Below are 59,598 nucleotides of genomic sequence, written 5' to 3'. Positions count from 1 at the left end.
ATGGAGAATATCATAATAATAATGTTTCTACATATGCTCTGTCCTGTGTTCCACAAAAACTCCCACTCTGAGAGGAATAAAATAAGAATTCTTTAGCGCGTTTAGTGTGACGCAATGTCGTCACAGTAAACGATACAGGCTAGAAAATGATCTGGGAAACGTTAATACTGATGTGACGGCTTATTAATTAAATATACTCCATGCATTAAATCAAACAAAACCTCAAGTTAAGTCTAACAGAAATAAAAGCAAACAGACAAATTTTATTTCTTTATTAGGTTACAAAAGCATGATGATTTCCTTCCAAGACACTTTGGTTAGAAAAAAAGTTTAGCTCTCAGAAGTCTGATTCATAATAGCTGAATTCTTTTACAATATGTTTATTTTTAAAACCGTGAACCCTTTTGAAAACATAGGTACTGTTGTTTTAGCTCGAAATTCCAATAATCATAGTAATAATAATAATAATAATAATTAAAAACAATACTATCTCTACGAATGGTAATTTGAGTTCAGAAATAAAATACTGTGGAAAAAGAAAACAAATGCAAATCGATATAAAGTTTTAAGCACTGAGAAAAACACCAACAAGAGATCCTTCATTAAAATGAAGTGACTGGAAACTACCTTTGAACCCCACGAGCATCTATTCAACATCAGCGCGTTTTGTGTTTTCTGCACGTCAAAGTAACACCCTCTCACCGCCCAACGCCTTTATATTACAAACATTGAATTGTTTTTCATTAAAAAAAGTTATGCCATATAAAACATCTCTGTGAAGGTGAAGCCTCCACTGAAGTGCGCTGCGCTGAGGCCCAATTACGACAGCGTCGGCAAAAATGGAGGCGTAAATGGGGGAAGACAGGAGCAAGTACTCACACGGCAGGTAACTAAGTCAGGTACACGGAGGCATGATTGGACGCGCACTATCACTTGTGGGGATAAAAGCATTTTTATATACATAATACAGAGAGATGTGTCTGATTTCAGTAAACTCTCGACTGCCTGGGTTTTTCTTGATGGGGGGGGGTCATATGTGGGTTTTAGTAGCACTTTAAAGTAGAAACTCAAAACTCAAAGGAGAAGAGGGTGGTGTGAGGGCTGCCTCTGCACATCTGCTTGTTTGGGCCGAGTTCACATGGTCACCGTTTTTTTTGTTTTTCCTTTAATGGAAATCTGGGGAACTTGAGTTGCGCTCGGCAATCCATAAACTGTGTGTGTGCAGGTCAACATCTCGGATGAACTGATGTCGGGAGAAGATAAGTACAAATGCACTTTTTACACATTCTGGCTGGAAGTTAAAAAAAAAAGTTGAACCCACCTCCCTACATTATCTTCCTCGAGAGTCTAAAACTGCAAGTGACACCCCTCACAGACCGTGTCTGGTTCTTCTTTCTCTGCTGATACATGTTTGAACATTTGAATTAGTTGTGCGATGGCCTAAAAACACAGCACATCAAAACATAGTATGAGGACTATTATTTGAGCTCCCTCTTGCAGAAAACATGGGATAAATAAAAAGAAATTTGTCATTTTGTGTGTTCAGGTGGAATCTTCCTTCAAGGCCTTGAAAGCCAACACCCCTTTCTCAGCTCTGACCCCTTCCCACCACAGCCTGCCACTATGATTTCTGCTTCCTTGACATAATCTGGGTGGGGGGGGGGGTTACGAGGATGCCGAGTGCAGCGATCCACAACCTTGACTCCAAGCAAACACCTAAAATTGTCCCACCTCCGTGGTGAGCTACCTAGCAACAGGGAGAGGAACCAGCGTCCTTTCCATTCTGTCTCCATCTATAAATATGTCACACTCACAGTGGTGGGAGGAAGCTTCTTGCTGTTTTACACAAGTAGAACTGAAAATACAGCACATCAAGGAATGTTGGAGGAACGCATTTGCTGAAATCATCTTTAATCCGCTGCAGATAGACTCTCCATTAAATCAATGAATATTCTATGAATGCAACAATAAAATACAGTGTGTGGTCACTCATGTACAGAATATGTCTCTATTCTAAAACTGCTCTCACACAGGCCAAAGCTAAAACTCCTTCGGGCCCAATAGCAACATATCGTCACGTATGTGCATTTGTGAGATCATATGGCACAAAGACAAGGCATGAAGTGTTGGATGTAGCAGCAATGCTCATGTGCCTGGTCATTGGCTGAAACTGCCAGATCCTTCACGTGAGCAGAAATCAAACCGAATGACAGACTCTTCACAACAGGGTAAATGATGTACTATATATATATTTATATATTAAAAAACAAAAACAAAAAAACAGCTACACAAAGCACTGTCCTTCAAAAAACGGTGTGTAAATGTGACAGGGAAAGAGCAGAGTGTAATAAAAAGGATATCGGATCGTCACGTCGGTCCTCTTTTGTCACATCTGTGCAAACGCATGTTTAACCAGCCGTCAGAGCATCTAGGTGGACCCAGGTCAGCGGTGAAGATATTGCACACGCAGGCAGCAACTCCATGAAATGGCACGGCGCACGCGGCGAATTGTAGAATTATGTTTTTCTGCCGCGTAAATTAACACTGTAAAAAATGTTAAACCACGCCACCGACAGCTTCTTTATTGCACCACAACTCCCCCCTTTCATTAAAAAACAAAAACAAAACATTGCGAGTCTTTTCCTAGTTCGTAGAGTGCACTTTGGCAGTAAACATATGTCTTATTCTGGACGTGCACATCGACAGCCAAGGGAATAGAAGGGTAAAACCGGACAGCCATGGTTTCAGAGGTCTTTTTATTGGATTTTTTTTGTGTGCGAGTCTTTGTGCTCTCCTTCTGCCCCACCCTGCCTGTACCTTGTGGTCCAGCATGGTCACGTGATGATCACATGCCAGAAGCACCCAGTCCCATGCTGGCGGTGTGGCTCATGCAGGGCAGCGTCTGAACAGTCTTGGGGAAATCGTGGGTGAGGATTCGTCCGTTCTCTCCGCTGCTCCCATTGCCACTCATCCGGGTCAGGGTGGAGCAGCGCATGGCATCGTTGATGGATTGCTGTCAGGAAGCAAAGAGACAGTCAGACGGTCGCTCGTGTTCTTCAGCATTACAGAACATTTGCCGAAATTAAAAACCAGGAACAAACAGGTTAAGTCTAAACTTCTTGAAGATAAATCGCCTTATTTCTTAGGAAAGCATTTTAGTATGCACGCACAAGTAGCTTTTTATGGGACTACGTGAATGTGGTGCTGGCACGGCGAGCCATTCAGGAACACTCTGAATAGTGGTAGTTTTTACGATCCTTATTGGTGTCTGATACCGGAAATCACAGTATTGGCTCATGTGCGCCGATGTCCTAATTTGTAGCAGGACAAGTGGATCAAGTGAGTCCAATAAGAAAGGAGCTGATGTTTCGCTCATTGATTTAATAGCTCCGCTGTAGCGCAGTAAAAGCCACTGGGCCCGAAAGTTGACTTAATGATGTGTGATGGGCTCGTGTTTGTGCGAACGTGCTCCTCCGGAGTCTGCCCGTGCTCCTTACTCCGCTGCTGATTAAATTGGGCAGCGGCAGCGCAATATGGAGCAACTGGTGAGCAGCGCACGGGGATGGGAGATTTACGCCATTCTCTGATTCGTAATTGGCACGCCGGTGTTGTGTCTTTCAAGCCAAACTGGTCTAAAAGGCACCTTGCCAGTCTCATCAGCATACCGATCAGCCCATCTGAGGAGTGATTAAACATAAAAGACGGGCGTCGGACACGTGTCCTTATCTTAGCTCTGCCTTTCTTTTCTTTCTTTTTATACACAGAGTCTGTTGGCGAAAGGCTTTGATGTCGGAATCAAAGATTGTTTACTGCAGATTGATTCTGGAAGCTGAGGATAAACAGACAGATATTTTTACCCAACATTTTTCTCCTTGCTTCCGGGTTTCCCAACACACAACAGATTGAGTTAGACGGGTCTACGTAAAAGCAGTGATGAGACACACGTGAGCCGCACCAGAATTGCCTCATGGGATACATAGAAAGGATGTTCACCACAATGGGCCCTGCGTTTGCGAGACAGTCAGCAAACAGAGAAGGAGGAGCAAAGAATGGCCCCGAGGGACAAAGAGATGTACCACTCTGATTGAAATTGCCTTTAAACCTGTATGATAGAGATGGAATTTCTCCATTTGTCTCTGTGCTACTGACTTGTTATGGGAGATAATTCTGTTATTAGCTTTTATGTGACCTTTATATGTTTCACCTCGTTAAAAGGAAAGGATATATAACGATTTGGATTCACTCAAAATCTACAAGCGAAAGCCATTTGTCATTCTTTATGAGGGGTTTCAGCTGCTTAGCGGAGTTCAGTTTGTTGCAAAGTGTTGAACATTTTACATTTTTTGCAAATCATAAATGTTTTAAACCTGCTGTTATTGGTAATACATGTGTTAAACATAGTAAATAGAGAATAAGACTTCAGAAAGAACCAAAACAAACTGAGGTGTTTCCCTACATATTACAGCAGTTGGCAGCAGGGCCAACAGAAAATGTCAATTTTAGGTATAAGGACAATTTCGAAATCAAGTGATGCAACGCCACTGCGGAGATCGGCGAGGTAAAGAGAGACTGAGCTGCAGAGGTAGACAGAGGTACAGGACAGCGTTGGCAGTGCGGTGGAAGCCTTGAGAGGCCCTACTGTGGATCACAGTCAGATGGGCGGTGGGGGAGTGGGCGGAGGTGAGGAGGCGCATGTCATCAGCAGCAGCAGCAGCAGCAGCAGCAGCAGCAGCAGCATCATCATCAACATCACGGCTTGATCACAGCGTTTCCTACCCCGTGGCTGTGCTCTGCCCTTATATCTTAACAGTGTTGTTGGCGTACAGGCCGTAACTCTGCAGCTCTGTGTAGGGGGCGCTAGCACCACTGTCTAAGGCTGAGCAGTGAAAGGCCTGAGCAGCTGAGGCAGCAGCGGCTCGTGCAGTGGACACCTTCATTCGGCGCGACTCGGTCCTGGACTTGTAGCAGAATTCCACCAGTGCCACGAGCATGGCCAGGCCCAGGCCTCCGATCAGGATGTAGAAGACCCCCGCCACGTTGCTCAGGCTCAGAGCGCTCGTCTTGTCCTGCAGGAGTGATGGGGGGGGGAGCCGGCAATTAAATACAATGGTGGAAACCTTACACATATACGAGGAAACATTGAAGGCAGACGCAGCGATTCACACTCGACCACAAAAAGACCGACATTTGTAGCAGAACAGACGGCTCAAAAAGTAAAAAAAAAGTAAAAACTTAAATAAAAAATGTACATAGAGACAAGAGTGACGGTAGAAGACACGTCAAATTCACATCGCCTGTGCACACACACCTCCACACACACACACACACAGCCACATACACATAGGAGGGCAACAAATGCATTTATAAGAAACGGTTTTTATAGACCTGTCTCACTAATTCGACTTCCTACAGTACAATGCTGGCAACAAACGATTTAGTCCAAATCTGCCAAAATTGGTCTTGGCTTCGTGATCAAAAGCTCTGCTGTTGTTGTCAGTTATTGTTTAAAGGGACTCTCCAAATTCTGCCCACGTTTAACTTTGATAAAAAAGGTTGTACTCAGCTGACTGGCAGGAATATGTATAGAATTCTTTTGAATGCAAAAAGAGTATAAATATAGTAGTTAGTGCAGTCTATAGCTGTATTGAGTTTTCTCCATGGTTAACATAATGTCCGTGTTTTCTGTCCTCATTTTAATTCTTTACCAGATCAAATTCGATTCAACTCTTGTGTAGGGGGAGAGATTACATCTATAAACTGGAGTGTTTGACTCGTCTTCAATGATGAGCTGTGAAGTGTTTTAAACACAAGGTGAGAAAATGTATTTTGCACCTCTGAGGTTTGCTACCTGGATGAAATATGACATATTAAGTCATATTTCACATATTAAGTTTTTAGAAACTTGCTGTATTTATTGTCTTTTCACTGCACTTATCTCCTTTTATTTATATCTGCATCATTTCATTTCATCCCTGAAATTCAGCCATTTAGCTCGCTTGGAATTATGAAGAAAAACTAATTTTTAACTACTGTGAGGTTTAAGCATAAAAAGTGCCAGATTACTGTGGCAACAATATATATGACAGAGGTACAAATAAACATCCTCATATATGCATCCATACAGCAATGGCACTTCATTTTAATCCAGCTGTACATTATCGGCCTTTATTTTTCTTTCACAGTAGCATCTATTTACATTTATGACTATTTATAGTCTGAAATGAAAGTCATTAAAACTTAAAGCCACATAAAAGGCACTTATGGATACGTCGGCCATTTCAAGTGGATCCATTTGTGGAACGGCGAGGAGATATTAATGCCACATGGGAGCTTCAGTTAGGGTGGTTTTTGTATCTTATTGTGCCTCCTTTTGTGCTCGCCCTGAATGATTCTCAGCCTGTTGTGTATCAGGGCTGTAAAAATATTTTAACCTCAAACGACAGATGTAGAGTCAAGTCTGCATTCTACCAAAATATAAGATGTCACCACTGTGTGAGATAAACAGTGCAGCTACTGTTTATGGAATGGGGGAAAACCACAGGAATTTAAGTATAAAAGCAAAAATAAAAATGAAATTAAAAATGTCTTGGGAAAACAGCTTGTCTATATCAGTCTTTTGATATTCTTTTTTTATTTATACCTGTATCCTCCTGACTCAAAATGCTCATCACTTTTCTCAAAAACTTTGCACCTGGAATTTGCATTAACTTGGTATAATTCTGCTCTGTTCTTCATATGTCAGTTATGAGCAATATTAATATATTTGATTGATTGGCCATTAGGTGCATTGAGTGCATTCTGTTTATTCCACTTTTATGAAAATGTGGATGAAAGTTTTTGGACACTGACACAAGTTTGTGATGTTTCAGCTGCAAAATATCAACTAATGAGCAAGAGAGAAGGAAGAATACAAAATTGTCAGCAATCATGCATTTCGCAGCAGGCTGTCATAGAGAACTGCTTGAAAACTCAAGCACCGATAGGCAGTTCAATTGTCAGACTTGGAGTGAATCGCTGCTGATCCAGCAGGTTTATCAAGGTTTAAGTCCATATTTCCACACGCCAACATGAGATTTGGCAGAGGGATTTCTATTTGGAGGACAACTTTTTTAACAGGGGCAGTAAATCTTACAACATTACAGCTCCTGCCTCCCTGTTATCGGTCCAGTATTTTCCCTTTGGGTGGGATAATTATTATATTCCATATAATTACACTCACGGTCATCATAAAACTGTGTGGCTGTGCTTTTTTCCATTTTCTAGAACGGAAGTTGTAGAAGCTCTAATAAATCAGTAATCCACCAAAGACACACGCTGTTAAATGGACATGGCATCTCTGAAAACAGTAGGTCAGGAGTGGGAACAGACAGACACTAGAGACTCTGCAGAGTACTGGCCCCAACATAAGGCAGCGGTTCTTCCACATCTTACCACGGCTTTAAGTTGCAACAGCTGACATTTGAAGTTTGGATACTTGTGTTCTTGCATTTACTTTGCTGGACAGGCTCTTTCATAATTTACAGGATGGTTTAACAAGCATGTGGTATATTTACTCTCCAGGCCGATTTTTCCTGTTTTTAGAATAAGAATGCGTCAATCACCAAAATCCCTTTTGTTGTGTTGACATGTTTCCGTGTATTTCTTGTGACTAGAATTTAACTCTATGGTCAACTAACACATCTGTTCACTTATTGTTGAGACCATGAATCTCCTCTGTGCAGCAGCAACCAGGAAGTGGAACTCACCCCTGACCGAGCTGAGATTCATGACATTTCTCCTAATAGTAGGACACCGTAGCATATGAAGCTAATCTGCGAATGAGGATGATCCAAAGGCTTTGGACTCACTTTTCTTTGACATATTCTAACAACAGACAAGTAGAGTGCACTTTTCGCCTGTAAGCAACCAATGTGCATACCTACATATGCATAAATGTACATTGCTAATAGCTAAACTACTTGTTTAGTGCTCTTATGTTTGGGCCAATACAACAGTCTTTCTAGTGGCTGCATTTAGGGCTGGTCTACGGACAGGCCAAGGTTGTGCTTGGATATGCTGTAAGGTGACAGGTTTGGGTTGGAGACTAACCTTTCTTCCAGAGTCCTTGTTGCCACACTCCCCTTTATCGTACCACCATTTGTTTTTCAGTTTGTCTAAGACGGCTTGCTCATTGAGTTTCAACACCGCTAGGTTAACTGGGATTCTTCCAACCATAAGGAAATAACATAAATAACATATTATATAATGTTATATTATGTTATTCATTCAGAAACAAAGAGCAGCAGATATACAGAGCTTAGCGGTAAAAAAAGGGAAATAAAACACACGCACACAAACAATATACAGAGCAAAACACTGTTAGAAGGATCAGATAGAAAGTGATATGCATTAATACTCCATCTAGCTTGGCTGGCTCATTTCCTAAGGTAGTAGATGTGTATTACTATATCACTTTGGGTAACCGGCACACTGCTTACCCTCACACAGGCCACAGAAATTCCCAAACTGAATCAAAACATTAACTTACATATACCAGGATGGTGTGAAAAAAGTCATCACTGTGTCTTTGTTGGGGCAGGGGAGATGGTTACTCTACCCCCTATTTGGCACTTGGTATTTGCCATGGGCCACACCACAGAGGGATTAAGTATTGCAGAGTGGTAGTGCAGCATGGGCCTGCCGGTTACCCTCACACGCCACCCACCCACTCCCGGTAGGAGGTGGGTTGCCCACAGGGTTTATCAAACTGGCTCTGACCTTGGAGTCCCCGCCCCCGCTGCCGCACTCTCCCTTGTCGTACCACCACTTGTTTTTCAATTTGTCCAAGAGGCCCTGCTCGTTCAGTTTTAACACTGCCAGGTTTACTGGGTTTCTTGAAGATAATATAAAATGGCAGATATTAGGAGACACTCTGTGGGACACGTATACAGATTGGTTGTATGGTGGTGGTGATTATGGCAACACTGACTAATGATTAGAAACTCCTGCTCAACTACTGAACTATGGAACACAGGAGTGCTGGCTCTAGATGGGGGTACATGTTAGTACGTATATCTGCGATGGGCTGGAATGCTGAGTGCCCGATACAGGAGCCAGGTTTTACCAAGCAGGGGCCTCAGAAGGAGACAGAGCAGACATGTTAAATAGAGATGCTTTTGATGCAGAACCTTACAGCACGGACAATAGTTTCCTTTCAGTGGCACAATCATACACATCGCTATGGTAACCCGCCCATCAATATTCTAAGAGATCCTGAGGAATCAAAGCCTGTGATGCTCAATGTGCAATCGTTAGCAGTGGTGAATGCCAACGGAGGCTCTGAGTGTTTTGTCGGCTTTTTGCACTTAAGTTTATTTCTCACCCAGCCTGAAAGGAAGCTACTAGACTCATGAACATAATGAATCTATAGGTGCTGCCACATCCCAAGCACCTCCAGAGGTCTGCACTGTCCCTCCCTTGGATGTGTGTGTGTATTTCCTATAGCTGACAGGCTGCAGACAAAGACTCTCTCCATCCACAAATCACAGAAAGGCAGAAACTGCCACCGGCATTTGCATAAAAAGAAGCCAAAATTACAGCCTTTGCCTCAAATCAGTGCCAATTCTTCTGTGCCACCAAAATCGACTTGGGCGATATTCTGCCTTTCTCGTTAGAGGAACAGGAGAGCCTTTATCCTCAACCGTAAATGCACAACACAGCTGTAGGGAACACAAGAATCCTGAGAGCTGGTAAAACCTCTGAGTTCTTTCTTAGCCCCGTGGATGTAGACAGACAGAAAGAAGTCAAAGTGTGTGGACATGGATGATCCAGCGACCTGCAGGCCATTGGTTAATTGAATCTGTTGGTTTGATGCAGGCAAATGTCAGGGAGGCTACTGTGGGGAATGTTAGCTGGGATGGGATAAACAGGCAGGCATGAAGGAAACGGAACATCGTACATGTGAGAAATGAATCAGGAAGCTCTGCAAATATACAAAAAGTTCAGAACAAAGTGGAATAAATGCAATTTGTAGACGGAAAACCTGAAAAATGAAGAGTCACAGTCATTTATATTCAAAGTGCTGATTTCAATTAGGCTTGGCAAGCACCGCAAATGTGATTCATCATCAAAACGCTGACTTTATTCTTATAAATTGCTTTTTCAGAGGGATGGAAAAGTGAACCAATGTTTTAGTCTCTAGGTTCATGTGACTAAACATCATTTAAAGTAAACAGAAAGTGATATAAACTATTAGATAAAAGAAAATGCGCAAAAGGGGATTATATTGAGGGCTAAAGGCAATTTCATTCAATTTATATGAAGAAAAATATAAACTCCGATGTAAAGAAGCTCAAATGAGCATCACTTTTGATGGACGGCGCGTTGCTGCAGGCATGATTGAAGTCATCTCTTTGAGGACAACGTGCTTCACTCATGAACTGTGACAGGTGAGCAGTCAAATTAGTTACTTTATGCTTCAGTCATTACAAAAAAGAGCCATTTCCAGTCATAAATGAAAGCAATCTGTTAATGAAACTCAATTAAGCATTTGAATGGCAACCAGGAAGCAAAAAGGCAGGATATGAGAGAGAGAATGACAGAGAGAGAGGAAATTCATATAGAATATATCTAATGTGGATATATCAATGGGGGAGATTCAACTCATGTTCAGCCAATAATAAGGTTTTTATATCAAAAGGTATTTATTAGTGAAGTGAAATACAATTTTTTTATGAAGTTAATTCCAGTCAGTTTCTTAACTTTGGTGGCACCTCCTGAAAAACCTCAGCCAAATCCATTTAAATGTCTCCATTTGGCTCCTTTAATCAACCTGAACGGGACATATTACAGATTGATTAAAGGCTGCAGATGCCTCCGCCCACCCACCCACCCACCCAGCCACCAACCCCCCCGCCGTCTCTCTCTCTGCACTTTCACTGCAAATATGAATGGCAATTTGTTAAGGTGTAAATGTAATGAGAAAAGACATCTTTGCGTGAACAGATTGCTGTAAAGTACATCCAGTTTGAATTGTCATTGGTTATCACATTGAAAGTGGTAAATGCAAACATGTTTTGTACTCAAGGTGCAAGCCTTAGCCTAAGTGGAAAAGTAGCCATGAGGGTTTAGTCCCTTTAAGCCGTGATCCTGCCTCAAAGGTCCCTTTGTGCTTCTGAGAGGCACATTTACATTTTTGTTGCTTTTTCTTTTTTGTCCTTTAGAGTGGGTAATTCTCTTTGAAAGTAGATCACACGAGACCAGCCGACACAAACACTCACGGAGCAGGTTTAGGATGTAATTAGAGGAGTGGGGAGACACGAGTTGCTTAAAGGATTCTCATACTGCTACTTTACACTTGTGCTAGCACTCACAAATAAGCTAAGAAGAGGCTAGCAGCACCATGCATACCCAAAGATGGCATTGGTATTGTGTGTACAAGCAATGGTGCAAAATAAAATGTTGAAGAAGATCACCAGGTCTATGATTTTAGATGAGAATGACCTCGGGTATGTAAAACCCGCAGTGATGTTGTTATCATTGTAAAAATGGTACATAAATAAACCGATCAAAAGGCATGCCATTTAACAACAAGCACTAAAAAAATCTACATCTACATGCATGAATTCATCCATGAGCAGACCGTGTAAAGCAGATGGGTGGAAAAAAATCAACAGGTGAAGTGAGGATGCTCATGCAGAAGAGCCAATAAGCTTTTATCCAGGCCCTGAGGACCGACTGAGGCTCACCTGAGGGGGGAGCCCTTGGGTGTCGCGATCCCATAACCTTTAGAGTCCAGGTTTCCTCCCACCTTCATAGTGTCGCATGGTTTCCTCTGCTCTATGTACTCGTTCATGGTGGACTCCAGCAGGTAAGCATACTTGCCCTTGGACTTCCTGACTCTCATCACGCCCTCGTCGGTCGTCCTGACAAACACGGACGGGTCAGCCGCCTTCATGTAGGACCACATCTTCTCAAACACGGCGATCTTGGACCTCTGAAAATTCAGAGAAAAGACGCCTTTGCAATATTTTCCTGGCAGATGAAACTTTTGCTCCAACTTGGCCAACTGACGACTTCCTTTACAAGCCGTGCGGAATTAATGAATATTAAAAGTCACGACAGCAAATTATTTCATGCGCACGTTGCCATAGTGATAGCGGCTGTCTGCCCTTATCGCTTAAAAAGGAAGCCTGTCACACTTTATGACTACGATTTCAACAGCTTTTGCTCAAGTATCATTTGTATGGATGGCTTCCATTTCAATTTCAATATTGAATCTTACAATTTTGACATGTGAAGGGAAATGATGTATGTATTAACGCAAAGTCAGCGCTTTTTTTTCTGCTTCCACCTGCGCACCACAGATAGCGGCCTCACATTGGACCCGATAGTCTGGCAGGTCTCCTCAATCCTTAATGTCGGAGTCTTTGTTTCTCACCCGGAAGAATTCTTTGGTGGAGCCGGCATCCAGCGTTCCATAGGCGATCTCCGTCTGCTTGGCCAAGTCCTCGGCGCTCTCTATAGGAGACACCATCCTCTCCACGGTCAGGAAGGCAGCCAAGTTTGCAGTGTAGGACGAGATGATGATGAGGGTGAAGAACCACCAGACACCTCCGACAATCCGGCCAGAAAGAGAGCTAAAAAATGACAGCATAATGCGTTCATAAAAAGGCTTGTGCTAATACACAGCAACATTTCCTTTAGTTTCTTGGCTAATTGTGCACACAATCAAGCAGAGGGATCTATAAACCTTGTGGTTTTCACACCATCCAAATGACCTACATTGCATCACACTCCTTCTGCACTCAACACACTTCGTTCCACCATGCTTGCAGAGCTTAGTCCAATGTGCTAAGGAACGATAACACTTCCACAATGGCACGCTCAGATTTCTGCATGCCAAATTAATCTCAATTGAAGAAAGTTGCCAATAATAATAATAATAATGACACACAAGCATTAATTGCTGGGGCTTAATAGCACATGTAAATAAAATAAAATAAAATGAAATGAAAAACACTTAGCTACAGCTTTGATTAAAAAAAAAAAACAGCAACAACAAAAAAACCAGTGTTTTCTGAGCAAAATCCCTTGAGTCAAATCCCTGCCTTTCCTCCCTCTTTCTCTCTTCACCTCAAAACAAGCCAGCTCGAACTGTAACAGCGGAAATCATGTTGCGTTACACATCGAGTCTCTTGACAAGTGTGGAGGCACAGAGCAGCGGAGCTTAGGCAATGGAAATGACACAAATCTGAAACAAAAAAGGCGTTTTATGATTCACCTCTGTGCCACCAAGCCAAATGAAGCGTGAAGAGGAAGGCCAGATTAAGTACGAGGGGAGAAAAAAAAAGGGAAACGCTAAAACATAATCATTTAAGATGCTTTTCAGATGACGGGTGGATGATGAAAGCGCAGCCGGGGAGCGGGTGGAAAGCAAACACAGAATGGATATAGAGCCTTTGAAAATCTGCTGGGAGAAAGCAGAGCTGCCTGCGGCTGTGTGTGTGTGTGTGTGTGTGTGTGTGTGTGTGTGTGTGTGTGTGTGCCTGCGTGCATTCTGACTTGTTTGGCTGATCACTGTTCAAAAGAGGTGTGGGCAAGGTTAAGCTCTTTATGCGCAGTGAGAACACAACAAGCTTTCTCTAAGTATCTAAGTGCAAATTTTGTACTACAGTGAACGAATGACTCACGAGCAAGTGGTCGATTCTCCTGCGATACCCTCCGGTTCACCCACCCAACGAGATAAGTTAAGATCAAATAAAATAACATGCGATTAAAACATCGACATCCTGTGGCTCGGAGGTGTTAGCATGAGAACGGCAACAAGAAAAAACTGGCCCAGAGGCTGGGCTTCTGAACAAGGTCTAATTATTGTTCACAGCACTAATCCCAGCTGCAAGAACTTTCTAAAAGATCGAATGAACAAAGACAACAAGTCTCCAAAAACTGCCAAAAATAAATAAAACTTCCCATGGTGCATTTTGGTCAAACGACATGTGTTGCAGGCGTAGCTATGCCTTCCATTTGTCTTAAACTGGTTTTGTGGAGATGGAATTGAGCTCATTTAGAGGAGCACTGCCTCAGGTAAATGCTGCTGAACATAACCAAGCCTGTCAAGGGTTAAAGCTGAGGCGTTAGCGCCGTATCAAACTGAGGAACGTAGGTTTGATATCTGATGATTTACATTTCAATCACACTAATACTGACACTGAAATTGGTTTATTTCCTCTAAAATGTACGTGCCATCTAAAATGAGCTGCTTCCTTTGTGTATGAAAAAGCAACGACAGCAAAAAAGAGGAACATTTGCTAATAGGTTGGACCAAACTGAGTCAAACTCCTCCTGTAACTGCCGCTCATTCCTAATTAGAGTCGGAGGAGAGAGGAGGAAGTCATTCCGGTGATCGCCAGATGAGTGGCAGAAACACACGACACACACACACACACACGCACACGCACACACACACCCCATTGACTCGCACACCGGAGCAATTTACACTCTGCAAACGACCCATATACTTTTAGACTGAGGGGAAATGGGGCACCTGGAGAAATCTCAAAGCAGAAGACAAAGAGGAGGAGGAGGAAGAAGAAGACGACGACGACAGTGATGAGAAGTGAACACGATAGCACCACCAGAGGCTGACACACTCCTCAGCTCAGACTGTTGCTGGCCTCCAGAGATGGCAGTCAACAGCTGTATAATCCCGTTCCTTTATTCTCCCCCCATTCTTTCCTCTCCGCTCCATCCACCCCACCTTTTTTACCGTGCTCTCCGCCTGTCTCTTTGTGTCCAGCGAGCGCTGACACGGGCTTGTTTTGGACCATGACGAGCCTGGTCGGCACCTTGGCACAGACACTAGCGCGCGCGCACAAAAACGCACACAAACAATGGACAATGCGTGTGTGTGTGTGTGTTTTGTCAGCGTAACAACCAGGTCACCATTTGCTGCGTGAGTGTGTGATGCTTGTTGGAGTGTGTGGGTGTCTGTTGGTTCTTCTCCCACTTAAGTTGAGCGGAGGCTCTGGCAAACACACACCCGTTTGTCTCTGTTTGTTTCCTTTTGAACTGGCTGCCTTTCAGCCTCTTTTCCGCTCCTCATGCATTATTGCACAGCAGCCAACCTCGGTACCTCGCTGAAACATTAACTAAGCTGTCTTATTACAGAAGGGGAAATCTTCCAGAGACTGTAATTTCAAGCAGCCTCGTTCAATTCAATCGTCTTGTTAAGGCAGTGATTAATCAATTATTCACTCAGCCTCTTTTAGTATATTATGAAGCACAGAGACAGTAAGGAGTAGATTAAAGGCACCTACGTATATAGAAATGTTGGAGAACTGATCATTGTTGGTTAAATGGGTTAATTAACTACAAGACATTTTGCCCAGGTAAGAAAAAATGCGGCTGTGTAGATGTGATGTTTGTAGCTTAAGGTAAAGTTGACTGATGGTTAGCTCTGGATGCACAAAAGAATTTTACATCCAAAGCGACGGTGACGCCCTCTGAGATTTGGAGAGTGCCTCCCGAACTGTAGGGGGCAGCATTCCACATGCTACGCTACATCAACTCTGGTAAAGAAGCTTCCTGTAGCTTCAGATTGGACGTTATTGCATCAGAGGATAGACTTGATTGTCAACATGTTCAGTAGCCTGAAGATGAAATGTGGGAATTTAACAGCATTCAGTCGCAGCCGTCCAAGTGACGCAAGTCAGTGACAGCAGACTCAGTTTAAAGGGGACTTTCAGTGGATCAAGCACGACACGTGGATCGACACACTCCCTTCATTCGTTTAAGTGAAGAAAGTTTATTTTGTTAAATGAATGATGATGTTTCTGCTTAACAAACTGTAAATTTTGCTGCTGAGATGGAAGCACACGCAGAGGACAGAAAGTCTGGAAGAAGACAGGCCAGGGTATAAGATTTATTTCTATAAATCTAATATGCACAGACATTCCTTATTAATGTGTAATGACCTCAGCCTTGACTAATCATACCTGCTTTAATTTAGCAGCCTTATAAATGTGGATCCTTAGATGATGGAAAGTTGTTCTCCTGTGTTTCTCACTCAGTAACCGGCCAAATCTCTACTTTAGAAGCTTTTTCTACATTTACTATCTACTTCAAACACTTGTAGAGAAATCCATTTTGTTCTTCACCAGCCACCGTAGCGTTTCTGACAGACAAAAAGAAGGGCAGGGTCCAGCAAAGGCATTCACTTCGAGTTCTTACAACTAGATGGAACTAAAGCAGTCCAATAATTGAACAACTAAATATGAAGCTGTCATATTTGTAGTTATATAACAGAAATTAACAATATGTTGAGTTTGTTATGGTAGATGGCAAAATGAACCTATGCGTCAGCCTATCAGATCTGATCCAGATCTGCAATATGATCTCCACCTACAGCTTCCGAAGACTCCGCACTAGCAACATTCTCATTAGAATTCTCCTGGATGTCCTCCTCTATGTGCTATGGTAATTAGCGATGACTAATGACTTTAACAAGCGTAAAAAAAACAGACAGTAATGGGCACGTTGAAACGGATTAGAAATGACAGATCTGTGATCACCTCCAACTCTCAACAGAAATGGAGAGAGGTTTTTCACAACATCCCTTTTTTTTGGGGGGGGGGGTGATTTGGCAGGTATCAGGATAATAACTGTCTCTTCTTAGATGCATCGGAATTTACTGTAGTTGATAAAAGGCAATTGGTGTTGAATTATTAGATATGTTCATTTTTGCACCAGTTTCCATTTTACAAAGCCGTCAAAGCACCATTTGAGCGAGTTTCTATCTCTCCACGCTGTTGCTGTCTGTCACATTACGTTAATGTTGCAGTGTCTGCAAGTGCCTGAAACAGGCAGTGACGCAGTTTCAGAGGTTCTTTTACATTGACATTGCTAATTGCTCTTTCCGCAGTTATTCCACAGAAGCCTGCCAAAGTTTGGTGTTTATAAATGTTTTATTAAGCCCCAGATTCCCAGCAGGCTCCTTAAAGCAAAACCATCCCCTAAAACATGCATAATAACGTGAGCATGTCAGGATAATTAACCAGAATTAAGTATTTATAACAGAAACTACCATTTAATGTAATTTTCCTGCCATTTAGGCCACAGTGGTTCCTGAAACCTCACGCTCAGGGACAATTTTGGCCCCCCTCCTGTGTCCCCTAGATTGAGTGGCTCAGTGCAGACAAACCAAACTGATTGAGTTGTTTTCAACTTACTTTTAGTGCACACAGCAGTTTATGCACTCTTCCATCCCTGTATGCTATCTCCTCAACCTAATGTTTTTAAATGAGGCTCTGGGGGTCAAAAAAAGACCAAATTTTTCACATAATGGAGAGGACACTTGTTTGTGATTTGATAGACTCAGGATGTTTAGCTATATATTACTAGACTGCCTTCCATTGTATAGCCCTAAATGCCAAACACAAGGAAGCAAAAGGAATTATTAAAACATCTCTGTTTCCCCATCTGTTCTCCACCGAAATGTCAATATAACCATGCCAGTGAGTCGAAAAGAGAGCATTATGTTAATGCTGCTAGCCCACAGCAGCAAAACCAAAAGCTAGTTATTGCACTTTTAATTACACTATGGCAAAAGAAATCAGACAGCGGTACTGATCATGCTAATGTGCATTTGTTTAATTATAGAAGAGCTGATTGGAGCAATCGTTTTGCGATGTGTGGAAAACTGCGTCGGAGCGGAGGGGCAAATTAGATCCAGATATTCCTGTGGTCGTGGTGCATGTGGCTGAACGGTGCCGCGGATGCTGTCGTAGCCGCGTGCAACCTGAGATAAGTCAGAGCTGGTGAGGAGTGAGAGCTCACATCGCGCCCACACACATACGCACAGCCTCTTAGTCACTCTGGCTTGAGAACAGCAATCTGAGCGCAGGACACATCACAACTACTGACTGGAAGCTAATGCACAACCAGAACAAATGCATTTTAGCACACAACATAAAAAGGTGGCAAGCACGTCCTCAGTCACACACGAGAGCTGTTTAACACGGAGCTGCGTCGCTCTGACAGAAATCCATCTCTCTCTGTCTTTACGGTTGCCATGGTAACAAACTACACACTCCAAACAGTGCAGCTGAGCTGAGAGAGACTTCAGTCACCTCACTCCTCCGCCTCTGCCTCCTCCTACCTCTTTCCCGGTCGTTCTTTCTATACGGGAAACCACTCTGATAGATAGGATTACTGAGTGAAAGCTCATTAGGGCGTCTTTCATCAAACATGCCAGCACGCACGGACTCACAAACAGCCATCCCTGTGTCACACCCGCGCATCAGCTCACCCAGACTATTGGCAGTGTTTACTTTAGGTCAGGTAAATTTCCCATGTGGCCCGCTGGATTTGGTGTATAATTCATGGCTGCGGGGGAGACTTTCTCATACTGTCACCATTTGTTTGCACTGTCTGCTGCAGGGAACGCGTGCACGCCTCTTTGTGAGCGTGTTTTAAATGCAGATTTGGCAGAGTGCGCTCTGAGGGGATGGTATCTTTCCTTGTTTACAGTGTGGCACCTCAGTGACATCCTCTGGGGTGGGTGGCTGCTGTGAGCGAGCTTATATGCATCTATGATCAAGGGTTGCCTTCATGCAATTTCCAGATAAATAAAATATCAAGTGTTGCTGTGAACTAAACTGAACCATCTCTTAATGAATAAATGATTCCTTCCGACCCAAACCGCTTGGCAGCGCCACAATTATGTAACGTACTGGTGTGTAACATGATCTCATTTTATGAAAAAAAAGGTAAAGTGATCTGTAACGCACCGCTGTGCAAGATCAAGAATCACTGCATTTGGATTCTCCTTGGACAACTCATCAGGAACTCAATATTCACTGAAGACATACCGAGTTTGTTATTTTTGTGACACCTGGATGGAATGTAAAAAAAATGCGAGAAACTTTTAAAAACAGAACTAAAACAGCACCACGGTCAGCCTTTTAGCCCGTTAATACTTGTTGAAGACAGCTACATACAAAGACATTTGAGGGAATGTGAAAGTGGTATTTTTTTGCCGATTATCACGCCGTTGCTAGCTGGGAATCATGTGAACCCTGATAATGAATATTCTGTTTCACTTTAGAAGCTTTTCCAAATGTTAACATGTATCATGTAAACACTTGTGATATAATTATAGCACAGCCCCATAATGTGTTGGAAAAGCTTGTTATGTCTGCGTTTAATTGCCCTTATATGATAAGACCCATTATTACATTTTAAGTCCAGCAGGTAAGCATTGAATTATTCAAAGACGTCAGCTTGTCTCTTCAGGATGGAACAACAACGAAATCTTATGACAAAAAACTCCCTCTGTGATATACTGAACCTCCCACGGTGACCAGTCCACAGGGTCCATTCTTCAGTGATTCTGACCGCCAGGCTGAAAAATGGTCGTTTGTGCCCAACAGAGTGTAAGACGCAGGGCTGATTTATGACAGTCTACAATCAAGCAACAGAGAGGCCACAGAGGTGCTGAGCAGGAGACACGACTTAACACAAATACGATGACATCTGAACTCAACAAAAATCTCTTTTTTCCACCTCTGAGACACAAGTTTAAAAACACTCCCGGCTAAATATGCACAATGTCTTGTTCCCCGCGCTTTCAAAACAGACAGGAAGCAAAGTCATGGAATGTTCAAGAAGTATGGAAATAAAACCTGGACAACAGCATTACCTTGTCTTCTAAAAAAAACCCTTAAAACTTTACAAAAAGGGTTAAGGGGGGTTTGATTACACCCTGGGTCTTTCTTAAAGGCACACACATGTTTTTCATGTGCCGTGGCTGTGCCTCTTCCAGTTTCACCCCGGGGTTCAAACACATTACTGATTAGAAAAATTGCAGCTGTTAACAGACAACGGATCGATAGATTCACTCTAAAAGGCAATTAGAAACAAACATGACCAACAAGCCACTGTCAGCACCAGTCTGCCACGCGGGGTCGATGTGACAACTCAGGACTGGGCGACAAAAGAAGGTGTTAGTGCTGATAAAAAGAGCAGGGCTGAACTGCATCTGCTCACTGTCACTCTGGACAGCTGTTGAGAGGGCGAAATAAAAAGTCCACATATGGACGAATGATAGAGAAATCGAATTCTTTAGGAGGGGCATCCAAATCAAGACGCAGCACAAAATCCCCCAAACAACACAAACAGCTATGGCTAAAAAAAACCCAAACTTTTTTTTGGAGCTTATGGGCGCAGGTGAGCATACCAACCGAAACAGGAAGCATCAGCAATGGTATAAAATATGCCACAGCAGGGTGCAGAGCGATCTATAAGGGGATAAAGAGCAGAGCAGAACCAGAGAGTGAGAAGAGGTGATTAGAGAAGGATGGGTGAATGGATGGATAGGTGGATGCAGCCGTGTGTGTGGGCTCTGAGCCCTCCTGTCTGCAGAGATAAACACAGGGAGGGCCCAGCAGCACCGACTGGGCTTTATGGGAGCATTTGACTGACAGTGCTGACATTTAGAAAGAGCACAGTAAACAAGGTCTTGGAGAATAAATAGCAAGAGAGGACGACACCCCCCCCAAAAAAATCACCCCACTGCTGTACACGTTAATATATAAAGACCTGTCTATAGACGGCTGTGCTCTGGATGTGCATGACATAGACAGAACAGTTGATGCAGACAACCTGCTGCAGACAGAGAAAATAGCAAGAGGCTGCTTTAAATAGAACCAGCCAATAAACGCAGGGCGGTGAATTAAACATGCGTGCTGATTAATCCAGGACGCCGAGGATGGGAAATGTGCTTCCTTGGCCTTTTTGTCTCTGATTAAACGCAGGAGCATAACGACTGGAGTCCTTTGAGCCGCCTACCTGCGAGCTCAAAGCAGCTTGAGAACGTGGCGTTCCCACTGTGGGCGAGGCGATGAGTGGTTTACAAGCAGCTGCTGGCAAATCTTTCCCAATTTAAAGACAATATGTCTTATAGCTTCAGTCTCGGTGGTTTTAAAATAACTGCAGAGTGTCTGATTTGATTTGATTTAGAAGTTTATACAACAGAAGCTCAACAGTTGGAGCGTGAGAAGAAGAGCTTTGAATTCAAGGTTAATTTCTGAAAAGGAGAAACAAACTTTTCATCAAAAAAGTCCTGCGCCCACTCTCTCTTTTCGCATTCTTCTCTTCTTCAAATTCCACGAGAAAAAAATTAATTTGCAGAAGTTCAAGCAGCACAGAGGTCGTTTGTACAACAAAACCATCAGAAGCCATTAGTGAACTTTCAACACTTCTGGAAAGACGTCGAGAGGCAATGCTACTGTGCTAAGTAGAGCAACTAGGTCACCCAAATTTTCAAGGGGAATATGGTTCCTTTAGGGCGACATTCCATAAAGTGAGGCATGCCCTCTTTTCAACACCGGGCAGAGTCAGCCAACTGGACTACTATTAACCTCGGGCTCTTGCACGTGCGCACCCACTTAAGGTGGGTACTTTTTTTTTTCTGCTGATGCCTTCTGACTCCCAGACGGCCGTCAAACTGAGTTGCAACCACAGGAAAATCAGAAAAGAACCATGAACTCTATCCAGCTGGGTTGGGCAGAACCTGTGTGGCACAGATTCATGCACTTTCGCATGCACGGGAAACTGGACGATTTATCCACAGGGGAAGGAACAATATCAGAATGGATGATGAAATCTGTAGGAGGAAATCAATAGCTGTTGTGGATGCGTCGGCTGGCTCTACAAAGACAGGGATCAGGACAACCGGCCTCAACCGGCACGGAGTGCCACACAGTCTCCAGGCAGAAAATGCTAAATGTCAGGTGAGGGCCTGTGGGAGCAGGAGATGTGACACCTACATCATGTACTCCTGAGAACCCATGTGCTGGGTGCAGCCTTGACGGTGCTCCGAGTCCCTCTTCTCTGATATTAAAAACACATGAAAACACATTTTGTAAATGTTACAAGATGAATGATAAAATGGAGTGTTTTGTGATAATTTCCGCAGCTTTCAGCGGCTCAATCAAGGGAAGAGCGAGATCCTTTAACAGAGCAGAGACACTTACGGAAATTCACCTTGTCCTGGCTGAGTGCACAGCCACTTCGATGACCTTACATGAGCAATTTTAGAATTTCTCACCTGCTTCTCTTTGTAACTCATTCTCATTCTGTCTCATGATAAGGAGTTACATGTAATTTTGTTGATTAGTTACATCAAACTGGGACTCAACAAAGTGGGACTCAATGAAAAAAAATAATTAATTGGATTATTATAAATATACAGTCTGCACCCCTGATGTACTACAAATCCCACAATGCACTACTGCTCTCAGACCATCCTTGCTGATTTGCAGTTCTTTTCAAAACAATAAAAAAAATAAAAAATCTTTAGCTGCGCTTAGCCTTTGGCTTCAGGGACTGGACTGGACATGGATGAAACAGCGAAAGCCTTTCAAGCCGACAAGTTTTGGTCTTTAGTTCCCATTTCAATTTCTGCGTTGCCAAAGAGTCACAAAGCTGATCTCAACCATGACGTTCCCCACTGCTTTTGCCACTTCTCAGTACAGCTAAAATGGACTCGCACCTCTTATATTTCTGTTGTGGTTTAGATTTTTTTGAAAAGAGTTACAAGAATGATCAATTCGCTTATGCCTAAAATATTATAATTTTGCTGAAATACATTGTTGATGAGAAACCGGGCTTTTTTGTGGATTGATAAAGTCTATGGCCATTCCTGTTCATGTCAGTAAATCTTTTTTTTTATTAGACTAAGTGCTGTTTTGGCCCCCTCTCTGATTGGGGTTGACACCGCTGCTGTAAAGCAACTCCATCTGGAACTTACAGCGAGCTCCGCCCACACCGCGCCCGCACCACTCAGGAAGTGTAAACCTCAGCATTGGCCTCGGCTGCCTCACAGCTTCTACTGACAGTGCTGTCATAATCTTCTCATCTCCATCTGCTTATCCCTCTGGAGAGCAGCAGAAGTCGACCTCAGTGTCTCTAATTTCAGACACATAATGAGCTTTTTAATTGGTGACCTTTGGAGAATGGTTTCCTTCCATAGCTCATGAGAGCACTCGAGGGGAGCCGGTGCAAACCACTCACAGCTCACACTGAGCTCCTTCACAGCAGCCTGCCAAAAGGCTGATATTTACCTTTACCCTGATTGATTGGGGTAAAAAAAAGATAATGCACAAGTCTGAAAACGGGTGAAAACCCGACAAGATTGTGTCGCCCCATAGACGGATTCTGGGAAAGTTCAAAAACAGCTGAGAAGCCTACGCACTCACTCAGCCCCGCAGGTCAATCGCATATTTACCCCGCTGCAAGGTGCAATCACAGAGGGGAGACAGGAAACGCAACACTCTGCAACATGAGTCTCACACTCCCGTCGGTGCTCCTCCTCAAAATGTAACACCGCTCCATATGACAAGAGAGTGGCAATAAGTAAGAAGAAGAAGAAAAACAACTCGGCAAACGGAGAAGTTAAGCAATAAACTTTTGCGGTAGCCAGAAATATCGCTTACCAATATGGGCGGCAACTCAAAAGCTCAGGGTTGCGACTTGCAGATAAGTAAGCGTATAAAAATCATGATGAGGCTTCAAATAATTGAGCTGTTGAACTATAACTCAGCATAATATCGCAACGTGATCAACAGGAGATGATGGCTCAGCAGAATTTATTGCGACTCCAACATCATTTGTCCTCTCGTTTTTCCTACCGTGGTGAAATATCACATCCTTGCTGCATAAAGGCCCCCAGTGAGAACCAGAGCGAGTTGAAGATTCCAAACTCGTTGGACTGCTCTTGACTCTGCTGGTTGGCGTTCTGCTGCACCGGCGTCTGGCTCTGCTGCACCCCGTTGGAGGCCGTAGCCTGCGTGGGAGACTGTGGTTCTCCCCCCTCCTCGTAGTCCTCGGCGTGCCACTCATAAGGACTGAATCGACTGACCAGGAAGAGGACGACGCTGACACCGATGTAGGCGAACACGATGCACATCCAGATCTCGTAGGCCAGAGGGTCAAGGAAGGAAAAGACACCAGGCTTGGACTTGGTGGGTTTCTTGATCATGATGGAGATGCCCAAAGACATGAAGGGCTTGGAGAAGTCGATGACTTCCTCACGGACCAGGGTGATGGTCAGAGGAGCCACTGCCACATCGGCTTTCTGAGAAAGGGGCGAGAAGACGGGGAGGCAAATTAACTGACAAGCTAAAAAGATAGCATACGTCCATTATGCAGATAAGTGTTACACATGTTTGCATTGTCTCTACGGCCAAGTTACACTCGCCCGGAGCTCAACGCCAAAGTTTCCGGGATTGATTAGATGTGACAGTAGCTCAGCTATAGAATTCTATGCTGTGAAATAAGTTTTGTGTGAGGCATGATTTAATAGAGACATGAATAAATAAATAAAATTTGAATGTAAGTTGAAGCATTTGCATTAAAAAATCAATTTGAATGTACTGAACATGAATGCAAATTTAGAGTTAGGCTGGGGGAAAGAATCAGGCCTAGGCTTTCCTCACTTACCCCATAAACCAGCTCTCCCACCATGCCGTTCCACATCTTGATTTCGGGGTCTCTGGCGCCATATTTGCCATCAGAAACAAGCTTCAGCTTGTACTGGTAGCCCACGTGCTTGGCGATCTCTGCAGCCAGCTCCACGATGTAGCCTTCGTACTTGTCATTCCCCACCAGCTGCTCGTGGTTTTTCTTCAGCATCACGTATGGAGACTCCTGCCGGAGAGAGGACAAGCGCGGGCTTAAACAACTTCACAAAAATGAGCTATTACGGCCGTGTATTACTGTCTTTCTTGTTCCAACTGCAAGAGACATGCACAAACTTTGTGTGCCTTTCTGAGCCTTGTATCGGCGCACCAGAGACAGGCTGGTCTTGTCATTCAGACAGCCGTACATCCCACCACTGATTGGGTGATTCTGGAGGAGTTACAGTTGACATGACAACTGTGTTTTATATAGAATCCCAGTCAACCCCAGCTGAATTGTCCACCAGCACTTGACAGGCCTCAATTCCCACACGTTGTTATGTGGGCCTGCTTTTAGCAAAGACGGTGCTGAGCTGAACAAATCCTGCCATCACATTTTTACCAGGGTCTGGGGACGGTCGGGGGGGGGGTTACAGTTATCTGGGATTTTCTGTACAGTGGAGGTGACGGTAATCATTGTTACACATGGAGAAACAGCACCCCTGGGAGATAATGGGGAAAGGTCTGGATTACAGTCGCAGACAATGAGAAGTACACACACACACACACGTGTGCATGTGAGCACTCATGTATAAAAGCACACACATGCACAAAGTGACATGGCGTGAACACAGAAAGTCAGGTGGGATTTGGTCCTGATAACCTTCTGCACGTTCTCTGAGAATGCAGGTCAACCATGGTTAACACACACCCTTGTACTTATGTACTTGTGAGGACTTTTACTTCCTGACCTCAACTTAAACCCAATTCTAACCTCAACCTTAAAACCATGTCTTAACCCTCAAACAGACCTTTGAAGTTGTGAGGAGCAGCCAAAATGTCCTCATTTTGGTGGTTGATGTGTATTTTCATATTCAATATATTGCAGTCTCACACACACGCACGCACACACACACACACACACAATCTGCTTCATTACAGTCAATCCTTATCGCTGAAATTACTATAATACACATTTGATGAATATCGACTATGACAAAAAAAGATTCTGCTTAATTCAAGCTCATATTCCCAGAAGGCTCTGTGGCGATGAATGTTATTTTTGCTGTATTACTTGAATTAGAGCGCTCGGCAGACACATTCGGGGTTGATAAACCCTCAAAGTAAATTTTCAAATCGACGCTGCAGCTCTCTGCGTCTCTTCTCCTTATTTCACCTCCCACCACAGCTCAGGTGAACGACGTGGCCCCATTTCCATTACCTGTATGGAAATAAAGCCAATTTATTGTGTGGACGAGGGCTGGCAGGTTGCTCTGCTGTTGCCATTTGGAGACAGAGTTGGCGCAACAGACACCGAAGTTCCTGATGGAGAGAAAGTTGCCGCCCGCCCTCGGGCCAAAATGAATCACAAACATGGCCCAGTTTCCCATCCAGACGGTCGGATTTGTCCAAGCACAAATTTTACCAAATGAAAATGAACCAATGCAAGATACAAAGATTTATTTCAACTAATGGTCTGTGACACTGAGGCTGAGGTTTATGAGCTGCAATGAAGTCACCAGTAAACACCAGTAAACACCGTTTGATGCTGTCATCCTGGTCAAACAGCACGTTCCTGCGCAGCAAATCAGTGAGCAGAGGAATTACAACATAACGCCGCCGCAATAACTGCTCACACCTTATCTGTACTCTCAGGTTCCAAGACACAGAACCAATTTACTTCCCTGAAAAAGGGGACAGCGATAGGAGATTTTGTCAGGCGTAGTTATTTTAGGAGCAGACTCATGGGAGAGCGGAACTTTCCGGGGTTAAATGGGGGGATTTCACTGATATTTTTAATTAAATGCCAATCAGGTTACATCTCTGATATAACCCAACTGAACTTTGGTTAATGTAATGCAGCAATTATAAAGCTGACCACAGCGATGATTTTTTTTTTTTAAATTACATGAGTGAGTTTAAGGACTTTATATTTACCCTCCTGTAAGCAAAAAAGATTGATGGTGATTGATGGAAGTACGATAATGATATGTTTTGCGACAGATGCGTAATTAAAATGGATAAAAATGCGTTCAATAAAACGTTCCCTAGTTTTTCTTTATCTTGTCTCAGACTAAACCAGAAGTTGCGAAACAAAGGTTAGTTGGCTGAACAAAGCCAGTCTCTGTCTGGTTACCCGTCAGCGTGGAGCGATCGCTGATCAGTTAGAGTGACATGCTAACAGCGCCACCTTTGGTCGCTCATTTTGTCATCTCGTGCTTAATTTTTTGCAGTTATCGAGATCACAAATGGAAAATGAGTGCCACAACGGGCAAATTAGCAATACAACGGGTAGTACGATGTCAGCTTTTTCTTATCCTACAAGTCAGACCAGAGACTACGGTAAGGTTTTATTATGACAGTAACATATTATTAAGTGCTGATTGTGACTTTTGTTTTCTATGGTTGTGTTGTCATTTCTTGTAAATTTAAAATAAAAATGCTTAAAAATAATATGTTTTTCTCCTGGTCCTGATTTTGTCAGAAAAAATATCAGTAATTATCAATGCTGAATGATCTAAAACCCTCAGCTATACTGTATTTAGCCATATTAGCCACATGTTAAACTAAAAACAAATGAACTAAACTGTTAAAGCAGTATTTCTAACCCCTAAATCTCCTAAACTCTTAAATCTTTCCTCTGAGAATACAGCAGCCTCATATTTAAACAACAGACATCGCTGCGTGTAACTGAATCTGCGTTCCCGTTGAATCCCGAATCCCGTTGTTGTGTTCGGCTGTCCATCATCATACATCAGCACTCGGCACTGTCACCTCTGGGAAACCTTTATCTTGTGAGCGGAGACGTCGCCTCGAGGGAAATACACGGTTGAATTCCTTTACTCCATTAACCCTTTGTAAGGGCGAGCATCAAACACTGCTGCAGATTTTTATTTTTATGCCAGATTTAATCAGCTTAAGGGATATTTATACCTGCTGTGAACAGAGATGCATCATTAAAAAGAATCTAGTGATGAGGTCGTGAGACAAACATTCTATTGCAAGGAATTAGCGTTTACTGGAATTTCCAAGGACTGTTCCATGTTTCTATTTGTGGAAGGACTATTTCCATAGGATACCTAAATGTCACAATTATGTGAATCAGCGTGAAAATGCACTGTGAATACTGAGGAAACAAGGTTATTTCATGAAAAAGTTTGATGCTAAAAAGTCCTCTTGGTGGAAGGGTAACTAACGCAGTGCAGTATGTAGTTATGTATGTACTTTCATGCAATGTACTCTAATGGATGTACATTTTAAAAACTTATATTATACTTCTATTTCTCCCTGTGGGGATATTTATGGCCAATGTTTTGTGTTGATGAACTCATGTGGACATCCCACACTAACATAATAGCCCAGGTTATTCCTCTTCATGACCACCTAATAACCCAGAGAGCTGAGAAGCTCTTTGCTGCCCTCACAGTCCCTTCAAAGCATCTTTGTTCTTCACATGTGTGAGATGAACACAGTGAGCAGAAGGAGAAAAAAATACCAGTTTTAACAAGAAACTGAGGACTCTTCATAAAATACGTTGAAGGTAAGACAGCTAAAACTTGTACTTTGTTAAACTTACTGATTATCATTCCGAGCAGGCATCAAGACAGCTCGGAGACTAGAGACCAGGCAGAAGGCAGGGAGGACGGGCGATATGATCACAGAGTCTATTCTCAACTTTTAGAAACTCGAAATTTCAATTAAAGTAAAATGTTAACCGGCCTTTCATTCCCTCTGTCTCAGCTCATCTCCCCGTTTTTCCTCCCGTTATCACGGACTCACCAGGATGGTAGTGACGATGTAAGTTCTGTTCTGCAGGCCGTAAGTGTCGTTGCTGCCTCTCACGAAGACTGCGGTGTTCACGTACTTCTCCTCTTCATTCCAGTAGCCAACCTAAGAATCATAGATAACTAGATAAGATGAACTGGGAGCCAATCTGCATTGCATTGAGGAAGATAATATATGACAGATAACAGCTATTATAATCTAGACATAATTGAGTTTCTGACAGAGGGTTATGGGCTTGCCTTCTTTGGTCCGGATGGAGCCAGTTCCATGATGCTAACAGTGTAGTTGGTTCTGCGCCCCTTTTCATTGAACTGAATGTGACCAGTCAATCCATCTATACGAACCTGTAATCGAGTCACATACAGTATTGATGAACTACCTCCCAAAGTACGACTTGGAGAGAATCAGTCCAGCATTCCTGGCAGAGGGCAATAATAGGGCACACATACAGCATTCACACAAGGAGCGCTGGCCCGGTCTGAAAAACACTCATCCGCGAAAGTCCACAGAAACTGTGTCCCTCTTGTAACGAATGGCAGATGTTGATGTGTGTGAGCGCGCACATGTGTGTGTGTACAGCACAGTGTGTTTGTCTTGGCTGTGCGATGGAGTTAATTGAGCGAACACGGCTTCAATCTCCCGTCTATCTCCGGGCAGATGGCTAGATTGACTGTGAGCAGGCCTCTGCACAGCCAGGCTGCAGTCAGAGCCCAGGGCTGCCCACACACACTCCCAAGCAACCGAATTTACAGCCTTATAAATGCAATAACTACACTTATGTACTTGGTGTAAATGGTGGCACCAAATCTGACGTTAACGGTTTTGGGCCGGCCATACTGGGTTTGTGTAGAGTCCTCATTCCTCAATACAATTTGTACGTGCCCCACAGTCTCCACCAGATTGAAAAGCTTACAGCCAGTTCTGGATTTCTATTTCCCTCGCCAAATATTACATTTCTAAACTCAATTGCTGTTGTCATATTCCATGATGATCACAGCCGAGCGTCGTCACCTGCAGGCTTTGTTTACTAGCCACAATGTCACATTTGATACTGGGGAGCTCTCCTGCGACTTAATGTGAACTTTACACGACAGAATGAGACCTAATCTGTTCATCCAGCCACCACTCACAACCTGTTAGCTTGCGTGCCACTCAGTAATTTGTGCTCGCGTACGTGTGGATGCACATTACGTTAGCGTGGCCCTAAGCAAGCCTGCACACAGACCTGCTGCAAGGCTCTCTGGATGTCTATGCCCTGTCCCCAGGGAGCCGGAGGGTTGGCGAGGCATTCTCCGGCATTGCCTCTCCGAGAGATGTCTATTCTCTGTCTCCTTAAATTCTGAAAGGCCGTGGACATGACCTTCACCCCGTCATAGGTCAGCGCGCCTGTGTACTGTTAAAAGAGAGCACAAGATCGAACACAGGAGGAGACAATGAAAAGGGGTAAATGTCATAAAAATACAGTAAATATCACTCTCCACATTTCCCTTTCGACAATTTTCTTTTTTTTTGTTGGTGTCACTTCGGGAAGGCAGAAGTGCACTATGTGACTATGATTACATGTTAATTCTGTTATTCGATACCTAAAGACAATACAGGCATGCAGACAGTAAAAGAGCAGTACTTTAAGGCCGCTCTTGGGCATTTTGGTGTCTTTGTTGTCAAACTCCATCCACTGCTGGACAACACGGCTGACGGTGGGGTCGGAGTTGTTGACAAGCTGGAAGCCGGTGATGTTGGCGCCACCTTTCCTCAGGTCTGTCAGGTCAATGTCTAGGAAGCCCTGAGACGAGATGTGAACCAAGATGTCAGGGAGAAAATGGGCGCTTTTGCTCGAGAAGCAAAGTGTCACACCGTGAAACACGGGGTCTCCTTATGAACACTTTCTGCACTCCGTGATTCCTCTGGAGTCTGTCAACAAACCACCTTTATCTCAGCTCCTAATTATGTCTCCAAAAATCAATGTCAGCCCAGCTGAAGAACATGCTCCCTTTAAACAGGAGCGCCTCAGATCTATACTCTTCAACAGATGCACAGTGAAATTCACCTTTCTTGGTTTATAGTGGACCTGACAGCCTTACTGACAGCACCCAGATGTTCCAACAGCAACACAGCAAAGGGTTCAAACAAGCTGTGGACAACTGGTGTCATAGAATTTTACATTTTTAATGTGAGGCTCTTTAAGTGAAATATGCTCTCTTGCTTACAATGAAAAATGTAAGAAAATGTTTCGGCAGAGGCAAGAGGTGCTCAGACCTTACAGTCATATTCAGATCACCTAACGCTGATGCCATGACTCTGAAGAGGGTCGATGGTAAAAGAACCCATGTATGGTTAAATAACCCATAGCTATATAATGACAATGTTGTGACCTGGTGGACATTTCAGAGTCGGCGATCATTTTTCTTCTGATTCCCTAAAAATCACAAGCAACCCGAGTGTAGCAGGCTAATTATTTGGTAGGGAATTTCATTTTATAGCAAGAAAAATGCATCTGTCATGCGCAATAAAGAAGTGGAAAGCCCGATTGCGCCTATGGATCTTATGGCCTCCTGAGTCAGAGGGCATTCCTGCACAATCCAGTGCATTTAACTGTTAGTACCTCTTTTATTAAAGGAACATGGGATAATGTGTCAAGTATAGGACAAATCCCCATGTTCACATACAGAGGTTATCCTATTAAACCCACCACAGGACTGTCTTGCAAGAGTAGCAACAATGCTGAGATGGAGGGGGGAAAAACTCAATTTGGAAGCAGTCTGGAGCTAATCTCTGATGGAGTGTGTCTTCATAGGCTATTGTGACAATGGCAGGATCAAAACCTCAGGGGTTAGTGTGAACAATTCGAGTGGCGCCTCAGGCTGAATTAAAAAAAAAAGCGATTTCCTCTAATGGCATCTTCTGGTACATTTTTTTCGCCTTTCACTATTCAGTGGAGACGCCAGTTCTGGAGAAAGTCATAAAGTCGGAGAGGCTGATTCAGCCTCTCTGCAGGATGCCTGTCAGCCTGTGCAGAGGATGACTAAAAATGGAGGACAGCAGCGGGGGACAGCACATTTGTCTGTGATTTGACTGAGATTTAATAGCAAACTTTTGACTGATGAGTGGAAAGGGTTCTCCAAAACTCAATCTCTTGGCCCTATGTCCTCAAAATCTCAATTTTTGGTACTTTGTCCAACCTTTACGTTCAGCGCAGTAAATAAAGCAATAAAAACATTTTGATTCCATCCTCTGCGCTGGCTTTTGGAGGAGGGTCTCTACGGAGACAGGAAAAAAAATGACGGAACGCTCTAACTTCAAGAGACAAATGAGGGGTGGTATTCAATCCCCCAGGACATCCTTCCTCCCACTGCTCTTGCCAGGTGTCCATATTTCTTAGCTGAGCAGACAGAGCTGTCTTTTTCTGCTTCATGCCTGAGCAAATGCATGGCTGTGAGCTGCAGAGGTTTCTATAGAAACAGGCTGTGGACAACAATCGGACGCAAATCAGGATATTTCTTAGTAATGTTTAAGCACATTTTACTGTTAGCGACAAATGATCTACTTTAATGCACAATTGTGGTCATCAGAACAACACACTAAGAAAACAACATTCTTTAAGTATGCTAACGAGTAAAATGCAACACTAAAATAATATAATGACAAAAGTGAGTTTGTTTAATCAACCCATTAAATGTGACGATGGCTACTTGAATCCGTTGTTATTACCATCTAAGGCTTACCATTATTTTAAATTAAATCTGGCAAACGGGCCAGTCTAGAGAGATTGAGTCAATCTGAAAGCCCCGCAGTGAGAAATTGTCCCAGCTAGCAGCTGCATATTAATGCTGTTATTACTACAGCATCTGCTGATGTCAATTTTCTCTTCATTTGGTTCCATTTAGTGAGTGAATAGTGCTGAAGGGGTCTCGGTACAATTTGCATTTCAAAAATGGCAGCAGACAACAACGGTTATTGCGTACAAACGTGCACACATCAGTGGTCTCACCTACGTCTGAACAAATTTCTCCATCTGTCTCAGGTTGTTTGTGATTTGCTGATATATAATTTAGAGAAAGAATTTTAGAGTATTTAATTTTATTAAGTTGATTAAGTTAAAAAGGCATAAAATGTTCAAAATAATTTACCACATGTTTCTGGAATCCTGTTAAAAGTATAAAGACCACAGGTATGAGATAAGATCCTCTTACCAGGTTAGCCAGGATGTAGTGGTAGCTCTTTGCATTCTTGCCTTGCTCGACGATCTAGAAGACACGGTCAGAGGAGGAGGAATAAAGTCAAACACAGAGACCACGCTGGACATGCCATTTGACAGGAAGCTGCTGTGTTACACATTTAGCTGTAACAACCAAGCGTGTTGTGGGCATACTAGATTTGAGGAGGTTTCCTCCCCTTTAAACTGCCGTTTCAGTATGACCTCCATCATCACCTTTTTTTTTTTTTTAGGAGCTTCAGAATAGTTCCATATGCCTGAGAAGGAAGTGGAATTTTGAAGGCATGTCCACTGGAGAGACCAACGGCTCTCTGGCTTCAAGTTCTGCAGAACCCGTCCTACTAGTCTATGTCTCCTACACACGTCTTTCATCATTATGGTCTCACAACGTCGACTCCCAAAGCTGCTATATCAACATGTCATCTGTGAAGCTGTGCTATTATTGTTGCTGTTGTTGCATGATATGATGTCAGTGTTCTCGGATGGTGCTTGGATGGATGGATGGATGGATGGATGGATGGATGGATGATGGATGGATGGATGGATGGATGGATGGATGGATGGATGGATGGAAGTCACAAGTTAATATAACCTTTAACAGCATGGGGTTAAATTGAACACATTTATTGCAGCAACAGCAAAAAGCTATTTTAGCTATTTTATTCTCTCTCTCTCTCCTCTCATTTTATATGGAACAAATAAAACTTCTAATTGTAATTGTTCCTCTGTGTCTTCATGCTCCTGCTGAGATATCAAATAAAATATCTTGCAGTGTTGCATTTGTGTCGAACACCGCCATCAAATAATGATGTCGGTCAACGTTCGAGTGGGTACAAAGCCCCCCCGCCTACGTTTGGTTTGCTTCTGACAGTGCTCGCAGACGTCACAGGTCCAAACGTTGCAGCAGGCATCAGGGCACTTTGAACATCCCAGTGAGAGGCAGAGCGGAGTGTTACAGAGCTGGTTTATTTATAAATGAATTGGTCACACTGGGCACCACTCTGACTGACATTTTATGATGAAAGAGATGTAAAAAGAGGCCCTACATGCTGGTTGATCAGAGCTTCTGCAAACATTCTTAACATATTATTGGGGAGGGAGAGTATTCAGCCTGTAATATTTAGATATTTCTTTAATGGGAAGCTGCTTGGCAAAATTAAAAAAAAATAATAATCTTTTTCCCTTCATCAACCTACACTCAGTGCCTCATGAGGACAGCCCAAACCCAGAAATTTGGAATTTTTTATGCAAATAAAAAAAGAAAAACCTGAAATGTGACATGAACATCAGCATTCAGACCCATTTAATGTCACACTTATGTAGGTCGTTCGGGCACCATCTGCTTCTCTTTGTTCAGCTTTGAGGTGGTTCTACATCTTCATCACTGTCCATCTGTGTTGAATTAAATGGATTAAATGGACCTGTCTAAATGAGGCCTTGCAGCTCATAGCGCAGCCCAGAGAAAAAATTAGAAGCTCAAGGTCAAAAGAAGGGCCTGAAGAGCTCAGAGACAGAGCTGGAGCAAGGCAGAAAAAGAAACCTGCTTTATTGATTGTTGTTGAGAGCTCAGCGGTCTCCATCATACTCATGTGAAAGAACTTTGGGTCAACCAAGTCTTCATGCAGTTGGTTGAACAAACTGAAAAGTTGGGGGAGAAAAAGCTTTGCTCAGAGAGGTCACCAAGACTCAAAGATCCCTCTGACTGAGCTCCACACAACCTGTGTGGGATGGAGAAAGCTTCAGACCCACAAGCACTGCTGCACCAAAACTGGGCTCTACGGCAGAATGGACCAATGGAAGATTCTCCCGAGTGAAAAACACACGGAAGGATGGAAGGACAGAAGCTGGGCTCCCTCACCCAGTAATCCCTCAATCAAGGCTTACTCTCAAACAGTAATCAGTGGGATAATAATTCATTATTTTGAGTGACACAAGGCTTCACCATAAGAAACAGTGAAACGTTTAGGAGGGCCTGAATACTTTCCGTACCCACAGTGCATGTTCAGGCACGTGCATGAACTTTCCCTCTCTGTGAGCTAGTTCTTGCTATACTCCAGGGAAGAGGACTTATTCATTTGTATGTTCGCTGAGCCTAATGATGCTGCGGGTCATAACAGAAGGTGGCATTTGTTATTAATGGTGACCCCAGCACATGGCAGGCCCTGCAGCCAAGCCCCGGGGCGGGGAAAAACTTCGAAGGGAGGAGAGCAAGAAGAGGAGGAAGAGGAGGGGAAGGCATTACTGCCAGAGAGGACCAGCAAATGGAAGTGTTTGGGATGCTTTTTAATTATACATGCAAATTCAAAAAGTCGCTCAATGATGAAGCCCAGGAGACTTGGTCCCCTATTCGCACTGCCTCTTTTTTTAATTTCTCCCTTTTTTTTTTGGATGGCTCATCTGTCACAACAAATGCTCTCCGCAGACATGACATGAATATCCAGCTTACACGAGGAACCACCCCCAGGATACCGTCAGTGACATTATTGTAAGAGAGAGTGGTGCAACAGACGAACACAGGAGTGAATTTAAAGGGCAAAATGGAAAACGGTGTTTGTGTGTGTCTGTGTGCGTGCGTGTGTGTGTGCGTGGGTGATTGATGACAGCCGTCTGAATAGAGAACTTCTGCAGCTCAGCTGTGGTAAACTGGTGAGAACTGATGCAATAACCTTAACTGCAGACACCAGGCCATCAATAACAGTCACCCAAAGCAGCCATGGTCGACACTTACAGATCGCTGTGTCTGTACGTGAGGGTGGTTGTGTGTTTGTAAAAGAACAAAAATCTAAATATATACACATATCTAGAACTAATAAATCACAATGGTGACACCAATGAGCAAAACCATACAAATATGACACATGGTTAAATTTTACATAAATGAATGAATGCATGAATATGAAATTGGCTCCAGGGCCTGTAAATGTGTGAGCAACAGCTTTGACATTGAGCGTTACATTAACACAAAGGGAAACCATGTGGAAAACATAAAAGCACTGCCAATCACCAAAAATGAATGCTTTTCATTCCAACATATACGATTTTCATCCCATATCATAACCAATGCTGGTTTATGGCTACTGATGCCCCTCTTTCTATCATGTGTCTGTCATAAGACACATTTCATGTGAGTCTACCTTGAGACGGATTCCAAGACCGAGATGCTTCATTTTCACTTAATATTTTTTTCTTTATCAATTGAACAATGCCAACATAGACAAGAATTCATAAATGCAGATATGATGAACCAGTGATAGCTAAAATCACTGAATATATGTGATTTATTTTTATTTACCGGCTTTTTTCCCCCCAACCAGTCTTATTTTTGATATATCATTTTGTAACTAGTCAGAGAAAACTCCTTCAGGTGACCCCACTAGAACGACACATTGAGCTGATAATTACATCTTTGTGCAACGCATCTAATTGATGAATGCTGAAAATAATGAGAGTTTTAACAAGCTGTTTCATGCCTGAGAAGTTGAACAATCAATTGAAATCAATTTGAATTACTGTAACCTGGACACATTTTCTAATGACTGAAAATAATAAGCCACATCTGCAGATGTTTTATTGATTAGGATGTGCCTGTTCTGGTGTCCGAGCTGTGATCGTACACTCATATAACAGCTGAGGATCAGGCGAATGGGATGTCTGGACTCTTTCAGAAACAGCGTTGAGTAAGTGAGGATCTCATCACGTGCTGGCTTCAAATGTCAACGCTTACATTATTTATCTCTCCTGTCCTTGATGCACCAGGAAGTGAAGCGCTGCATCCAACAGCCAACCAACCCCCCACTTGGTATTTACATCCCCATCGTTCTTTTGCCTTTTGTTTGCCGGATCACTCCGAGCTGGGGTTTAAAACCTGCAGCACGAGGACTCAAAGTCTTTTCAAGTTTCTAATGACTCCAAAACACTCATCACGTGTTCCATGCAAAGGGTATGGCCCGAATGTCATCAGAGAGAAAAGAAAAAGAAATGTCTCTACCTTTTTCAGGATGCCGGTGAGCCTCTCGGTCTCACAGTCAATGATAATCTGTCCCTCCTTCCTCTTGTCCAGGTCCTGGAACACTTTCAGGAAAGAGGCCTCAGTCATGGTCTCCACGTTCACGGAGGTCACCAGCCAATCCCTCTCTGCTGCCGTGTCCAGAACCTTCTGTAGCACTGACAGGCCTGTGCACGTGGGGGGAAGACAAGGCAGAGAACTCAGGATAAAGAAAGTAGGAATGAAAAGTGTGGGTAATTATGCTCTTCACATTAATCTAAGAAGAACAAAGTGATGATTGAGTAGGTGATAATCCACTGCAAATGATTCCAAAGTGTCTACCGTTTATTAGGCAGTATGAAAAATTAATAACGTTTGCAGGTAATCTGATCCTGTGTGTAGTTATAATGTGACCAGGGAGACAAATTAAAAGACTTGGGAACCAAACAGAAGCTGAGCAGAAAACCAAACTCATCTCAATGAGCATATAAATCAGAATTTCCCCTTCGATTAGAACGAAGTGAACGCACTCGCACCAAATCTCCTGCTACGGCACCCTCTCGGACACATCCCCACTGTTGGTTATATTTCTTCCCTACTCTGTTTCACTGGCAATGATGTGTTGCTGACTGAGAGCGCCAGTGAGCCACGGGCTTATGCAAAGACAGGAAATAAAAGGAGATTAGGGAACACATTGATCTTGAGCTGATTTACAGCGCCGACTCACTGTTGGGCTCCATTGCTGCTGGCAGCCGACCGATCAGATTCCTCTCAATTGGCATCCACAGTCTTTCCAGTGAGTAAATAATTTCCAGTAGCAACAGACTGGCAGCCATTACCCCGATGAATTATAGCAATTACAATATTTCCAAATGTAAACTAACGCATGACAGAGCTGTATTTGTTTTCCTGCAGCTAAGATGGCAAACGTTGCTTAAGCCACTGCGAGCTGGGCGCCATCCTGGGCGCTCGTTTGTCTGGTGTTCAAACCGAATGAATGCAAAGATGGCTTATCTTTAACAGCCACCAGAGAGGTGGAGGAGGAACGTAGTGACAGATGAAAGATGATTGCCTGGCCTTATTAAAACATGCACCAGGTGCTCTCCAGGCAATTCCTGGATCCTATTTGACACCAAGTCATCAGGAAATAAAAGAGAGATGGATGGTTTGTCACCTCAGCACAAGAGCACATTACAGCCCATGTAAATAAATTATCCCTGTGGGGAGAATAGGGAAGAGTTGGCAACACGTTAGTGTAAAGGCACATGGGGAGAGATGGCACATTTCATGGTGTTCTTTTTCCTTTTTCGTTGCAAGTGAATAATTGTGATCCTTGGCGCTGACAGATTTAGGAGAAGCTGTGAAACCAATGATAGGCACAGGAAGACAGGAGGCAGTCGATCTTGGCCGTGAATAAGTCCAGCAGGTCCTGAGAAGAATGGATAATTCTCTTTGAATGAGTTTGGAAAGAAAAAAAGAAAAAAAAAACCTTTCTATTCAGTCGCGACTTCTCACGTCTGCCATCGAGTGCTTATTTACTTGCTGGTGCATCTCAAAAATGAATGTTCGAAAATCTCCATAAAGCTCCCGGGGAAGGAAAATCTATCGAGTGTGTTACAGGGAAACCTACAGTCAGATGTTTCTCAAGGTTGCTGATGTGGTTGGATGATTACATCTTTTCTCATTTAAAAAAAATGATGTATGTTCAAGAAATCCTTTCCTTTATTGAGCCAGCAGTTTGCACTGAATATTTTCTCGCTATTTTAAATGCAACTCTGTGGTTGACGCATAAATCAGGACCAGCCTGCCATGGAGGCGAGTGGGACCGGCCAAGGTAAAATGGCCTTCCAAAGGCATCCTCTAAAAGAATAACATCATAATGGAATCTGGCTGCCATGAGCACCCTTTTGGCCAAAGGCAATACATGGAGACCAGGGCAGCAGGCAAATCAGGAGAAGAGAAAATTACACTTCGGGGAAACCATTTTCTAAAAATTGTTTATGACGGACCTAATGAGCTATCAAATTTGTTTTCCTGTTCTTAGCTTTTAGAAATAAAAATTTGTATTCATGTGCCATGCAAGAATAAAGGGAACTATGGTGCAGAGTATGTAGACTGTTTGCTTCAGTGTTAATAAATATGAACACGAGTCCGTTGCTGCAGTCGGTTAGATTTGAGAGGACTGAAATTTCAATACTGAATCTAAAAGCGTTAACTGCTTGATTGAAATGGAAGGGATCACAAACACGCACATGCAGAGCAGATAAATTCCTCACAGCTGAATATGTTTTTTTTTTCTTCTTCCTATTAGGCTTAAAATAACCCCCACGGGACACCAGCACGGTATCCAGGCAACAGAGGACCACTGATACACGTTACACTGTATCCCACTCCTCAATCACACAAGGGTGACCCTGCCCACACGTACGTGCACGTGTGTGATGTTATTGGGGATTTAATGTGGTGAGTCTCTGAGACCAGGAGCTGAGCTCTAGGGAAACTAAATTTGAGATATGTCTCAATAACACAGGTATTATCTGGTTGTGGGGGGGGGTTACAGGCAACAGATATATTCATGCATGTCCAACGTTTAAAAGAGAATGACGGGCAAATTCTTTCACTCTGAACATAAAACTGCTCAAATGTGTCAGCAAATGTCAGTAAAGAACCACTTGTTAGTAGTTTTGTGTTGTTTTTACACACACACACACACACACACACACACACACACACACACACACACACACACACACACACACACAGAGACAAAAATACAATTTTTTTGCATAGGTTGAGATATGTAGACAGACTGCTGTTACTCAATAAAAGTATTGTTTTTCCACTGTGGGAGTTCTGATAGCACAGTGATAGTAATTTTTTTAAACTATCATTAGCTAGATATTTGTAAAAGATAAATTGTTTGTTTTCACTGTCGTCTTGACACAGGACATGTCAGCATCAAAAATAAATGTAAAAAAAAAGCACACCATACTGAAAAAAGTGTGCAATTTAATATTGTTTAGCTCATTTAATACTTGCTGGAGGCTTCACTTTAATGAAGCCACTTAAACTTTAAATTTCTGAACCTTCCAACACACACCGAAGAGACACAAACCCAGACAAACAAGCAACAGCGAGAGTGGAAACTCATAAAATGATGATGTGGTTCACAGACTGGAGGTCTGCGGCAGGCAGAAGGAGCACCAGTTAAGTGACATTCATGTAAAATATAGTTGCTATTTTGCATATTGAAATGATGACGACGCGCTGATGCGCAAAACACCTGGAGCAGATGGGATGGAATTATGGAGGCATACATCTGACCTGCTGGTGAGGAAGAGGTGGAAAAAGGCAGCTCGCAGGTTCACGGCTTGATTTCTGTCTACCTCCCCCGGGCGCATATTAAGTCATTCATATTTAAAGCTGCAGCATGTTTTGGTGTTTTCTTTTGTCTGTTGCCGTGCAACCGACAAAGCCATCATGGGTTGCTGCGCAGGACTGCTCCATGCAAAGCTTGTTTGTTCTATTGTGCGATCTACCCGCTGTCACTGCAGGTCAACGTTTCTCTTTCCTGTGTTCGCTGTCTGTACAAAGCTGCTGGTCTGAAATAAATGCTCTGTTGGCTGCTCATTGCTGCACAAAGGCTATGATAGACCCTACTACTGTCACCATGGCGATAAGAAATCAAACTCTAGTTTCTGCCTTTAATGTTATACTACACTATGTTATAGATAGAGATATAGATAGAGAGACAGAGAGAGAGATAGAGAGATAGATAGATAGATAGATATGAAAATGAGGGTTTGTGCATTCCAGGCACACATGAAATGTGAGGATTAGTCAATTAGATGCTGTTTTTAAAGCAGTCATGGCCAATTAGATCAGCTCTCCTCATGCAATGCAGTGTTTTGTCAGTTCACTATGTCATCGTTAATTAAATATCAAACTACACCACGAATGCTAACCCCACTCACGGATATCAGGTGCTGGAACAATTAGCAGTGCACGCTGTATAACGCAGAGGCAAGAACTCTCAGTGCAATTAGTTAAGTGATGGAAAATAATGTCCTCACAATGTTACAGATGTTGTGTTTTTGTTGTTAAATCAGACTGTTGGGAGGGTTCACCTTGAATTTGCAATTATTTTGTAACAACGGGAGCAATGTAATTACATTTTAGGCATATTTGTTAAGGACCCATGTTGCTGAACAAAAAAAATATGGAAAACAGGCACTCTTACAGCAACAAACGAAAAAAATCCTCTATTGCCGGATGTTAAACCTGATTTGGGCTGGCAAAGGTATTTGTTTACCTTACTACATCAGAGCATGTTTACCAGCATGGCCTGGGAGGCAGCTTTGTACGCGTACAGAAAAATAACCTCCTTTTACACCACATTTCCTACATCTGTGCCTGTGCGTAGATCTGCCTGCATAAAACACGTGAACACATCACATCCTGCAAGTGTATCAAAAAACTAGGAAAACTTGATAACACTGGCAAAGTGGTCCTCTTACCGGAGTCAGAACTGTACATGTAGACAAACTTGGTCCATCCATAGTGTTCGATCACTCCCACCAGGGCGTCCTGGAGCTCAGGCCGCAGCTGGATCACAAACTGGTTCGCCGTTTCGATGGGGAAGGACGGAGTGATGAAGCAGACGTGCAGCGCCCCGCAGAAAGACGTCAGCATGTTGACCGTCTTCCTGTCGTACAGGCCGATGATGGCGTACACACCCTTGGAGAACTGGGAGCAAACTGTCAATGACAAAAGGAACAGAGGAGTCCGAGTTAAACAGCATTTCTACAACTCATTATTACCGTATGTTGCTATTTGTGTTGTGTGTTGCATAAGAATCTGTAAAGGACCCCAACCGTGATGAACAACAGACTTCCAACTCCAACAATTTAACTTTGAAGCGATGCCCTGATAACATAAATGTATATTTTGTTGTGTTTGCGTTCTCTTGTCTTGAGTCATCGATTCTAAATGAGAAAGTCGTGTTGGCTAATATTCAGTAGTCTCATTATGGTTTCATTTCCATTTGTTTTTCTCATTCCTTTAGGAGTGATGAAAGTGTATTATAAGGTGGCCAAGAGGGGCAAATCACCACCACAAATCACAAAACGCAACAAGAAAACATAATGACAATGCAGAAATCACGATGATCAGAAAACACACCAGTAAATCAGGGCCCAACAACAAAAAATACACTGATAAAGCAGAAAATGCAACATCAATCAGGAAACCTCAACAGGAAATTAGAGAACACAAGTCAGAAAAGACAACAAAGCAGAAAATGCAATCAGAAAACGCGACCACAAATCATAAAACACAAGTTTAAATCAAAGACAACCACAAATCAGAAAACAGAATGGCAGAGCATATCTAGGATCCCGTTGTATGAGCATGAGGTAGATTGTTTTTATCATGCATTTTGAGGAAAAAGTCAAAACACAATGTGAAGAATAAAGCTGAAATACAGTGTCAAGAATAAAATCAAAGTACCATGAAAGTACCATGAAAAAAATCAAATCAAAGTGCCATGAAAAAAGTTGACCTTTTGAGACTATAAGAACTCGGTCCCCAGGGATCAATAAAGTATTTCTATTCTAGTGCGTCTGATTGCTTCTACAAAATGCCGTGAAGGCAGTTAAATTCACTGGTGGAACTATACTTTGGACTCAGCTTTAGTAACAAAGAAATCCTTTCTTTTTAAGCTCACAAACACAGGTTAGTTTACAGGAGGACTTTGAAGAAACACAACGTTGAAGTTGGCTTCTGATTTGCAGCTTCCTATTTGACTGACTATAAATCCATCATGCTGAGTGACTGTTTCTCCACCAATTAGCTCTTATTTCTACCTCTTGTAATGTGAAAACATTTTAGGCATCCTGGGTAACACTAACTGTCTGACACCCACTATTAGGTTTATGAGAAACATTTAACCGTCTTTTTTGTATTGCCACTTTTTCTTGATATTGAATTTAGACCTTATTCTGGACATTTCTGACTTGAAGTGCATAATACAAAAAATCTATCTCTTCTCATCATTTTTTCCCCATGAGTGGCCCTAAGACTCCCACGAAAGTTGTAGAATTACACCCAGATTAATCAATAGATACATTTCTTACAAAATCTGTGTTGAACTGTGTTCAATAAAAGGCTTTATTCCAGTCTCGATTGCATGGTCGATGTAAAATGTGATTCCGACGGGACAAAAGTCTTTCATCAGCTGGTGTTTGTGAAAATTGTCCCTTCAGATATTCCGTGACATGTTTATGCAAAGCTGACCAGTTTGTCAGGCTGACACCAGTGTTGGGTGACTGCTTTCAGAGGTGCAGGAGGTGAATGCAGATTACGTGTAAAGAGGTTAATCAATGCATCCCTTGGGTTCCATTGACATTTCACTGGCTGCAGGAGGTGGCTTCCATTGCTCATTTGGCTTTGTCCAAGTTTTGTCTTCATTTTCCATTGTCCATCCATCAGTCTGAGTTTCATCGCAACCATTAGCATTTTAAAACACTTCATTCATGCTAACATTCTCTCCGTGCTTTTGGCCTTCACGCGTCAAACCTGGGCTATTTTCTACCATGGCTACTTATCGCAGTATTTACTAAACAGATTGGAGTCACTGCCTGTCCCTGTGCGAGGGCCAGCTTGCTGCTAGGAGCCGAGGGACACACAGAACAGGGATGGCTAACGCCCAAAATGCCTAACCTGTCACAGATTTGCACCCTCTGGGCGGGCACATGTGTGCGTTAGGCGTAGGGAGGGAAAGAGAGAGAGTGAGTCAGTAGTATCACATAAAAATACATGTGCACACACATGAGTGCACAAGCGCACATATGCAGCCTCCAGACCTCCGAAAGCCTGGTGACTCACCCTACTTAAAGCAAGCCCTGAAATAGACATTTTAAGCCTGGCCACACTGACTCAGTGACAGAACTATCTTTCCTTCACGGGCCGCACACGCTTCTCATTTAAATCGACACTCTCAACTATCTAGCAGACATTATATTTACCCTTACAATTTCCTAGGACCAATTTCAGCATGTTCTGCCTGGACAAAAAGGTAATGAGACCTTGTTTGACTTTGTGTGCAGGATCCCAGTGCTGTGCCCTGAAGCAGGTTTGCATGTCTGAATATTTGAGTCTTTTTTTTTTTTTTGCACCTACAGTACAGCATGAAATAAATAAATGGCACAATAGCCAGGCAGTATAAGGTTCCTGCTCTACGCTGGAATGTGTTTGACCATTGGACATGAGCGTGACAGAAAATTAAGGTTGCTCAGGCGTCTCAGGTTGCGTTGGGACAGCGGCGTGGTGGAATGACATATTGAGTGTGTTAGAAAGTGTGAATGGCTTGTTAGTGCCACTCCACATGTGTAACAACAATCGAGGCCGAGCCGAGAGCGAAAGTCATCTCGGAGACCACGGCAGCACCTGTCCCGCCTGGCACGCCGCATTCTCCTCGCCACAGTTACAGCTGCCGCGGTGGCAGGACTGAGGTTGCCCGGGCAACAGTCCGCTTTTTCTGGCAGAGATAAGTGAATAGCTCTGTGCTGCTAAATGACTTTTGGAGAATGAAGAGGGAATTGTGAATGTTGGAACATTTTGTCATAATTAGGTTCCCCTCAAGGACTGAGCAAACTTGGCTTTGCACCATCTTTGTTTTATGGAATTTGGATGGGAAGTCAAAATTCACCATGAAACAGATGATGGAAGAAGAAGTGCCTCTTCATCGTCCATTCCCCTATCATCGTGCTGAAAGAGACCAAAATCAGCGAGAGACCAAAATGCAGAAAGAGACCAAAATCTCCAAAAGCCCAACTACATGTACAGCAGGCGGAGCCGTCAGCACTCACAGCAACTGTCTTCCCCGCGCTCTCTTTCCTGCACCCTGCAGCTGTTCCTCTGCTTAGCACGAGCCAAATATCAAATGACAGACGTGTCTGTGCCAGCTGCACAAAGAGGGCATGTTTGTGACAGTTGTCCCACCATCTTGAAGCATTAGACGACTGACGGCCAGCTCAGGTCCGCCGTGATCCTCAAGCGACTAAGAAAACTTTGTAGTGAATTACACGCATAAAACAAAACAAATAAAGCCCACTGAATTTACTGATGAGCTCTTTTATGAGGATCGGGACTGTTGAGATTTCAGTAAGTAAGTATCGGCTGGTTAAAACCATCAATCAAATGCAATTTTGGAGACCGTTGGCTTACGTAGGACTGAATATACACACAGTCTTGTTTTTTGGCACTTGTCTGCGTTATCTCTGGCCTTGTGAGATCACACTGTCTGCATCCTGCGTTTTAATACGAATATATTCTGTGAAACATTCCACACACGCGCCAGAGGAATATGAGGTTTCTACTACTTTCCTCCTCTGGGACTCATTGGCCATTATCCTGTGCAAGAGTACACGGAAAAATTTCTGAGCTGGAGGCAGCGTACTGATTAGAGACTTCTTACTCAGCCATCCATAAAGGGCCTTTAAAAAAAAAACAGAGGCTATATAGTGAAGATGTGTGAGGGGGTAAAAATCTGCTCTGAGCAAATGTATTATTATTATTATTGTTATTATTATTATTAGTGGTGGTAGTATTAGTAGTATCAATATTATTATTAATATTATTATTAAGAAGGAGCTTGAAATCCAACATTGCTTCCCTCCACCTCACCATAACCCCACCACATTGAGTCCCAACACTAAAAAAAGATCCATCCCACCTCGGTGCCTGGCTCCATGGTACCATTCCAATGTCACCTTCACACTGGAACAGACTTTGGACTAATTTCTGTGGAGGTCAAATCTATTCTGCCCCATTAAAAACCACTGACATAACTGAGATAGATTGGGAGTAATCCCTGCTATTGTGAAGAATTGTAGTATCGAATGCCAAGTTAAGGGAACTGCCATCTTGCGATTATCACTTACAGCCGGAATTGGTGTTACGGCAACTGGTAAGCAGAGCAGAGTGATATCGAGTTTCTGCGGCACTGATTCCTATTTTTGAAATAATGGCTGGGGTGTTGCCTATCCATTCACCGCTGCCGAGGAAACACACAATGGAAATATTTTATAGAGCTGCAACTATTGCCGCATAAAAGGGTTGGGTTTGATTTTTAACTGGCTGTTACCTTAGGACTTGAAGGTCGTTTCAATACATTTTTACTTTCCTAACTATGTCTTTTCAAGCCTTTTTGCAGCTATTTGTCGCACTGGTGTTCATTAGAATCAACATTGTGCACTAAATCCTGCTTTGCATACTTAAATTGCTTCTTCCTTTATTTAAAACTTTCAGTATTGTCATCAAATGATGACTTTATTAAAAGTCAAATGAACACTTTATTACCTTCCCCCCAATTTCTCAATTAGTTCACAATATCAAAATATCGGACACATTGTCCCACAGCTTAATAATGTTGCCTTGATGATAACGACACTCTTCATCTTTGTACATTCTTAATTTTCACAGAGAAAATTGTGTGAAATCTTTCATCAAACCTGTTCCAACAGTTTGGACATCTATCTCTGTGATACCCGCATCCCTCTCACCTCATCTCTCTGCTGTCAGAGTGCTGATTTTTTGTAAATAGCTAAGTCGATATCTTTTTCATATAATTTGAGTCGCACCTTTGAAAGATGAGCCTAACGACAGGAGCTGCAGGGTTGTCGTCACATTAGGCATACACCACCGCCATATGGGTGAAGGGTCACTCAATCAACCCCAGAGGCTCAGAGAGGAGATAAACACATCTGACACCAGAAGCTGGAGACATACACAGTGTTCTTCCAGCCAGCCACCCATGGCTAATAACTGTCAGATGATGTGCGTAATAAAAGCAGAGAGCATGTTGCGGTCCCTCTGGTCCCATCCATCTTAGAGAGACCTAATCAGCTATGCTAATGAGAGGCTGAGCAGAGGCAGTCAATATCCGATTTACAGTCCACATGGGCATACAAGCCTTCAGGAACTATCAAAGGTGCACAGGCTCCTCTACATCCCCCGCAGCACCAAAGGGGGGGGGGGGGGGGGGGGGGGGGGGGGGACCGTCTCCAGCAGGAGGAATTTGTGAAAAATCCCCTAGCTGATGGCTGCTGGTGGTCTGTTCCATCCAACCCAGTGTGAGTCATAAAGTGGAATCAATTCCCCAGCATTCAGAGGACAGAGAACCCTAGCGGAGATCGAACCCTAGCACCACAACATCAATCTGCATGGCCGTCTTCAGACGTGACTGCGCGGCAGGATTTTACTGCGAGAACATGTCTAACCTGGTGTGAGTGATTTCACTGATATCATGCTAACAGAGATGATCTTGTTTTCTTCCCATCGTCCTGGAGCGCTTGGGTGCCCTGGGAAATGTCGCAGAGCAGAGAAAGCTGTTACCTTGTCACTGGTATAACCAGCTTTACTTCCCCGTGAGACACATATGCAGGCAAGAGAGAATAAACTTAAGGTACGGCACACAAACGGATAGACCTACTGTCAACTTTGGGACAAAAACGAGGAGCGGGAAATTCTGCAAATGTCAGAAAATACATGAAAATCCGAAGGCAAGACATGTGCAGGTTCAAAGTAAGATATCCCAGCTTCCAACTGCTGATTCCTACCGATACAACGGCGTTTTCAATTGTGGTGGTACCTTCAAGACGATGCAGTGGAAAAATAAAGATGCCTTGCGGAGAGAGGGGGGGTGTGGATTAAATGAGACAACTTTTTTGAGATCCACCACTTGTGATGAGAGCAAAATAATTTAATGTGGGAGATGATCATTAAGAATTACACTCATTTTTACCGAAGGCGATGGAGGAGTAATAAGGATGAGCCAAAAGGCGATTGTGGCCGCAACAGCTTGCTGTTGCAGCGGAGAACAAAGTGTCTGGGAGACAACTTGATAGGAAAACTGCTGAGAAGAAAGAGAGCAGATGCCTGCCTAGCAGCAGGAAACACGTGGGCCACACAGTGAAATCGAGATTTCTCCCATTTCCCCAAGTAGTAAAACAATGGCATCGTGATGCCTCATTAGATGGGTAATCGAGGGTGTGAGAGCACTCCCCTCAGCTCCAAACAGATCTCTCCTTCCTGTGTCTCGCTCTAATGCTAGGCCATTGTTTCTCCTCCTCGCTGTTTCGCTCCATGTTTCCAATCTGCTTTGCGGCAGAGCCCCAAATGCATGCTGGATAAACGCTTACCTGAGCAGTGGGTCAGAAACCCAACCCAGACCAGCTCCTGTTGAGGGGGATTGAATCTCCAATTATCTCCTTAACAGTCAACCCTTTGCAATTATCTTCCCATCTGTGTACCACAGTCGGCCGGTGCGGAGGGACGGAAACACTTGGGTTTCACGTTCTTTGGAGCTAATATGTTAGGAACTGCTGTATGAATTAACGATTGATATGTGGAAAACAAGAGGCCCTTGTGACGGAGCTGAGTGTCTGTCCAGAAATGGGCTGTGTACATCAAATTGTCTATTAAATGAAATGTAATGACGGCTTAAGACATAGCAAAGCTCTGCCAGCACATTAATCAGCCTGCAAAGCCCCCCCATCTATATGGAGGACCTTTGAACCCTTAAAACCTGTCTTTTCAGGTGTACGTATCAAATCTTACGGTTTAAAAATAAAAATGGGGAGACCATCGCCATCAGTACAAACAGTATGATCATCTAAAAGCACAAATGAGACCATTGGGTCAAACCGAAACACCACTGATTTTTCCTGAGCTTGCGGAAATTAAGAAGATCAGTGAACATGAAGGATGAATAATGCCGTAAGCTGGCGATCAGGACCAGGGACCAACAAATAGGATAAAAGTGTCAAGGTACATATTCCAACAGTGATAGTGCAAACAAGTTGAGGGAAACAAGGTGTCTTGTTTATTGCCTGTTTATTGCTTCGACCCTTTTTTTTCCTGTAGAAAGATCTCATCTCTCCGGTGCACTAATGAGCGGCGTACTGAGTTTGACGGTGTTGTTAAAACCTCAGAGAGCAGCCATGGGCTGTCACCGGAACAGCAGTTACACTGTGTCACGCGGCGTAATATGCTTGTAGGCTTTGTTCGTTTCTAAAATAGACAGAAGCTCCCGAGATCTGCAGCCTGAAAAAAGAACGATGCTGCCGCTTTGTTCTGGAACCATGACAGCTGCTGTCATCCCGGGTCGCACGGGCACCACCATCACCACCCCCCCACGGCAAAATAAAAAAAAACATCGGCCCTTTTCCCCGACTGCGTTTCCTAATTGCCGGCCCTGCTCGCCTCAGCTCAGACGTGCACCTCCAGGAAAAGCAGATTACTACTTGGTCAGCTTCCATCAGTGCAGCGAGAGGATTAAGAGCAAGCTCAGAGAGACGATGAGCAGGCCGCACAGGCACTGAGTGGACACCAGCTTCACTCCCAAGCGCTGCGATAAAGAGGCAGAATATGAAAATGGAATCATTCTACACGGCCATTTCCCCTCCGCTCCTGTCGACTGGTTCACCCGCTGGAGATGTTGTACAGACATACAATGAATGGATCTGTTGGATGTTGTGATGACTCATAATAATTAAACGTCACAGCTCACACTTCCATGCATTGACTGTAGGTTGCTATGGCGATCTTCCTTGCAGTGCGCTTTGCTCCTGACATCTCTCCTGCAACTCTTTCAAGCATCCTCCTGACAACCCAGACTGTTGTTACTAGCAACAAGTTCTGCATCTGGATCACCGCGACGCTTTATGTTTTACTGCATGTGTGGAATCCGCTCCACACAACTGTTAGAGCTTCAAACATGAGGTTTCGCTTCCAGGATACTCCGCGCTCTGTTTATCTCCCGTGGTCCCAAAGCCTTCATAGAAATATCACGTTTCATGTTCATCTTCAGACATTTCTGCTTCCTGATAAGCCCAACTCTGAATAATGAATTTGGGAACGCGCGCATAATGAACTGATGAAGATCTTTTCACATTAGGATATAATCAGCAGATTAAATCCTCTTTATTGTCCGAAACTCCGTCGAAAGCGCGCCGCTCACTCCACTCCGCGCTTTCTTCTGGGGGTCACTGACCCGTGTCACCGCCACTTAGGAAATATGAAATCCGACTTGCTTCATTTCCACAGTGAAGACATCAGGTGTGAAGGTGAGGGGTGTCAGTTCAGGTCGGAGGAGAAGCAATTTGGACTAGATCAGCTCATTGACACTGGAATCAGCATATCTGAGGGCGGTTGGCTGAAGCTAGCGTCACGCCTCGCACTTTACCTCTAGTCAAGCTTTTAAGTAAAGGACGATTTGTGGCGCAGATGGCAGCATTCTTGGCTATGCAATGAAGACCATTAATCCATAATATGATATCAGCACCTGAGTAGGCTGGCAGATTTCTGTGGCAGCTGGTACAAATTCTAAATCAGTCACAAAATGCACTCCACAGAGTTCTTTAGGTTAACCTTTTAACAGTTCTTCACCCTTTAAGGTGCGTTAAAAAATGCAATTGGGTTTCAAACCACACCCACTTGTTTTCTACCTGCATTTGAATACAGATACAGATGTAAAGATGTCTCTGCATGCTATTAACACACCCACTGGCAGGCTGTGGCTGCATCCTCACTGGAGCCTGGCTGAGGTTTTATGTTTCTTCCAGCCCGTTTTTTGTTGCTGTGAATAACACACCCAACCCATCTATATTCCCTCTGAACATGAATGTACTCTGGAAGTCACCACAGCTGCACTGGAACAAATGATACAGCAGCTTCACAATACAACAGCCCGAGAGCTTCAGCAACACCCGCCCTCAGCTATGGAACTGGAATCGTCCAATCGCCATCCTTACGTCTCGACACATCTGAGGCTGGTTCTGTCGGCCCCTGGGAGGGAGGGGGAGAAGGCTGGTGCTCCAGGGGCCCTCTGGTAATTCCAAATAAAGGTTTCTGTAGGCTAAATCAGCCCAATACAAAGCACAACAGCGTCAATTGTTTCTTTCCCCCCCCGTACACATTTCTGCTAATTCCGTGGAGTAATGGCTGTGGAGTTGTTGCATTGAATTATACATTAAACACATCTGCTCAAGCTCAATCTCCTCCCAGCTAGTGTGTGTGTGTGTGTGTGTGTGTGTGTGTGTGTGTGTGTGTGTGTGTGTGTGTGTGTGTAAATCCTAAAGTAGACTCACATCCTCACATTTTATTTAGCACTGAGAAAGAAACACCAGAGATTCCTGCAACAATGAGTGCATTAAAACATAAATACAACTGAGTGATGTGATAATGGGCTGATATTTTATTCGACATATACCATTTCATGACAAAACAAGGCAAGTGTTGCAGTATCCCAGTACGCAAATCAGACCTTTTATGGTTTAAGCTTTAGGATACAAAGCCGTCTGCCATGTTTGGTTCACAACGTAATATCAAGTTTGGTTTTATGGATTGTACTCAGCATCTAACAAAATGAGTTAGCCTGATTTTGACATAAGTGCTGTCACTAGGACGGTAATCTAATAAGATCCTCAGCGCTTCTGTTGTGCTCTGATGTCATCTTTGATAAACCATTTAACTACCCAAAACAATTGGGTCTTACTGATTCTGTTATGATCATTTTTCCAATAACCTAAACGCATTTCAAAGAGTGATTATCTGGGCTGTTTTTACGAAGCCATAAATTGATTGCACTGTCTTTGCCTTGGATTTAGTGCTGGTGCATTGTTCCCCGGGTGCAAATCGTTCTACTAATGACATCAATGTCAGACAGAATTACAAAAACGACTCGCGACAACCTGGAAATATGGTTTTACGCAGAGTTATATTTTCCCGGAGTTATTTACGACTGCCAAACCTCCAAAAAGTCCAGGTGGTAACTTTTGACCACTTCAGATCTTGCACACTCCGATTGCAAACTAGCTTTAAGACCTAGAATGTCCAGATTACTCATCACACTCGATCTGCAGACCCTCTGCTCTTCCTCTCTCATGGGCCATATTGATCAGCTGGGCAGACATCTGTACTCGCTTCATTGATCATGGATACATCCTCCTCCAGTTCCACCTTCCCATGGTAACGCGGCTGCTTATATCCTGGTGACCGCACAGTTTGTCTCTTTTGTCGGCACTAATTAGTCATAATAAGGGGTTTATCACCAAACTGACCAAACAAGACACAAAATCAAATGAGAATCTGAGTTTTCCAATGCTGCCTTCGTGTCTGATCCAAATTTCCATCTCAAACGTCTCTTTGCTGCTATAGGTGCAATATTATGCAGACAGATTTCCAACCAAAAATAGAATAAGCTTAGCCTAAATCTCATCACACGTACACACACGTAGGATATCAAAGCAAAAAGTAAAGAGTCTAGGCGTGAGCCTGCAGGGGATTTGACATGAAGCTAGCAATTCACTAACATCTTTATAAACCAAGTCAATAGCAGATTATGGTAATGTGATATATAACTGCGGGAACTGTGACTAATATTCTTCCTGTACACACAGCGTCACCAGCACTTATTTTTAACCAGTGAAAACATGAAACGAGTCAATTCAGCAAGTGATTTCACTTAACAGCAGAAAACAAAAGGACGTAACGAAGGAACCATTATAACGAAATCCCCCTCTTACATGTGTAGCATATGATGACTTTAAGCTTAATGCGTGGAGAAGTAACGGAGTAAGAAAAATGCAAATCAGTTCCATTGTCTGATCACGTTGAGCAGGCTCACGTCACCCTCATTACTAACCCAAATGAATCCTCAGGAAGGAAATAAAATGAATCGCTGGAAAAGAAATCGTCTGTGTATCTATATACGAGTCCCTGCTGGAGAGGTGGGCGTCAGGAAAACAACAGGCCGGGCAAATCAAAGCGACCACTTTACGTTCTACAAACAATCACAGGAACCTTCACGCTCCCTGAACGCATATAATGTTTTTGATGCAGACGTGACAAACATCACTGCTGTGAGACTAAGGTTCTGCCTGAGACTGTGGATGCAGCGCATGACGTGGTGGCACACAAACAAGTCCGCACCATAAAACACACACGGGGCGCGGCCGAAGCACCGCAACACCTTGGTCAGATAAATCACTGCAACAGCTGTGTTCACGTGGGCTGATGCTAATCGATGTGGTGTGCAGTCGTTCACAATTTGGACCAAAAAGCAGCTTCGCATGCTGTTGTTTGATACAAAATAAATTAAAGGCAGGTGACCCTTCTTAGCAAGGTCCATTATTTGATTAAATTACAGATAAAATGTTTCTTTTTTGCAACAGATTGCCTTAAACTGTAAACAGCAATGGTGCAAACCCTACAGGGAACGTTCTTTTGCCTCTCAATTCTCCTCTTTGTTTTTCGCCCTAGTTCGGTGACCCCCCTCACCTCCCGACCCCTTGCCTCTGTGTCAGGCAGGTGCTGCAAAGCATGTGCGTGTCTGTGTGTGTCTGTGTGTGCGCGTGCAAGAGGGAGAGGGTGTGTACATGGGGATTCTATACGTGTGAAGAGAGGGCTCGCTTGTGGAGGAAGTGGTGAGTCATAACAGCCGGCTAATGAGTATCACCCTCATCCGGAGCCCCATTCATCAGTGCACACAAGGGCCCATTCACCCACAGCTTTTCCAACTTGTGGACCCCAAAAGCCCTGAGCAAATTCACACCCTCTCACACTCATTCTGAGGTTTTGTCACTCCCGCAAAACACCCAACACAGAATGGATGTCAGGATGTCAGGATGGGCACCCAGATGCATACACTCATAAAGGCGTGCACACAGTCTCCTACGCACATGCATATTAAACCCAAGAGCAGGAACAGACTGTTTTTCTCATCTGACTCATTATAAAAAGGGACCAGAGCTCATGGTTTTCCCTTATAAACATCTCTCAATAGCCTCCACATCCTAATGCTCTTAAGAATGAGCAACACGAAACAGGACTAGGTGTCATTTTCATTTCCGCCTTCCACGCTCAGCTCTCCTACAACCCACCGCCGTGCACAAGGACAGCAGAGATAGGCAGCAAAGAAAAGATCACATAACACACGCCGATACAGACTGGAGGAAAATATGCAGATTTCCAGCTTTTATATATATATATATATATGCTGTCATACTAAACCCATGGAGATGATGACTAATAACTAATTTAGAGGCTTGCGGAGGTTTACGACGGGTATTTAATAGTACGGTGCTGTTTCCCTTCTTCATTCCAAAGACACCCACGTTAGTCTTATTGGAGAGTGTCCATAGGTGAATAAATGGTGGATGACATATCCAGGGTGTGTCCCTGTTGCTTCCTTGATGACTGGTGGGGGGGGGGGATATGCTCCCGCACCCCCTGCAACCCTGCTCAGGAATAAGCAGCAGTTAACAGAAGATGGATGCAAGAGGGGGAAGGCCGAGCATGAGCTGCGGGACATCCAGAGCGCATTTAAAAAACAAACAAACAGCCTTATTTCCCCACTCGCATCCGTGGAAACGCTCAGCAGCCTGACCCATCACACTTGCGCCGCATTTCCTTTCCGAGCCGAGGACCGTCTCATTAATGTGCCCACCGTAGGTTTACATTTCATTACGCAGCCCAGCCTGCCGCCCAGGCCTCAATGGCTGCGGCATGGGGGGGCGGGGTTGTTGGGCTGGTGTGTTGCCTGGGGCATGTCCATGCTCCCTGCAGCGTCCACAGTCTCAAGGCAGGATAACACACCATAAAGACAATGCTGACAGAACGCTCCTAATGTGCCTAGTGTGGAGCATTTCCGTTTCTACTAAGTAAGGCAGCTGAATTGGTGTTAATATTTGATTTCTTTTGTGCATCTGTGATGACAAACTTGTGATCAATAGTCACCATAGCACACAAGCGCTAAAAGGGTAAAATTCTCGGTAAAGATGTTTTCTGGGTATCATTCAACAACTGTCCACCTGAATTCTCACTCTTCATCCGAGCATTGCTGATCCGTGTGAATACATCAGGGGCGATTCTCATTCCAATGAGAACATTCATCATCGTCAAGTCATCCAAATGTTTGCATTGGCAGGGTACTTGTAAATGAGTGACAATGCGATGAGAAGGCATCGATTATGGAACTCCGCCGCGCTGCTGAGCGAAATGACAAACAAAATAAAAGATTGCTAACGCGAAAGGGTATTAAAGAGAGCTGGGATGGGCTCCAAATCATTCTCTCTACCATCACACACAGAGCTGCTACCGAAATACAGTTGTGACATGGGGCCTATTTCAAGCAATTCTGGGTGTTTTGTTTTTTTTAATGGTCTAAAAGTGCTGAAGGAGGACAATTCAAGACATTCTGGAAAACCCTCAAAGCACCCCGGACTCTTCATCTTTCTGAAGGACATACTGGACACTGCCAGCTACAGTCTTACCGCGCTCTGTACATGCCCCACTGCGCTCCGTTTCAGCTAGGCTGCTACTTCCAAACTGAAATGAAAGCTGTCCCCCGGAGACAAGAGAGTAAAACCATTTGAATTATTGGCTAAGTGGCTTTACAGGTCAAAAGGTTTATGGTGCTACACATACAATACACCTGATGTTGGCAGTTTATCCCAACGAGAGGTGGACCTGGAGCACACCAGCAGCACAGAGCTGTGGGGACAGTTCTAATTCTCTCTAAAAGAAGAGAATGAATCTCCTTATATCAGGAGAAACTTTTGACACCTTCACCCTTGCAGCCATCTTCTCATTTTCTTTTAAGACAAGGTGGTTACTGCCAGGGCCCAAAAAAAAAGCCATTATCAGACTTTCTCCCTGAGGCCTTTTAGACCTCCTTTTTGGCTCATATGGACTGGGACTAAGAAAAATGCACAAAGAATGTGATTGGCAGTCGCTCCCATTTGAGACCACTCGCAGGCAGAGTCAAAGCCCTGCGGGTGCAGCCTCGGCGTCGCCTCTTCACTGGAGGCTTCAGCATAAGGCAATGGGTGATAAGAAGCCCATCTGTCCTCTCGACAACCTTCCTGCAGATGTAAGCATGAGTGTACTGGTAATTTACCACGCTGCAAGACCGCGAGTGGATTTTCTCCTCACGGGTTCACAGCTTTTCGAGGTGACCCCGTGCTCACATCTCTTCCAGCGTGAAAAAATTCTCAAAGAATTCCAGCTTCCTTCAACTTGGAGAATTATAGAATCCCTTTTCCACCTTCTAAAGCCAGAGATGCAACATTCAGCGAGCTTCAGGTTTTAATAATTTCCAAGAGGCATAACGCCAGAGTGTGAAAATTCATTTAAAAACACCAACAGAACGTAGCACCACGGCATCTGTGGTATCGTAAGCACACAGCTCATATCAGCGTTGTTATAACCCAACTGTATTGGGGGAGGTGGCTCTTCATATTACACCAGCGCTCATTCTTCCACTGTTTCAGCACCAGACAGCAGTTGTAGCTGGTGATTGTTGTTCATTTGATGTTGAAGATGAAATTGCAAACATATTTCTACATCTAAGACACACAGTATGCAGCCTGATATTCTCAGTGTCTAGGATTTAGCTTTATCATCGCAGACAAACACGTAAACAATATAATATGAGGAAAAAGCTTTAAAAAAAATTGCTTTGTTATTCGGCAACTGTAGAGCATTCCAAATATTCTAGTTTAAAAAATGTCGAAAAGAACCGTTCACTCAATTTAATTCATTTTTATAAATAGTTTAAATTTCCCCCCAAGAAAACAGTTAACTCACTAATTGTTTTCATAATGGTATTTACAGTTTATAGTCAGTTTTAAGAACAACTTTTACTGGTGCTTTTAAAAAAAAAAAAAAAAAGATTATAAAAAAGATTATATATTTCTTAAATTAAGTGTCCATTGGATGTTAATTTTAAATATACAATTTACAGTATATATATATATAAATAAAAGAACTCAGCCAACTTTGGGCAGTGTCTGCGACGTCCAGCTGATGAAGAGGAACTCAAACTACCCACTTACTCACATGTGACTCTCTGGATTTAAACACTGATTTCACGCATTAGCCGCTAACAATCATGACAAACAGCTCCAGCTCTGTCCTGGTCAGCCATCATTGCCTATTCCTCAACAGGTCACATTCATCTCAAACCGGAGCCAGAGAAATGTGACCTCTCTCATAGACCATCCAATAATACAACTAGAACGCTGTCAGGTGTCATGACAACGTTCAACACACGCCTGTGCTCTGTCTCTGAGCAGATGTCTCTACATGTTGAATATATCTCTGGCTCGACCCCTTCATTTTATTTTTTGTTGTTTTTTTTAAGCTTCAGCTGGAATCTGGAGCTCTCAGAGCGGGTCAAAGACTGCTCGTTTTCAATAGATGAGATGAGATGAGATGAGATGAGAGAGCGAGAGAGAGAACCGTGACCAGAAGGCCGTCCACGGAACTTTGAGGGTGAATATCAGGATGGACAAAAATTAAAAAAAAAACACAAGGTGGATAAAATAAACATAAATAACAAATCAGACCTCTATGGAGCCCCTGTCATCACCCACTGATTAAAGTGTTCGTTTGATGAGCACAGAATGCTGTTAGACTGTAAAAGTTCAATTACACATTGTGCAAGAATGAGATCTGATCATTGCATCTTTGAGAATGTATCTGGTGACGGTGTGTTATTTATTTTTTTAAACCTCACCTTTTTTGTATATATATATATTTTTTTTTAAAAAATAAAGGGGTGGGGGTGCAGGAAAAGGGCGCTCACTGGTCAGTGACAGCCGTTTAAAACACTCAGATCGCTCTCCGGGATGGTGGTTGCTGCAGAGCTTGAGCGCAAAATCACGCTGTGATCACGGAGGGGGGAGCCGAGACCTCCGTGGTCCCGCGCAACAGTTCGGTTCGCGACCCAACCCACGCGTCTGTGCAGCGCACAAAATAGGCGATTTTCCCCTCTGCAGGTTTGGGAGTCAAACGCTGTTCGTGAAGTTGACGAACAGGTAGATTGGAGCAGGAGGGGAGGAGAAAACACAGAATGGACAGAGTGCGGAATATCCCAGCAATACTTACAAGCATATGTCATGGAGAAGCTGTTTCCCATTTTAACCATATCCACCTGCGGCACCAGTTTGGGGATGTCCTGGTGGTGAGAGAGGGCGAAACGAAAAACCTCATATTCGTGCGACTCGGTTGGGAACAACCCCCCTGTTGATCAGCGAATAATCGGGAGTTAATGCTGGACAAGGCAGACAAAATAACACAAGACAAGTTGTGTGAATGCAGAGGGGGGAAGCACACACGCTGCGCCGTGTGTGCGCCATTCTCACCGATATTGATGTTACTTGGAAAACTTAAGCTGGAGCCCAGGCAAATCCCCAGTAAACTGGTACAGACGATGGTGAAGCTTCGCTGCATATTTCCTTTTGCATTGGCGAAGGGAAAAAGAGTCGGAATCCAAGCATAGGTCTGTCCGTGTGTGTGTGAAGTTAAATTCCTCTCTCCTCCTCCCGCGGATGCGCCGACTGTTGCAGCCGCATTTCCAACAGCATCGACACTAACAAAGAGGATTCAGGCAATGGCGAGGAGGCACCTTTCTCTCCTCCGTTCCCTCTCTCCACTGATGTTCTCCGGTCCTTTGCTGCTGCTGTTGTAGACTAGTGACTTCAGCACTAGCCGCACTGCAAAAAAAGAAAAAAACGGGGGAAAATGAGCACGCCTCCAAAAAGCTGTTGCGTCTCCCTACGCGTTGTTTTCCACATGAAACAGCGGGTTGTTCCCAATGCGTCCACATTCACCTGTTGTTTTTGAGCATAAAGGTGCTTTTTATCCAAAGGAAATGTTCGTGCAAGAGAGTGGAATGATGGAAACGAGGGGAAAATGATTCGGATATCCCGATGTCGTCATCATAAACATCAAATCAACATTCTCGCGTTTGCAAAGTACTTTAACAATGAAAAATGCAAATTTTTGAGTTTTGTAAACTGTTCCATTGGCATTGCCATCCTTTTACTAAATTCCACTATTTCTCAGCATTTCTTCGGGTCAACAATGACTCCAGAGCTGATAAGCAGGTTATGATTCCAACCGTGTGTTTCCTGTCAGCTGCAGCTAATTATTTCCTGAAGAATGGATGTAGCCACATGCCTTTGTGCACAGTGCAAGATTAACCAAACCTGCCACTTGTTTAGCAAATGCTGTGGTTAATCCCTGCCTCTGATACAATTAGGGATTATGAGGATGAGCTCACTTATCGGCCGCGGCAGCTGCACTTTTAGCTAAAAATCACTTTATCAATTTATTGTTGCTGAAAAATGAAGGCAAGTATTAATTCACTTATCTCCAGAAAGGAAATTATGCAGATTAGAGGCTAAATGCGGTGCTTCCTCTTCATTTATCTCATTTATGTTATTTATTTACTGAGGGGGATGATCGTTTTAACATCTTAAATAAAAGTGTTGCAGTAGAATTAGATTTTTATACTTATTTTAACATATCCTATACGATTGTCTTTTCAGAGCGGGGACACGTTTGATTAATGCAGACTTGCACGATTGCATTTCTTACAGTGTTTATTTTGGGGTTTTGCGTAGTGCTTCGTGCGTCCCCCCCATCCCCCCGTGTACTAAGAAAGAACATGCAGTTTATTTCAATCTATCCATATAAAATTCAGAATAACATCAATAACAGCAGCTTGGTTTCCTCCGGTAGGTGGAGAACAATGGCAGAACTTGTTGTTCCTGTTTAAAAATATCATCTGTGTCAGACAGACGTGCAACAAAGACATAACTGCTTTGAGGGCCTGAAGATCGAGATCGTCGTATAGATCCTAACGCGTGTGTCTGGCGGCTTTTAACAGACGTCAGAATAAACGAGGCAAATCTGTCCAGATCTGCAGGACCCGTTTTGGTCTGTCCAGAGGAGGGAGAGGGAAACATGAGAGAGAGGCTCCCCTGGTGTGCTATTCATATAATTGAGCCACCTCACTTGTGCTTTCATGTATGCGTATATGTCACAGCGCTGGAGGCAGAACCAGAAAAAGCACATTGTTGTAGAGGTGAAAAAGAGAACAAAACACA

At 43.5% G+C, this 59,598-nt stretch overlaps 1 protein-coding gene across 5 annotated transcripts; it reads right to left on the bottom strand.

Annotated features, from left to right (window-relative positions):
• Positions 1–257: 257 nt before the first annotated feature.
• gria1a (glutamate receptor, ionotropic, AMPA 1a) lies at positions 258–58,336 on the bottom strand. Of its 5 annotated transcripts, none has more exons than XM_057043845.1 (16): positions 57,850–58,336; positions 57,593–57,727; positions 41,158–41,397; positions 36,644–36,828; positions 32,633–32,686; positions 30,067–30,225; positions 29,668–29,835; positions 28,682–28,786; positions 28,437–28,547; positions 24,481–24,687; positions 23,670–24,115; positions 12,419–12,617; positions 11,727–11,974; positions 8,089–8,203; positions 4,777–5,066; positions 258–3,013 (listed from the first exon to the last, which is right to left on the bottom strand). In XM_057043845.1, the coding sequence occupies exons 1-15, from the start codon at positions 57,935–57,937 to the stop codon at positions 4,797–4,799; spliced, it is 2,730 nt and encodes a 909-aa protein (XP_056899825.1). In that variant the 5' UTR covers positions 57,938–58,336; the 3' UTR covers positions 258–3,013; positions 4,777–4,796. The 5 variants fall into 5 exon arrangements, 4 of the variants coding, with proteins under 4 accessions (XP_056899825.1, XP_056899823.1, XP_056899824.1 ...); XM_057043843.1 differs by having other exon boundaries at positions 4,932–5,066; positions 57,850–58,330; XM_057043844.1 differs by lacking the exon at positions 8,089–8,203 and adding an exon at positions 8,758–8,872 and having other exon boundaries at positions 57,850–58,327.
• Between the last annotated feature and the right edge of the window lie 1,262 nt (positions 58,337–59,598).

The sequence above is a fragment of the Takifugu flavidus genome, chromosome 9, assembly GCF_003711565.1.
Source record: "Takifugu flavidus isolate HTHZ2018 chromosome 9, ASM371156v2, whole genome shotgun sequence".
NCBI lineage: Eukaryota > Metazoa > Chordata > Actinopteri > Tetraodontiformes > Tetraodontidae > Takifugu > Takifugu flavidus.
Note: the sequence above shows the minus strand (reverse complement) of the source record. Positions and strands in the feature narration are given on the sequence as shown.

Excerpts from the sequence above, each read along its gene's own strand:
- gria1a (XM_057043843.1), bottom strand. The coding sequence starts at position 57,937 with ATGCAGCGAAGCTTCACCATCGTCTGTACCAGTTTACTGGGGATTTGC. Across the intron at positions 36,829-41,157 it reads CATGTACAGTTCTGACTCCG|GCCTGTCAGTGCTACAGAAG; the intron begins GTAAGAGGACCA and ends CCACGTGCACAG. Across the intron at positions 5,067-8,088 it reads ACAAGGACTCTGGAAGAAAG|GACAAGACGAGCGCTCTGAG; the intron begins GTTAGTCTCCAA and ends TCACTCCTGCAG.